Source organism: Camelus ferus, chromosome 3, assembly GCF_009834535.1.
Source record: "Camelus ferus isolate YT-003-E chromosome 3, BCGSAC_Cfer_1.0, whole genome shotgun sequence".
NCBI lineage: Eukaryota > Metazoa > Chordata > Mammalia > Artiodactyla > Camelidae > Camelus > Camelus ferus.
Genome location: NC_045698.1, coordinates 65,352,624 through 65,424,712, shown reverse-complemented (window position 1 = coordinate 65,424,712; position 72,089 = coordinate 65,352,624). Strand labels below are relative to the sequence as shown.

Here is a 72,089-nt window from a genome sequence, read left to right as displayed (position 1 = left end):
TGAATATGGGTTTAAGTAGGACTGTGATATAACTGCATGGCTGGAATGCAATGGTGGTTAAAGAGAACTAGATGCTTTTAGGCTAGATAATGCTTAATGAAAAAAATCAAGAAAAAGGAAAATAATATAATCTGGAGATACAAAAATAAACTGAACGTAAGATACCGAAAGTTAAGAAAGCAGAAAGGGTTGTCTTGGAGGAGTCGGAAATGGGACAGACTGAGGAGGGCAGAGGACTCCTCATTTCACAATGAGCCCAGCAGCAATAGTTGATCTAACTATGTGTCTAACTTGGTACAAACAAAATGCCAGATTTTTTTTTTATAATTATTTTGGGGTTTTCTGGTGGGGGGAGGTAATTAGGTTTGTTTGTTTGTTTGTTTGTAGTACTGGGGATTGAATCCAGGAGCTCATGTGTGCTAGGCATGCACTCACCACTAAGCTTTACCCTCTCCCGATCAAAATGCCAGATACTTTTAAAGGTACTGTTTTTCATCACAGTTTATCCAGAAGTCAAGGTCTAGGGAATGGTTGCATTTTAAAATGGCATATGATCCAATCAAGCAGCAAATAGAAATGCTTTTGGAGGTTTTTGCTGGCCTACTTTTTTTGATCAATGATATGATCTGTGTCCCTGTGTCTTTGACCAGAGTCCTTTCTCAGGAGAACATGACAACCTGGGCAAGCTCTGGATATTTAGAGTGTCTGTGTTGATCTCCCCAAAAGGGACTCAACACACTAAGAACTTTGAGAATCTAAGCACTGTCAGAAATGCATTCAAACATTCACAGCTTGTTCTGATCTGAAAAGGCAGCGAGCAGCAGAAACATCTATAGTTTCAAGGATTCATGTAAAGACATCACAGTTAATAAAGGGCAGGGAAACTGTTTACAAGCACTGTGCTTGGCACTTGGTGAAAGCACCATAAACATATGTTGAAGTAATGAATGAAAGAAAGAAATAGAGCAAGTTCATTTTGGATAGCTGATAGGATGGTCTGCATATGCCAGAGTCAAACATTTGGTTACTTATTTCACTTCTCCTGTAAATCCAACAAGGCAAGAACTTAAAAGCCCAAAGGACATAATTAGAAACATTTTATGCACACACTTCCTATTTCCTATTCCATTTGGAATTAAACCTAAGCCTCTAAGATTTATAACCTACATACCTATTAGTACATTCTCTGGCTCTATGGATTAAGGAGTATCAATTATCTACTGTGTCCTAAATGTCCACCGACAGATGACTGGATAAAGAAGTTGTGGTTTATGTACACAACGGAAAACTACTCAGCCATAAAAAAGAATAAAATAATGCCATTTGCAGCAACATGGGTGGACCTGGAGATGGTCATTCTATGTAAAGTAAGCCAGAAAGAAAAAGAAAAATACCATATGATATCATTCATATGTGGAATCTAAAAAAGAAAAAAAGGGGACACTAATGAAGTCAACTACAAAACAGAAACACTCACACAGTAAACTACCTTATGGTTACTGAGGGGTAGGAAGGGATAAATTTTGGAGTTTGAGATTTGCAAACGTTAATCACTATATATAAAAACAGATTAAAAACAAATTTCTTCTATATAGCACAGGGAACTATATTCAATATCTTGTAATAACCCCTAATGAAAAAGAGTATGAAAATGAATGTATGCATATATATATGCATGACTGGGACATTATGCTGTGCACCAGAAATTGACACACTGTAACTGACTATACTTCAATAAAGAAAAAAACATTCTCTGTAACACACCCAGTGTGGCAGTAAGTAGCACAACAGTTTTCAAAATGGCTTTCTTTATGGGGCACTCCAATTCCCTGAAAATACTCAAGACAGATGCCCTGAGTTCATCCTCATTCCTCTTCTCTGCTCAGCCAAGATGGCCCTGCTTTTATCTTTTTTTATATATGAGAATTACATCCAAAAGGACATCTCTACTACTTAAGAGTGTTTGAAACCACCGATGTAGAAATGTGCTCTTTTAGTAGACAGTATTCTACTTCTTGTTGCATATTTTCTGTAGAGATTGGAACAGATATGAAGTCTCACGACACAATGGACAGCATTTGAGCCAATTTAATTAGAATCACAAAGGACAAGGCCCCTCAGTTGACATATGGATTTTATTTACGTGTGTGTGCACGCACACACGCACACATGCACCTGATTAAGCATCCAGTGAGTAAAATACATCTTTATCTGTAAACAAATGTAACGTCTATCATAAATCCACATTTCCTTCTAAAAGCAGAAAATGTGATCAAATTTTCCCAGGTAGACAGTAAAATTATTGCTCAGTTATTTTAATTTCAAACTCAGGCAATTTTAAGGTTCTGTCCTTCTCTTTCTTCTCCCCTGAATGACATTTAAATTCCAAAGAGTGCTTGGCAGGTGTCTCTGTGTGTGTGTGTGTGTGTGTGTGTGTGTGTGGTCACCAGGTATTCTTTATTCTCTGCTGGCATCAGCTGCTATTTCAATTGTCTTGCATACCCTTTGGAAATTGGCCCTTATGCCCACTATTTTTGCTACTGCCTGAGGTTCTAACACGGGTTCAAGCTTCTCAGAGTACACTGGTGTTCTCAGCCATTTCCAAGCCCCCTGGGGCTGCACACTTTCAGCCATCACCATGTTACCGGAGGCCTGAGAGAAACTCAAAGAGGTATCTCATGCTTTCTCATGCCTTGGCTCATTTTATTTTATTCCTCTCTTGTCACTGTCCTGTGAAACACATACGCAAGGCTGCTGCCATCCTGAATTCTCCAATGAGAATCAGGCATTACTCCCCTCTCTCCAGATCTGTTATTTAGCCAGCATGCATCAGAATGATCATTTGGTTTGATTGGGCATCTCTTCTACTTGGCCAATCCTTGCACTATTTTGGTATTAAATGCTTAGAATGATGACTCTACATTCAAATCCCCCCATGTGATAGACAACTCAGTCACCCCTTCTCTCTCCTAGACATTGGTCTGATGGGGACAGAAGCTGAAATCCCACGCCCATATTCCACTGTTACTTTTTCTTCAAGGTAAATTTCCCCCTAGCCTACATAACCTGTATCTCATCTCCAGGTAGGGCACCTGTGACTCCTCCTCCATTCACTTTCCATTCTATTATTTATAGCACAAACTTTATGCCTGACTTCCTTTGGGGCTTGGCCTCTTGCAGTTCAAAAGAAACTTGAATATCAATACCCTTAACTTTATAGATTACCTTCTTTGCAGTGACGTTTAAAATTTACTTTTAGAAATTCAAAAGCTGAGCACTGACTGCATAATTTCTTCTTGTGTTCTTGCCAGAAAATTCCACATCTTCTTTGAAGCAATACTTGCTACCAACTGAATAGGCAAGGAGGTTGGGGAACCCTAGTTAACATCTCAAAATTTTATCCTGACACACCTGTAAGAGTGATGGGCCTGTCCAGTTCTTTCTTTTTTCAAACACAGTTGGCCAAGAAATTAAAGAGAAGCAACTGGCCATGGTTCCCTTCAAAGTCATGTTAATGGTAGAGCAGTCTGTAATGTAACCCAGGGTCATGAGCAAAGAGTTCTTGTATTATAATAGAGTCAAGTTAACAATAGAAGAATGGGTTTCTTATGTAGACTCAATGAATGGTTCTAGCAGAGAGTAATCCTAGGAGTTCTCTGTTGTTCTTTTGAACACTTAAAATGATTCCAAATAGAATCCCAGCACCCCTCACCCCGTATCCTGGTTTCACACACAACAATGGAACCTGGGCTCATCTTTCCTCAGAACCCAGCATCAAAAAAGACAGGAAAGAGAACACCTAAGATCTGCAAAAATGCAAGAGGCTGAGGAAATATATAAGACAAAGACAAAATTGGAGACTTGAGGATTCCAGAGTAAGAAGACAGAATGTTCCCAAAATAGACAGAAAGCTGGAACTTTGGGTAAAGAGTTGGAGTTTCAAAGAGGGTGGACTATACAAAGTAGAGAAGAAAAGTAAGGCTGGAGAAACAGAACTGAATCAAAGTGACAGCCTTTGAAGGTCTAGCAAGAATTCAAAAGGGACCCAAGCGAGCGTCTGTGTAATGAAGCCCATTCACTTCTGCAAGGCAAGCAGATAAGGTGGCTACACACACCTTTGTTTTGCAATCTTCCACCACCCTCTGTATGTTTTGAATTTACCACCAGAAATTTGTATGTATTCTTGGTCTAGAGGCCAGTGGCCAAGGTGATTCCTTAAAGAGGAAAGAAAGAGTTTTCTTCTTCCAAGGACACTGGTAAGCGTCTTCATTGTGAAACTCAGGCCTATAGAGGACAATCCAAAGGAACGGGGAATCTGGAAACACTGTGCCCAGTACCCCGGTGCAACCTCCAAAGAGACCTAGAGACACACTCCTTGGGATTTCAATAAAGAGAATTTCCTATGGGCTATTGGTACATGCTTCTTTTTGTTTTACAGAAATTAAATCATATACTATAAGCTTTGCTTATTAATTCTATAGAAGACACTGTGGCTAGACCTGCTTATGAAGAGCCACTAAATACACGTCAGGGGAAGGTTCCCACAACTCAGGTATAGAGCAAAGTAAATCCCAAAAGTGTGTCATAATAAGCATCTCTGGACTCAGAACCCAGACAAAGCTAGATGACAGGATTGCTAAGTTGCAGAATTATTACCTTACACCATCGAGTAAGTTATTTCTGGGCAATGAAATGGCCCAGAAAGAAGAAAAGCAAACACGCCTGACCACTCTTTGACCTGGGCCTCAGCTTGTCAGTGTTCTCACCTACTCAAGCTGCTGACTACCGCCTTGTCCCTGGAGGACAAAGAAGAGGAACACCAGAGGCTGTGCTTAGTCAGAAGCTTCCTTGTCAATATTGTTCTCATACCCTTTTGGTGCTAGACACAGCTTGTGAGCAAAACTCACTGGTGCCTGTGAATTCTATTTGTCATTTTTGAAACCAGTTACAGTCGCCTCAAATCTGAGGCAAAGACACAGTAACCCTGGGCAAATTGCTTAATCTCTCTATGCCTCAGTTTCCTCATCTATAAAATGGACACTAAAAACAGCTTCATTATAAATTTTTTTGTGTGACAACATATGAAAAAATTTATTAGGGTACTTAGCCAAAGGGTGAAGACAGAGAAACTGCTTTGGTAGCTACTATTATTAATGTTGTTAACCTGTCATTTTCCACATGGAAATTGATATAATTCTATGTCAATAACTATTTATTGGCATACTTTTTAGTGATTGAATAGTTTTCCATTTTATGAGAATTCTATGGTTTGTTTAATCAAATATTGGGGATCATTAAGATTATGCTTATTTGTTTGGCTATTATCCTTTCAGGTAAAGTTAGCTTATTAAACTTACATATTCACATTCACTCCCTCCCAAAACCCCTTAAAAACTACAGGGAAGGGATTTTTTGAAGGCATAAACTCGTGGAGTGAAGACAACAGGAATAAAAGCAATAGCAATAAGATTATGGAAGCAGAAAAGCAAATAATTTAGCAGACCCAAGAAAACTGAATCTTACACCAGCAGCAGGGAAAGCTAAGAACAAACCCTTTCTACATCTCAGAATTCCCCTAAGGCTTGGGAACTGGTGGTAACAAACGGCTCTGGAAGTTGAGATGAAAAGAGAGGCTAAAATACAATGGATTACTTGAAAGTCTGTTTCAGAAGCAACTATACCCCCAGATCCTCTCATCACTGCCAGGAAACCATGCATTTGCCACCCTAGCCAAAGACTGAAGGTGTCTTTCCTAGAGAGAGTAAAACAGGGATTCACCAGGACACAGGCATGGCTAAAGGTGAAGTTTTCATATGGAACTACGTGAGGCATCATGGGTGCTGAGCTCCCCAAGGTTTTCTTTCCTCTGCAGCCAACCCCTCTCCCCCATATTGGAGGTTAGGGCATCCTCTCCGTGGGACCAGACCAGCCTCAGAGGAAAGAGTTAAAGACTCTAATATCAGAGTTTTCTCACCTCAACTATCTGGCTAGACCATTCTATTACAAAGTTCACAGCTGTCAGCCCCCACTGAAATGATCACAACTTCCAACCATCCCTTCTTTGCCTTACTCTTAAATGAAGCCTGGCAATCAAAGATTGTAAGAGATCTGAGGAATGCCTTTGCTTTGACAGAGGGACCTGAAACAACAGGAAAAAACAACTTGTTGGGCTGCACAGCGGGAAGAAAACTTCAAAAAAGCAGAACAAAAAAACTGGCATGAATATTCTCAAAGACATGAGAACATCTTGTAATCCTGAGAGAACAATAAGGACAAACAAAAAGGAAATTTTGTACAACAAAAAGGATCTCCTGGAAATTAACAATATGATGGCAAAAATGAAAATGAAGAACTCAGGGGAAGGGCTGGAATATAAATTAAGAAAGCTTTCCCAGAAACAATAGTAAAAAAAAATTGTAAATGACAGAGAAAAAATAATTTTTATCTATTATAGACAATGATTTGATAGAAATATTTGAAAGAAAGATTTTAAATTCTATAAGCCAGCAGATTTTGCAGCATGAGATAAAACCAGAAAAGAATTCAATTTCTGAAAGGTCTTTAAACTTTAAAATACAGAAAACAGGAAAAGTTTATTCCCAAGTACCAGAACACCTAGGCAGACAGCAAGTACTAGAACTCTTATTAGCAATCTTTCTAAATTAAACAAACTGTATCCCTAACACCTACAAAGTGAAAAATTTGTTACATGAGGCTTATTGGCAGTCATGATCTCAATGCACCTATTTTTGATGAGGGCTGAAAAGGCCTAAGCTAGAAATGAAGACCAGTGCAAAGAACAGCCTCTTTATGTAAATCTCTCCAGCTAATCTTTACAAACTCCAAAAAGGGTGAGGTCGGGTGAATGAACTCTCACCTCCTGTGGCTGCTTCTGTAACTACTCAGTTTCAGCAATGAGAAATTACTGACCAGCAGACTTAACTTGCTTTTCACTTTCATTCCTTATATTGCTAAGACTCACTTGGAATATTCTTGAGGTTCCCTATGCTATTCAGTGCTGAGAGTATTTTGACAAGATCAGCTATATACTAGCAAAATGAAGTGGAGAACTGAGACAATTAAGAAGAAACCCTAGACCTAATATTTCACTTTCCCTAAAATATACAGGGATTGAGAATAAAATGTTCTTAAAATTCTATGCTTTATTTTACTTCTAGTCTTATTAATCTGTGCCTTTGCCTTGCAGAGGGAGGCAGAAAGCTGCAATTGTCAGTTAAATCTAATCCCTGTATTTTAATAATCCTCCCTTGGTGCTCAGTACAATTACCTAGCATGCTCTGTGACACACCAATTCAACTGTAATCTTCGGGTGTAGGGCCATGGCATCAGTAGTGTTTAAAAGCTAATTAAATGACCCTAATATGCAACAAGAACTGACAACCGCTGATAATCAAATCTATAATGTGGGCTAAAAACATAAAAAACTCTTTGAAGCCCATGCTTTGGATTAGCTAGTTATATGTCTTTAAAAACTAGTAATTGCAAAGTATCTGCTTTCTTTGAGGCTATACGGATATAGTGTCCAAACAGGTGACCCTACTTCGCTAGTTTAAGTGGTTTCATATTTGGCACTTGTCTCTCTTCTCTGGTTTCCCAACACTTAGCTGTAATAAGGTAGGGGTTGAGGTAGGGAGTGAGGAGTGATAACATCCTTCTTGGAGTGCATGGCTGACTTGAAGCAAAATACCAATATAAGTAAGATATCTATTGGATTGCATGGTAATAATCCTTTATCAATATGTATGTTCAGGTATTACTGAAGCATTATGCCATGCACCAGAAGTTGACACGACATTGTAAACTGACTATACTTAAATAAAAAATATATATACAAAAAGAAGAAAAAAATCCTATATCTAGTCCTGCATCTTTACAGGAAAGACTTTAAAACTTACTGTCAGGGCATTAAATTCGGGTCTTACGTTAATAAGCTCCGGAAACAAACATGGGCTCTTTTACAATTTGTGAGAGCAAATGATCACGTCAACCTAATGATTATCTTCCTAATTGGCTCCAGGGAAGTTATATATATATATTTTTCTCTGAGTAATTACTCTGTATTTTTCCCCCAGGTTCAGTGGCATTTTCTCTAAAAAGATAATAATAGAGCTAGCCTAATCATGGAGAATAACCTCAGGCAGTCTACTTAAAATAAGAAAAAGAAGAAGAAAGAAATGAATAGACAGAGAAGATAAGAGGAGGAGGAGGATGATGATGACAAAAACAAAAAAAGGAGGAGAAGGAAAAGGAGCAGTAGCAGCAGAAGCGGGTAGGAACCACTAGTTAAGGGCCATTCAGTGTTTCTTATGACCTCCAGGGCTATTTGTTAAAGTTTGCAGATTCCTAGACCCCACGCTCTCCCAGAATCAGAATGGAAGGAAGGAAGCTTAGCAATTTGCATTTTAAACAAGCACCCCAGGTGAGCTTTATGCAAAATACACCATTTGAACATTATTGGCCTAAAATATGCTGAGTACTAATGCCATGGATGCTGTTCTATTGAACTCATTTATTTTTCGAGCTCCCAGTCTGGCTGAAGCAACAAAGGGTAATAATATTTTAAGATAATATAAACCCAGGAACATAGTGCTTCTAGGATTGATCTCAAACCATGGGCAGTTCCCTTTGAGGCAAAGCCAAGAAAATGACAACAGAAGACAGACTGACAATCATGACAACTAGCCTTTACTGAGCACTTATCATGTGCCAAGCCCTGTTTTAAATGATTTACACTACTGAGTCACCTTCAGTTCTTATAAATAATAGTCAGTATTATTTTCCCTATTCCACAGATGAGGAAGATGAAACTTCGGGTTAAGTAAATTGTGCTAAGTAACTGCCAGGAAAGGGCAGAAAGGACTCACACCCTCAACTGCTCTAACTATTAAACATCAAAATAATCCATGCAAATGGAGATAGAAGCACTGCAGGCCTGAGTTCTAGTTTTAGCTCTATCAGATTAATTATGCAAACTCTGGTGGCCAGAACTGCCTATGACTTAGGTCATTTGTCTGTGAAATGGGATTGGTGATACTGGTGTCATGAGAAGCTAACAGATATAAGATATCCTTACTAAAAGTACAAAGTACCACATAAATGCCAGTTTTCATTATGCTCCTGTAATCATGGTGTCATGGGCCAGATCTAAACCTTCCCACATGAAGTTAGGAAATGGAAATGAAGTAGTTGTGTTACTGTCCAATCACATAGGTAGAATCATAGGCTGGTTCTAATATCAGGAAGACAAGGTGGAGAAGTTAAGTAAATTTTTTTTAAAAGGTATCTCCTTTGTTTCTCTGTGTGCTGTAAGATCTGACTGCCACTCCTGATACTGGCTGTAAGGCACACTGGCTCAAGCTTTCACACGATATATTTCTGTCATATTTAACATATCAAGTCAACACAGTACCTTACCTTTTCAAAGCACCATTTTTAGAGGGTATGTTTAGAGGAGCAAATTTCTAGGTCTTTCTCAGGCTTTTCCACAGGGTAAAATACATGACTACTGGTACTTCTGGGATCACAGCTTTCCAGTACATAATACAAGAAGAAAAAGAGGACCTCCTTTCCATCCTCCATATGAAAGTCCCAGAGCACAATTCTAGGTGGTAGACTTGGCCAATGTGTTCACCCTGGGCCAATCACTATAGCCAGGAAGTTTTGGTGTTGTGATTGGCCAGATGGAAGCCATGTGGCCAACTTGTACTTGAAAGTGGGAGGAGGGTGTTAGCTTTATGACTTGCAGCCACATTATTATTTCAGTGTCTTCAGTAAGAAAAGAGCAACTCCCCAAAGGAAGGGTGGAGTTGAGGTCCCCATAATAAAGGAAGAAAAGGTGTTTAGCATAATCACCATGCCTTTCAGCAGGCAGAAAGCAAGAAAAGAATAGGTACTGACAATCCATATTTTCCCATTCTGCATATTATCTCTTTGTGGTTCATGCATTTAAGCATCACTCAATATTTAAAAGCAAGTATCATTGTTGAATTAGTTAATTTAGACAAAATAATATGAATACAGCTTGTAATAGATAGGGGTAAGGTTATAAAAACAAAGTAACTTCTATCTAACTTTTTACTTTGAAGTAATTTCAGATTTACAAAAAGATGCAAATAGAGTACATAGAACTCTTATATGCCCTTCACTTAACTTTCCCAAAGGTTTACATTTTATATATCTGTAGTATAATTAGCTAAACCAGGATACAAATATTGATACAATACTATTATCTATGCTGCAGACCTTCTTCAAATTTTCTCATGATTAGATTGGAGTTATGCAATTTTTAGTAAGAAATGATGTCATTGTCGTTGTCACTCCTTGTAGCAGGAGGTATAGCTATCCCTATGTCTAATCACTAGTGATGCTCTCTCTGATCACTTGGGTAGGTGGCATTGGCCAGGCTATTATCCACTATAAAGTTATTACTTGAGAAAGACTATTTCAATGTAAAAATAATTGTTGAAGTCATAATAAGAAGAACCACAGTGTATTAATAATATCCAAATTTATATTTTTTGAAGACAATGAAAATAATTTTACTTCCCTGGACACTTATATTTCTGACCATTATTTATTACTCCACATGTCAAAAAGATTGCTTCTCAGTCTCACTGACTGTATTTCTTGCTTTTCACATCTGGGATCAGGGTTGACCCACTCTTGTAACCACAATTAGAGACAATTATTTATTACCCGCATTTCCTTGCCTGTTTACAGCAGCTTCAATGCAATCCTTCAAGGATTACATCTGTTTAAACAATAAGCAGATCAATTCCAGCATTCACTGGAGGGAGATGAGAAGCAAAGAAAAAGTTAGGTTCAGTCCATTGTTGTTTATCCCTCAGTGGCCCTGCCAGAAAGCAAGCCAGAGGATGACCCATTCTACACCTGATGGTGGGGATGAAGAAGGGTCTTAAATTGCTTCCCACCCTAGCACAGATGACTCAGCTCTCAGCTGCACTAATATCTGGACTTCTGCACACCATGTGACAAGGTCTTTCTGCTATCCTTTTGAACAGTCACTGGCAAGGTAAATTTGTAACTAGTTCTAAATCATACTGACTATTAAATAAATTAACTTGTAGGGAAGTTTCTGGTGACTTTATCTTCTCTCCTGTAGGTAGGTAGGTAGGTAGGTATGTATATATGTATGTATGTATGTATTTAAATCTTTTTAAATAACTTGAATGAAGATATCAATGGTAAAGTGACTACATCTGTATACAGCACAAAGCTAGGAGCAAATCAATGGATAATAAAATCAAGATTCCAAACATCCTGGAAAGCTGAAAAAAATTCCTTTTTCAATAGGGAAAAACATAATCATACACTTAGTCCCCTACCCTATACACACAGAGAATAAAAACACAAAAATCTGTGCAATGTGGAAGGATGGAAATGTGACTAAATAATTGCACATGTGACTACAAATAGAGATGCTAATAAACTATTAATTTAATAAGAAAAAAAGTAAAGCTAACTCAGTTTTAGGCCACAGTGGCAGAAGGATAGATTCCAAGAAGAGGTGAAATTCTTGCTCTAAACAACAGAGGTTTGGCTAACTATCCTACATTTAATTCTGGGTGCCATATTTTTAAAAGCATGTTAAAAAGATCCTGTTCAGGCGAGAGTAACCAGGATGGAAAAATCATTAAAAAGATTGGGGATGATGAACCTAGAGTAGAAAAAAGTTAGACAAGACATAATAATCTGTCTTCAAAGTCAGAAGAGCTGTCATACACAGAAGAGATTGAGACTTACTAGTGTGGTGTTATAGGGCAAAATCAGCATGACTGGAGGCAGGTAATGAAGGGAAATTTATGTCATTAAGAGGGAGAACTGTGTTACCATTTGAGCCAACCCAAACCAAAGAATGGGATGTTTGGGGAGACCCTGAATTATCTAACCATTTAATAGGCATATTCCTGAGGAGTGTCATGAATTTAGGGAGGTGTTAACTAGATCAATGCTTCTCAAACTTTAATCGCATGTGAATCAACATGGACTCATCAGAAAAGCTACCAATTCAGAATCAGGAGTCTGGGGTAAAGGCTGAGAGACCTGAATTTCTAACAAGCTCCAAAGTGATGCCTATCATGTGGTATGTGGACCACACTTTGAGAAGCAAAGAACCAGATAATTAGTAAGGTCACTTTTCAATACTAAGAGTCTGTAATTTTTAAAGAAAAAAATACACCTCAAGAACAGAGAAAGCAGTTATATACTGTGTTTTCCAAATAAAAATGGCAGCGTTTGAGAGCACAGAGGAAGCAGGCGCACTGCCTGGAAACAGAAGCAGCCATATTCCAGAACTTACTCAGTAAATGAATATTTTAAAAGAACCTGTTCTGAAGAAAGAAAAATTGTTAATAAATACTTGTATATGATTACATTTAATTATCCACTTTCAGTAGAAGTGACCAATCATGTTCAATAATTGGAATGAATAGCACTTATTTCTTCAATTTCAATAATTCAATTCTATTTTAAATTCAAGACTTTAAGTGTTTGTCTAGTTCATTCAGCAAAAGTCCTTCATAACTATTCACCCACTCCAGAGCCTTTCAGTGCACAGGCTTTGCTTTGTCACTCCCTTAACTCCCTTTCTATAGATTAGAGCTTCCCAACTGGTAGAATCATAGATGGCCCTCAAGATACTTGGTCCTCTCATTCTTTTGGAAGGCCAAGCAAATAGCTTGATGCTGGGCTCCTGGGAAGAGCCCCAGCCAGACTGGCAACTAGCCAATCATGATTAGTGAGTAACACCTAGCACTCATTGGTCTGGCCTTGAGGTAGTGAGCTCAACCAAGTGTCTATCATCTTGATATCTACATCAGCAACTTGCTGCGAGCATTTTCCTTTTCATCATAGGAGAAGGATCTATGGATCTGATGGAGAAGTTCATGTCCTAAGTGCTTAATTAGCATAGCATGCCCACTAAAATTTGGCCATGGGAGGATAGAAAATGGGAAAGAAAGAGGCTTTTGGCAGGTGTATCTTTACGTGATGACCCCAGTATCATTCTTCTCATACAGTGAATACTTTTATCTATTTGCGGCAAAGTAGGTGCATAGTAACATCTCTAAAAGGCATGTGTATTTTTCAATTTAGAATTTCAACATGATTTTTATTATACTTGATATATAAAAATTTAGGTAAATTCTAAACCTATAGCCTCCTTTTATGAAATTCCAATGGTAAATTTGGCGAGGAACTAAAAGGAAGAGTTGCTATATTTAAAGTCAAAAGTCACAAATTTTTTAATGGTTGTAAAAGTTGTTTCAAAATTTTTATCCTCTGTTCAAATAAAATTTTTCATTGATAGAGCTATCAAGAATTTGAAAATACTAAAATTAAAATGTTTTGCTTAGAAATGGTATATAGACTTCCATGCATAAAACCTGCGATAAAAAGTTATATTAATGGAAGTATATTCATAATTCTCGATTTAATGTTACCTATATTTAATTTTAACATATTGCCCCAAATAATAGTATTATATTTTCTTGTCAAAATTGTATCGTATAAAGAAAATGTAATGAATCTCTCTACCATATCCCATATGGATATTCCCAAATTTCTTCCAGTTTACCCCAGTGTGTCATACAAAAATAACAATAGGTAGATTTTCATCTATAATATGTTCTGTTACCAAATATCTTCTAGTATAATTACATACTAATTACATATTTATCTTATTATATAGTTACTGTTACCCAAAGGAAACAGGTAAGTCTACATAGTAACTAGAAAATGTTAAACCTAAAATATTTTCTCACTCCTTCTCCCATGCTTCTGGAAAATACTGCAATATTATTCTGGAGGGCTAGCAACACTCCTTTTCTTGACCTGAATGGTTATACAGTGTTCACTTTGTGATAAATCATTGAGGACGTGGTTTTGTGCACTTTAATGTACATCTTTTATTTCATAGTAACAAAGGTTTAAATTTTTTATTTTCTAAGACTACAGAGATATTGTGATCTATAGATCTCTGAACATAGTCTTCCTGTTCATAGTACCCTTGCTTTGCTTACTCTCCAAGAAAACTTAATGATTAACTGTATAACTCGGCAGTTGGGAGCAGTTATGAAAGGAGTGACACTCACTTGATAATTTAGAATAGAAACACAGTTCTCTATTTCTGAATTATCCTGTTTTCTATATAAGTTAATCAGATGAATCAAATGCTATCAAAGCTGACTTAAGGGTGATAACTGGCTCTTCAAATTCATGTTATAAAATACAACACTGTTGGGCCTGGAGGTTATTACTATGACCTAATATAGCAGGATAGGGGTAGTCCTTGATATAACAAATTAAGATGGATTTTACATCTATTTTCACCCTTAGCTTTGGCAAATATTCATTTCTTCTGCATCCCCAAAATCGTGGCAAGTAAAATTCTTCGGATAAAATTAAGGCAATTTCAGAATAAATTACCAATATACATATTGTTTGGATGGGAATATTATCTTTTTACTGTGATAATTTAGTTTGCCTTATTAAATATATTTTATTTATATTTATATATAAATATATATCAACCAAATGTTAATCCAGGTGTATGGTTAATGAGACACTGGCCTCATTGCTAACATTCTGTCAAACTGATTTACTTGAACAATATAAGAAAGGGCAAACACATTCCTGCCCTTATCTACCATTATTAAACATTTGCCACCAGTTTCTTTTGCTTTGTGAACACACAGTTAACATCTATCTGCTGTGAAAATGAAACACCCTATGAGCCTGAGGCCATAACTCAGGCTGAAGTACAAAAGGAAAAGAAGACAGCTCAACCAGCCGTCAACACTCACACATGTGAATTTTCAGAGCCAACAGAAGAACAATCAATCTGAGCCCATTCTACAGCATCTCATGTGAGAGTTACTCATAGACTTAACTGCATCACATGGCTTATTAATGTCAGCTTTTGTTTTTGTTAGGAAGCTTTATGTTTAAAGAAATTATCAGTATACTTCACATTTCTGCAAACACGGAGACAAATGAAGAATTAACACAATTTAGCCTCATCCTGCACCAAACCTCCATCTCATTTGCTTCCTGTAAAGAGTTACCTCTTGCTTCCTTTTTCCACAAGCTCATGCTTTGTTCCCACTCATATCCCTGTTCTTTCTTTTCTAGAATAGGCTGCGCCCCCCGGCGGTTGGGAGCTTTAGGAAAACAAAAACAAATCTTTCACAGGCAAGACATTTAATTCCCTACAATTTTGCTTTTGGGCTGAGTCCATCGCGTTCCCGCGAGCTCGGTCTCAAGTAGTTACGATTATAACCTAACCATACTTCTCCCCTGCGGTCAATTTCCTATTTCACTATTTAAAAGAGGGTAAAAGGGTAAAGACACCAGTCAAAATAGAAATAGTTTGGTTGGGGCCAGCTGCAGAAGGGCAGCAGTCCTTGTAGCTCGGAAGGGCAGCTCCAGCGTATGACGCTGTCCATACCTCGGTGCTGAATACTACACACGCTGTCATTTCCCGCCAGGTTGAACCAACCCCTCAGGATCAGAATAGGATCAGCCACAGCACGCTAAACCCCTTTCTCTTTTCTGGGGCTGGGGCGGGGGGAGTGGGGAGAAGATAATATAGACGTCTGCTGATTCTCTTACCATGGGAAAATATTCTTCTACAAAAATAAATTGTGCATTTTATGGGAAAATAATGGCATAACTTCAGCTCCTCATCAAAGTGAAGCGCTCTACTGAAGAAAGAATTGAAAGTTCAGAATAAATGAAACCTGCTCTTTCTTTCCCTGAGTCAACACAACAGCATTTGGGGTACCTACACTCCCTGATGATAAAGCAAATAATTTTGTTTTTAAAAAATCATGTAAATAAAAAAATGAAAAATAAGTCACGTGATTAATCTTTTTTTCTGATAAGTACAATAAAGGGATGACAGTGGGATAGAATCTGGGATAGAATTCTACATATTGTTTTACTGAGACTGAGAAACAGAAGAGAGAAGGAAGTAAACTTGTTAACAAAGGTGATTTAAATGGTCTAAAATGCGTTTTTAAAAGTATTGCTTTAACATCGTCTTCCAGATGTGTTCATTTCCCCAAGCAATTTAGATCAAAATCTGGGCAACAGAACTTCCCTTCTTCCCTCTGCCCTCCTAGCCTCTGTCCAATTTGAAAGACTTAAAAACCCTGTTCTTCATTGCAGGTGTTGATATCCACAGGGGTCGTTATAAGATTGGTCTCCCTCCCTCTACACATGAGATAATGAAGTAAAGATAAAGAAAACGGACAGAAGGGAAGGAAAGTGTGTTGCACTTCCAATCTTTGATTCTTGGTAGTTACATTCAAATGGGGCACTTCTCTTTGAAAAGTGAATATGTTTCCCACGGCTACAGAATTTACAGTCAGACAGGGAGCCGACTTAACCGATCCCAGCAAACGTTTCCTTCCTTTTCTTAATCCCTCGCTGCTTATTTTAGCCGCTTCTCTACCCCGCCGGGAATACCATCCAGATCTTAGTCCAGGTAGATCTGACGTCAAGAGATGGCTTTCGTCGATTTGACGTGTAAACACTCATTTCCATTCCGACTCGGAAGGGCTGGGGCTCCACTCAGCCGGGAGACCGAAGCGCTGCACTAAGCGCTCGTTGCTTCCCAGCCTCTCCTGCGCGTCTCTATCTCGTCGCAGAGCAAGCGAGAGCGAGAAGTGGTCCAGAGCCCAAAGGAGGAAGGGGCTTTTCTATATTGCTCCTTGTCCCCCTCTCCTTCCCACTTGTGTGCGAGGCAGTGTAAGAGCCATGGAGCGAAGAGCCTGGACTCTGCAGTGCACTGCTTTTGCTCTCTTTTGCTCTTGGTGTGCATTGAACAGTGTAAAAGCGAAGAGGCAGTTTGTGAATGAATGGGCGGCAGAGATACCCGGCGGACCGGAGGCAGCCTCGGCAATAGCCGAGGAGCTGGGCTATGACCTCTTGGGTCAGGTAAGAGTTTGCATTTTCAAAAAACTTTCTGGGGCTCAAGGGGACGGCGGGACTGGAGCATGATCTCCCAAGTGGGAGTCCCAGGCTGCACTCTCCTGAGCGCAGGGGCAAAGAGCAGGAGCTTCTCCAGCTCTCGCCCCTGGCACGCTTGGAGAGAGAAAGCTTACATTATTTATTGTTTGGGCAGGGCGCAGCCAGGCAGAACCAAGCCTCTGCAGCTGGGTAAGCTTCTTTTGCTGTTTTCCGCTCTGGAAATGAAATCTGTTCCCGCGCGATTTGGAAGAAAAATCCCTCCACGCTTGTTCTCGGGACTTGAGATGCACGCAGGCTCTTACCAACCAAGCGCCTACGGGCGCTCTGTCCCCTGGGACTCAGCAGGTCTGCGTCAGTAGCCGACTGTTTCCTTCTTTTCAATATGGCAGCATCAGATCCAAGTCCTGATGCAAGGGGCCAAGCAGGCTTGGAGATGCCCGCCGGCAGCTTTTACAGATACGCCCAGAGTGCTGGGAGAGCGCCAGTGGTTGAGACTCGTGACCGGGGAACTGGGGGGCCGCGGAATGGCCTGGGGAGCTAGTGGGAGAAGAGGTCGGTGAAAAACATGGGACCACCTTTCTGCGCCTCTACTGGGAACTCTGGATTCTCACAGGGAACTTGCAAAGTCCGAGCTCAACAACTTTGCTAGGTCAGTCCCCCTGATGGGTCAAGCTGCCAAAGTGACTGTGGGGAAAGGATTTTTTTCTTTATTGTTTCTCAGCCAAATGCATAATAGCTTCCCAGGGGTTTCAGCTTGCGAAGGAAACTGTTGCCCATCCAAGTGCGGACTGGGTTAATAGCTAGCGGGGGTGGGGTGGGGTGGGGGATGGGCGACGTTAAGGAAATGAAGGGGGCTTAGTTGTGCGACTCCAGCTGTACCTCAGGGGGTGTGAGTTCTAATCTAAGCTTTCCTTTCCCTTGGGTCTGAATCAAGCTCTCGTCCTTTGCCTTGTAAATCGTTGTGCATCGAAACAGGGGAGGAGGGAGTTGTAAAACATTTTGGCGCGTTTTTTCTAGAGGTGATGACAGAGATGCAGCTGAAGTCATGGATGAGTAATCCGCGTGGGAGTTGGCCATTCCATAGATCGACTCTGCTGGGGAATGTGCCTTTCCTTGCCAGAAGCTTCATTCTCCAACTTTATAAGCCAAACTGTCTGAAATGCCCAGCAGGAAAGTCAGTACACATATTGACTTCTCTTCTCTGTGTCCCAGTAGCAGACCAAGACTTTTGCTTTTGCCCTAATCCTTGTTTTGTGCCAGACTTGGTGTTAGGGGATGAGGAATAATAGGGGGAAAAGAAACTTTCAAGAAATTAAGAATCTAGAGTCTGGTTTAGAAATAAATGATTGCGAATTGCGTGTAATTGGTGTAGTAACAGAAGCTGTTCCAGGGTTCTCAATACTTGTTGATTGAAAGATTGAAGATGGAAGGGAAATGGGGAGGGATGAAAGACGACAGCCCAAGGAGGAAACATCTGCACAGGGTTTAGGAAGAAGAGTCAAAGGTTGCAATGGGGAACATGTTGAGTTTGAAGAAGTCACTCCAGGCATAGAAAACAGCTTGTGGGAAACCAGGGAGACACAAAAAAAGTGGCTTAGTGATAAGACTGGAAACTGCAAGGAATTGTTGGGACCTAAAGAGAGAGTGAGCAGTGGGTGGAATTGTACTGATGGGTACTGTGGGCATTATGGAAATCTTGAGTGCCCTATAAGGAGGAAAAAAACTGAGAACTTCATCATTTGGACAGCTAAATAGTATTGGTAACTGTGTCGTAGAAGGAGACTGGAGGAGAGAGCAAAAAATAAATCCCTCTTCCTTTCTCACCTATTAGCCCCAGACATACATCCAAACCTGGACCATTTATTATAGGCACTGCTTTTCAAAACCACAAATCCCAGTAAATAAATAAATAACAACAAATCAGTATTCTTAGTAGGATCTTCACAGAAGGGATGGATGGCATAATCACAAGAGGCTTTAGAAAATACTGGGAACAGACTCACAGACAGAATACAGATGTGTGGTTGCCAGTGGGGAGGGGGGTGGGAAGGGATAAACTGGGAGTTCGAGATTTGCAGATAACTGACTGGTATACATAAAATAGATAAACAAGTTTATACTGTGTAGCACAGGGAAATATATTTAATATCTTGTAGTAGCTCACGGTAAAAAAGAATGCGAGAGTGAATATATGTATGTTCATGTATGGTTGAGGAATTGTGCTGTACACCAGGAGTTGACACAACATTGTAAACTGACTGTAACTCAATAAAAAAAACACTGGGAAAACCCATCTGTATTTACATATGATTTGCATATGTATATTTTCAGGTAAAATGGCATTACTAACAAATGTTTTTAAAATAATAATCGTTTGGAAAAGACTGCATGTGCTTTCCTGGTTCTGCCTATTTCTCCCTTTGTTTACATTTAGCATCACTATCCTGAGCTCCTTAAGGCCTCAAGATAAAGCTGGGATTAGGGGGATGACCAGAAGCAAAACCAGTTGGCAGCACAAACAGAGCAAAGCATTGGTGATCTTTTCTTATGGCTACTGTTCTCTTTCTCCAACTCCATCTATGACTCATAGCAGATTCAATCCCCGAAGTTCAGGCTTGGAGTAGGGCCTAAGTATCTCTAAAAATTCTCTAGGTGATGAGAACCACCAATTTAAAGAATGTAATTCTTCTGAAATAATCCACTGTCAATTGTTTGTCTCTTAATTAAAAAAGAATAGAGCATCTAGAGAATTTAGTAGGTTCAAATTCAGTATTATTTTGAATAAAGGGAAACTAGCTTAAAAGAACAACGAACATCGTTCCAAATGGACCAAATGTATTGATAGTCACCCAGAGAACTTTACCCACTCTAAGGTGAAACACCTGTCCTAAATGTGGCATCCTGGTTCTTTCCTCAAAGCCTTGAACTATTGGAAAGTCAAATGGTCACAACTAGTAGCTTATAACAATTATCACTATGGATTCAATGGCTATATTTTATAACAACAATGAATTGTTTTAGCTGACACTGCCCATATATAATACCAAAGAGTTTGCTTGCTTTTTAAAAAAATTATTCTTTGCCAAGATAAATTTGACAAAATGAGTATTTTTTATAAATGTCTATCTGCAAAATAATGTCACCTAGAAAAACAAATGTAGTTCCTCTGAACGATGTGAAAGAGAAGCATCACCAGGCCCCGATAATGCTGTCAGCCCAAGTGATAATATCTTGAGACTCATCTCACTCAACTCTCTAAGAATAGAGATGGAAGGCTTCTATTAGCGTCTTCCTCGTCAAGAAAAAAGTTAACTTCAAGTACAAGAAATGGGCTTAACAAAAGTTGCTTGTCTCTAAGTTAGCTGGGTATCAATCTAACCCAAATATACTTATTTTAGGAAAAGGATTTTTATTTTACTTTTCTTTTATAGATTGGATCACTTGAAAATCACTACTTATTCAAACATAAAAACCATCCTCGGAGGTCTCGAAGGAGTGCCTTTCATATCACTAAGAGATTATCTGATGATGATCGTGTAAGTGTTGTGCATTTGTCTTCAAACTAGTAACCTGCCTTACCTGCTTTCTTTATGATTGCCAACAAGGGTAAAAGCACTTTGCAAATATGCTTCTTTTTTGGTTGTGTTCACATTTATCTGTAGTGTTTTTTAATTATTTCCACAGGGTTATAATTGTACATAATAATAACTAGATTGGATTGAATTGGTTGACTAAATTTTACATGTATAAATATATAATACATGTAAAATATATATTATATATCTAAAACACTAACTTACAAATCCAGTCTAAGAGCATGAAAGTGAATACTGAGAATCAAGTGGCAGCACCAATAAAATGTTTGACAATACAGTCAATCAACAATCTTTTACTATAATGCCTATTATGCACTAAGCACTTTGATATCTCATATGGTGATGCCAAAGAAATATAATATATAAGCCCTGCTTTTAATAATATTTCAGTGTAACTGAAAAAAATCACTCTGTCACTCCTACTTGATTTGGTTATACAGATATAACTAGTGTTTTTGAGGGAGCTTTAAATCCATGTCTTCATGAGGCAAATGTTTTCTTCCAGAAGTATTGTATTGTTTGATCCAAAGCATTTGATCTTTTTTATCCCGGTGTGTATACATATTCAATGATTAGGCAACAGCAGGAAATGTCTAGAATAAATCTAGGTAAAGTGTGGGGCCATTCATGTATATTTAATGTACCTATTGATTTTTGTAGTCTGTTTTCAAGGTCAGCTAACATATCAGTAGAAATTTTGACATGAAATAGAAATTTGAAGTACTGGAATTTGCATATACAACGTTGCCTTTTCTCAAAAATGTGCCATACTAGTGGAAATTTGTCCTGGCTGGCCTGATATCTGTATACATGATTTCTGTTGTCTAGAACACTCTAGAGAATTATGATAACTTTATGGAAAATAAAACACACGCTGTCACCTTTCCAAAAAGAAAAGTATAAGTGACAGAAAGGTGTTTAGAACAGTTGAAAGTACATGGAATTCATGAACCCTGTAAAATAATTTGCTATCTTATTTGTTATGCAACTGATAAAATTTAGAGAAAAAGAAGAAAAAGACAAATTATGAGGTTAAGGAATGACTGGGCCTGGGTTACCAGTGTTGAAACATGAAAGAAGCAACCACCTCCACACCAAGAATACTGTATCAGAACTATGGACAGTGACCCACAGCTCACATACAGCCATTACTGGCTTTTATTCAAGTTACTGGCTAGATGTGGAAAACCAAAGACCCTGAACATTAAACGTTTCTTGCCCAGTGAAATCTTCCCTTCGCTGTCCCAAGGCAGGTGGCTAATTTTATGTGGGCTCTGGAAGTGGGGTAACTTGCAGCACTCTGGCTAGGCTTACTCCTTGGGCAAAAAACAAGAGAGATATTTCCTTGTCTGCCTAAAAGCATGTCTGACATTAATGCACAAGAAAGTCAAACTGACCTCCCTTCTCATTTTCATAGTAGAAAATTGGACAGAGTGGAGCAGACCTAGCTGTTATTATTACTCAAAGTCTTTCACTAAAATGAACAGATGGCTCAGTTCTACTCTTTAGGTATTTCCTTAATAATTGACTGGGGGTGGGAAATCTCAAAGCATAATGAGAAAGAGCTAAGAATTTACTCTAGAGCATAACTTCATAAGAAAGGAGTCTGTATATTCCTATGAAAAGTTATCCCCAGAATAATTTTATTTCAGGAAAATCCTAGAACCCACTGAAACTTGCAGTAGAAAGTTGGACTAGATGATTTTTAATGCCCTTTTCAAATCAAAAGGGTTATATACAATTAAGTACATGATACCTATTATATACATACTAGAAGGACATCACCAGTTTGCTCTGTTCCATCTGGTCTGCTCTTATAGAGATTAATATGGGATTTGGAGTTAATGATATTAATCACAACACTATTTCCAACAATTGGATGTTTATCTGATCAGATGGCAGAGTGCCTCTTCTTATATTCCATTTTTTAAAAATCACTTTTGATTCTCATTTTATTGCTCTTTTTTGATAAGGGTATTATTCTTTCAAATCAGCCCTCTGAAATGCAGCAGTAAGCTACCTTTACAAGTCAGTTAATAAAAGCTCCAACTGTTAGTGACTCTCTCCCTCAAAGATTAGTACTTGTTCCCTAGCAGCCAGCTCCCAAAGACCAACTCGGATGACAGGCAGTATATTCCAAGCATTGAGGTATTTTAAGCCAAAACAATTAAGCTTGAAAATACAAGCACTTTAAAAATAAATTATAGTGACTAATTTCTGGCTCTCAAGTCCCTCCCAGTGTTTATAATAGGCTTGCAGTATATTTTCTCATTGAAAATTCAGGGCAGCCATAGTGGATGGTTTTATCCTTTAGTTGCAAATTATTTTTCAGTTTTTATTTTTGGATCTGACTCATTAGTATTCTCACATTAACGGTATCCTATCACACACTGGACTATCACCATGTGTACCAAAGAGAGGATATGTTTTGGGTAGGAAACAATCATGTTGCACAGCAAAATAGGAGCATGGTATTATTTCATAATGAATATAACCACAAGGCAGTCCCTCATCCTCTCAGGGCCTCAAGTATAATTGGATTATACTATAAATGTGGGGAAGGTAATTTCTGTATTGTCAGATCTCTTTGCATAATACACGAAACTAAATTAATGGTAAGTGTGCACCGTCAGTAGTGCTCATTCATCACCCTGGATCTGTTCCTCTTATTAAATACTCTTAAGCAGGTGGTTGAAGCAGTGGAGCCAGAATTTTGAATTTGCAAAGACACTGCACCTTTCCTGTCTTTTGTTACATTTGCAAATTCTATTTTGTGTGTAAAGAAAGAGAAATTAAGCTTTAAGAGCACCATAACAGCAATCACTGGAATCTCTTAGCTTCTTAACTTATTCCATGAAAAGACAAGTTTTCAGCTACAGAACCCTGGAACCTCAATATAAAAATGATTATTATGGTCCATTTGCTGATGAAAGCAGGCTGAACTTTTACTTCCACCATAATCACAATGTAAATAATTTGAGGGAATCATCACTTCACTGACTGCTTCTCCTCCCCCTATTAGAGTAAAGGTACACTTACTCCATTACAGGAAATGTTTATCTCCCCAGCAGGCAATCCCTTCATCTCACTGAGCTACCAGTTTGATCTGTAGTCAAACGAAAACACTGTGGAGCTGCCTGAACTCTGATGCAGAGGGTACTACAACTAGTTAGAGGAAAGATGGTTACACCAGAGGTAGCTATTTGACTGTTGGTTTTCTTGCTATGAAACTCCTTGTAGGTGATATGGGCTGAACAACAGTATGAAAAAGAGAGAAGTAAACGTTCAGTTCCAAGAGACTCAGCACTAAATCTCTTCAATGATCCAATGTGGAATCAGCAGTGGTACTTGGTAAGTACCTACAGAAGGACCACGTGGGACTTGTGCACAATAGATTTTTTTTTTTTAATGATGGATAATTCAGCAGAGGGTTATGTCACCTGGAGATTAGGTTTGATAAGACCTTCCATTGTCTGGATTTTCTGTTTTATTAGGTAAGAATGTCTGAAATACAGCTCTTTAGCTACTGTGAAAGGAAAGATTATTGCCTTTTTGTCTTCTTAAGTTTATCTGGAATAAGTACAAAAGAATCATGTCTTCCAAGTTAGGAATTCCAAAATAGTACTCATGGGAAAAATCACATTTGCTCAAAGTTACTCTTGAGAACACTTTAAATCACCCAAAGAGTACAGTGAACATGATTCAGTACAGCCCTGAGAGGCAATTTTAACATGCTTACAGGTAAGAATTTCTGAACTAGGCTAAAGGAAGGAACACAAGGAAAGACACAAGGCATCTCTTCACAGATTTCTATACTTGAGAGCCACTCTACCTTTAAGATAGTTCCAGATTCCTACTGGAATGTGGGCATTGAGTGGAAAAATTGTAAGCGCTCCTGCTTGCCTGTAGAGTGCTCTTCCTCCTGTTTTAATATGAAGGCTCTGTCATAGTAATACATGTTAAAAGATATGTTTATTTGTTGAGGATATTATAAAAGATAAATTTTCATGATAACCGTAAGCCAAGGCTTAGACATCCTTGTTGCAAAATGGATGGGAAAGGAGATCAATTCCTCTTAGAACTCTCTTAACCTAAGCAGGACTTGCTCATTGCAGTGCAAGAGACCCATTAGCTAAGATTGGTGCATTTACCATGTGCCAAATCCTATTCTAAATGTTTGACATGAATTGACTCATTGAGATCTCACACAACATTTTGTTGTAGATACAGTAAATATGCCCATTTATCAGATGAAGAAACAGAGACGTTGTTAAGTTGAATCGCTTGCCAAGATCACATGGTTACTAGTGGTGGGGCCATAATTCATGGCCATACTCTTAACAACCACACTCTATGAATTTTCTTGTGACTGACAGAGAGAACTTCTTCTCTGGCTTTGGCCAACATGTTGTGTGTAGTTCAAGCCTCCTGCAATTCAGCTACATGTTGGCCCAGTAAATTCTGGGTTTGTCCTACATCTTCCTGAGGGGTATCAGCCACTGGGCAATGCATTCACTGATACTTTTGATTGTTGTCATTTGCAAATTTCTTATTGACCTCCTTCACTAAAAGCCTGGCACTCTTCCAGTGCATCTCTCTTACATGCTTGGGGATTTTACTCATATCTGTGTTCCAGCTCTTCTTCCCTAGAAAACTGTAACTATCAGAAAAGTTATCTGAAAAAAAATCCCAAATCTCCTCTCACAGATGCTTACTCCCTAAATTACTCATACTTGGAAACAGGCAGTTAAATTGCAAGTCTTGGTGAGGCCACAGCCTACTGGGCATTCCATGTTTTGCCTTTACTTTTAGAAAAGTTACAGAAACATCCATGTATAACTGTGAACCAGACAACATAGTAGGTTCAGTATGGCATGGAGGCTCGGGATTTGAGGGGAGATGGAAACATGGGACATCAAATAAAGCTTTGGTAAATGAAAAGCGAGAGCGTGTAATTATAAATGAAAGCAACTTAGGGACAAACTTCTTCTCCAAAGCCACATAGGTCAAAGAGAAGGGGCACAGGGTGATTCATCCTTTAGAGTGATTTTCCATTGGAACAGTTGGAAAAACAACAGCACTCTGATGATTCACTTGGTCCTACCCTCAAGTTTTTTTTTTTTTACTTCACCTAATTGCCTTCTTCTAAAGAGTAGAGTGACCCCGGGAAAAAGAAAGACGGGTATCCAGACTGGAGCTTCAGTTCTCATTTTGTAGCAAGCAGATCATGATTTTATCAATGCTTCCTTGTTTTTCTTTACCAGCAAGATACTAGGATGACTGCAGCCCTGCCCAAGCTGGATCTCCATGTGATACCTGTTTGGCAAAAAGGCATCACAGGCAAAGGAGTTGTTATCACTGTACTGGATGATGGCTTGGAATGGAATCACACAGATATCTATGCCAATTATGTGAGTCTGAGTCCTCCTGTGAGTGTAACTTATGGAACTGTCTACACAGACACAGTTAGGGCTTTCCTTCCCTCAAACAGGAGGCTACTCTGATGTCAGCCCTGGGAATGGTGGACCGACCTTTGTCACTGTCCTCACCCTCCTGCCAGCGCACACAAACTTTCTTTTGTTTCACTGGGCATTGAAAAGAATTCAGTGGAGCCAAGGACTATACAAAAACCTGTGTGTTGGGATTGGGGGAGAACTTACTAAGTTATTAAAAGCCATTCAAATTCTATGTCACTCAGTATTGGGGGATATTAAAGCAATCAAATCAAACCTGATGCCTTAGATCATTTTCATAGTCTTTCTCCTCATAGTCCTTATGGGTCAATATCTCTCACATTATGAAGTTATGTGAATATGATTTCTTCCATGGAAATCAAAGCATACACCACAAAGCACAAAAAAAAGTCAAACCAAGAAAAGCCATTAGAAATGGGAACTAAGTAAACAAAAGTTAGCTACTTAATTGTTTATGAAGTTCTTCATAATATTTTAGGTCTTTAGATGAGTGTTTAGTCTTGAAAATTGCCCTTTGGCTTTCTATCAACCTTTCCACTAACCAACATTCCCAGCTAAAGAGTAAAGGAAAAGGGAAGGAAAAGAAGAGATGAAAAATATTAGTAGAAAGTAGCAATTATTGAAAGATATGGAAAATACAGAGAAGGAGTAGTAATGGTGATACAATTCCTACGTGGAAGATGTTTAAGAGTGGCAATCTGGTTGGAAAAGGGGATAGGACCTGGAAGCTGGTCTTGAATTTCAAGCACACCCTCTTTAATTAAATTATATGTTTATTTTAGAGTAACAGGGGAGGCTGAAGGAGATCACTGTTGACCTGAGCCCCACCCCAGAGCCAGTCTTTCCATCTATTTTCTTAAGAGAGATGAGTGTCCAAGTGTCACTAACTAGCTCTCTGGCTTAGTTATTAAGTCATTCATCTTCTCTGGGACTGTTTTCTCATTTGAAAAATGAGGTGGCTGAACTAAGTAAACTCTGGTTCTTTCTGGTTCTAGCATCCTATGAGCTTCTGTGAGCTGTACCTTTGGTAACATTCACTGAGAATTGGACCCTGGATCATTTTTTTATGTACATTGTCTCTGCCTGGTTTATGGGTATAATAAATAATTAGCAACTGGGCCAGAAACTCTGAAATGCTTACTTTTGAGCCATCAGCCAGGATGGCAACGGGATAGGGGTAGAAAGCTTGGAAACTGCTGCTTTTTAATGATGCTACAGTGTTATTTTTGTTCTCTCTTTAGGATCCAGAGGCTAGCTATGATTTTAATGATAATGACCATGATCCATTTCCCCGATATGATCCCACAAATGAGAACAAGTGAGTAAATGTGAATGTGGGAGGGCGGGGGAGCGATAAGTGCTTTAAAATGCTTTTATCTTATTTGAGAAAATTACACTATAAACATGATCCACATTTTAGTACTCAGAAAATGTTCATGTACACCATCCATACCACAATATTTTGTTGCTTTTAAAACAGAAACAAAAGCTTCTATTTGTACATTCCCTTTGGCTTACAGAACTGTATTTGAATTCATCTTTCTTAAATTATGAAATGCTCCCCTCAAATGTTACTGAATAGTTACATAGCTTTAGGAAAAATGTTTGAGACATAAAGAATAAAAACCTTGAGCCCATGTACCCTGTTCCCAATTCCTCTCTGAATCTTTCACTATTAGTGACGTGCTTGAGGTTACTCATGAAAAGAAACATAGATGACCAAGATAACAAATCCACATGACTTGCTCTGGTGGCCACAATCATGTTCACCAGCTCTCTCTGGAAGAGCATGATCAGACCCCAGAGAAAAGAAATGTACCCTGAGGCCTGGCCCTCAGATCCAACACAAGTCTCCAGGGCATTAGGCTAGGCAGTAGCCTGGTCCAGAGCTCGTACTGGGTATGCTAAAGCTGAAGGGAAGAGAACAAGGGTATCTTCTGACCCCTAAACTAACTCTCCATGGCAGCCACAGGGTCATGAGGAAGGCCAAGGGCCAGACTTGCTAAAGTAAGAGGCCAAATAAAGATACGGAGGCAAGAGGTATTTTAACCTTTATTTCCTAGCCCCTAAGAAACTTCACCCTCTAGGCACATGGCCTCAAGTGTCCATGCCCGTGTGAGAACTCATCTTTGTGCACAATGATGTCTCTTGCAGACTTTAAGGAGACATTCCTACTTTCCTCTTCATTTGCTCCACCCAAAAGAGACTTGCACCAAAGTAGATGAAAGCCAAGGAAAAATTAGTGCTTGCTGCTCTGAGTGGGGATGGAAAGAGCAAGCAATGAAAAGCTCTTTGTGGATGCCACATCAAGTGCTTCCCTTTTCTTTTCTCCTCTTTTGGACTATTACCCAAACTGGGTCCATCAAGCTCTCTCCTCACTCTTTCTTTCCCCCTCTCCAATTCTCTCCCTTTCTTCCTTATTGTCTCAGAATTCCCATGTGGCTGGTGCAATAACACTGACCTAAAATTGTTACTTTGGATTGTCCCCCTCCAGAAGGCCAATAAAACCCTGGAAGAGAGACTGTCATTCATGGACTTAGCCTCAACTTCTGGGTGTATATTTCTTCCTTGGCGAGGAGGGGAGGCTTGGGGAGGGTCCCAGGATACTGCTTCTTTCAGTACCATTTACTTCTTCTGGAGTTTATTTGTTAAAGGGGTTAACAGCAAACACCCTTAGACGTTAGAACATTCCATTAACAATACAAAAGAAACTGTGAAGGGTCACCCTTGAAGCAAAGTGGGATGGCTCTGGAACTTAGAGCAGGGCCAACAGACAAGTGTTCAGCCATATTTCTGAGTTAGAGCAGTGCAGGACCAGGAGGAACATCTGTACTTTAAGAGCACAACCTTGTAATGTCAGCTTGGCAGCAGCAATGACTTTGCTGATTACCAGTGGGGAGGGTGACCTTGAAGAGATCACTTATCTCACTGTGCCTCTATTTTTCATTTTGTCCCCTAAAATGGTGACAAGGCCCCTGTTCCCTACCCTCCTAAAAGGAAATTCCTTAGGAAATGGGCAATAGGATCTTGGAAAAAAGCGGCACCCTTCTTAGAATGAAGTAAAAATGACAACCCATTCCACTCCGTTGGTCAAGACTAAGAGGGAAATCCCCCAGCCACATGGGTGCAGCTGGGGAGACTTAGCTGGAGGTGTCAGCCTCCTTCCAAAGCAGCCCCGCGTCTGGCCTAAGATGCAGTGTGGGGTGATAACTTGCATCGTAGACGCAGGATAGGTGAACACCTGGTGAAATGATATTCTGTAAAGTTTCTGTACTCAGGATAAAAGTACTCCCTCTTCCCTCCTCCCAAAAAAGAGACTCTCAACTCACAGTACTTATAATAGCCCCATTTGCCTCAACTCATGGAATTCCAAGGCCTCCAGGAAGCGGCCCATATAATTGTACGTATTTTGCGCCTGCAAACTCTGAGCTTCTAGAGCGTAGCAGACCACGGACCTGCCACATTGCACAGAGGTAGTGTGACCACAGCCAAACACTTAAGAGCACAGACTTTGCAGCTAGATTTAGATCAAATCTTAGATCTGCCACTTAATAGCTGAGTGATCTTCAGCAAATTATTTAATCTCTTTGTGACTTAGTTTTTACTGTCTACTAAAAAGGAATAATAATAGTAATTATTTCAGTGGGTCATTATGGGGGTTAAATATGTTTATATACGTAATTGGCTTGGATAGTGCCTGGTACATGGACAGAGCTAAGTGTTTGCTATGACGATGATGATGATGATGATGATGATAATGATGACAATGACCCTAATGATGATGATGATCAGGGATTCTCATTTAGCAACCATGGTAGACCTCCTTTCACTGAGAAATAAGCATGACAAGAATAATACCACCCAATGAGAGCAGAAGCAGAGACAAATCAATTTTCTGAACCAATTCAGAATCTGCTATTTGAAAATTACACAATAAGCAACTCTCTCTCTCTGGGTCCTCTTCACTATCAACCAGAAAGGTAGCAGCTCTATCATTTATCAAAAGGTATAATAAAAAACAGTTACCCTTCCAGCATGTTGTCAGAAACAAATCCCTTACGTTTAGAAAATGAATGGCCCCATTTTGTCTTGGCCTTCATAGCAGATAGAGACCTATTATCTCCCAATTCCCAGGGTATTATCTCTCCAAACTATCTGTGTTGCTGCTGTTCTTTATTACCATGTAAATAAGGTTAATAAAAGCTGCATTTGATTTCTCCTCTGCAAATCAAAAGAGGAATCGCTAAGCAAAAACATCTTAACAGTGCAGGTAGCTCTTACTATTAAGCTGGCATGAATTTGTATTCAGCATTTCAACACCAATTACAGATTATTTTTCCAGTTATATAACATGTATGGCAAGGATATTTTAACTAATACAATAGTAGTCTTGAAACTATCTTGTGGAATAATTTTTTAAAAATTGATTTGTTTAAATGCCAGTTACGACCATTGTTCTAAAACAACCAAGAGCTCTTTTATCTCAGAGCCTGATTGAAGGAAAGAAAGCTGCAGGTCTATAAAGGATGACACAGAACCACTTTGATAAAATCTTCTCTTTTTCTCAAGGTGTGGAGGTGGGAAGAGGAGGAAAAGATATCAACCCCTATTTGTCCCATGATCCTTCACCTTTCAAGAAAATAGCTCTCAGTATGTAAGGAAAGGTTAATAATATGTAGTGTCACATTGCATCATTTTTAGGACAGAGGTACAATGCTGGGGATATTAGCCAACAGGCTGATTCTTTTGGCTCTGCCTGGAGACTTTGCTATCTGGGGCCTTGTCTCCCATCCTGTGTTAATGGAAATACAGGGGGTGGTGTGACATCTGGAAGCACAATTCCAGGATGGCAATTGAATTTCTCCTTTAACAAAGGCAAAGAGGACTAACTTATCAAAGAAGCATAAAATTTCTTCTATGTGTTCAACATGCACACATTTCTTAGGGAATGTGTGTGTTGGTCAGGACAGCTTCAGTTGCAAATGAAAGACTTCTAACTAAAAGATTAAGTAAAATGGGGATTTAGAAAAAATTCACCCAAGGGATGTTCTACCTTCAGGCATTGCAAGATCCAGGAACTCAAATAATATACCGTCAGGACTAGTTACTCTGTCTCCATCTCCTCATACTGCTCACCTCCACTTAGCTTCATTCTCAATAGAATCTTGCTTGGGAGCCAGATCCACATGGCTCACATAGAACTTAAAGATTCTGGAGAAGGAATGTAATTTTCTTCCCGAGAATCTGCCTCAATTCTTGAAAGCTGTCTGGGAGGACAAGCCTCATGATAGAGAATCACAAGGAGTGAGCAAGGGCCACGTCCCAAAAGGGAAAAAAACGCTAGAAAGACCAAAAAGAAATGGATGTCTACTACATCAAGGAAGACCTTGGATTAAAGATAATCACACTGTTCTGACTTGGGACTCCTATCCAGTATTAACATAAAGGAGGAACACTATTTAGTGGAAGGAAACCAGGAAATCAACCAGTCAATTTAGGATTTTTATATTTCGTGTTGGGCTAAATTAATAGATGTCTAGTACAGTGGTGTCTAAAAGCATCTGGCTGAAAGAGTTGCTCAGAGCTAATCCTTCCTCTTTCATCCTCTATGTCAGCATATCTGATCAACGGCTCCTTCAATGCACCAACAGCCTACACACTGTCCCCAGGGGCTTCCACAGTGCAATGAAGTCATGAAATAAACAAATATACATTAATGTTCTCTTGACTTACTGACCCTCCTGCGGTCAGGGAGGAGAGGGAAAAAGACAATCACTATACCTAGAATTGAAGAATTGATGCTTTAATGGTGGACTTTGGTCCACATATCTAAATAGATAGATTGCCACCCCCCCACCCCCCGCCAAATACTCCAAAATCCTAAATTACCCTCTTTATCTGATTGCAAAACCAGTCTTGTTCAGGCTTCTAGTCCCAATCAGAGTTGCAGGAGCACCCTGGTTTTCCAATTAGCCTGTACTGTCTTGTTAATAACTCAAAATCCTCTCACTACCAGAAAACCTTTGGATGTTTTTTAGTTTGGTATATGGCTAGAGGAGGAGAGGAGGGCTTGAGAGGGGACTCTGTTCTCCAAATCCCACTAGGACTGGTCCAGAATAACCTAATTCAACGGAGTCACTAGTGAGGGGTAAATGAGGAGTCACTTTAACACCAAAAAGTACATGCAAAAGGCATTTCTTTGAGATGGTTTCTGAAAGTGTCAGAGCTGCTTGTAAGTATGGATAGCTAACACTTCCTGCCTTCTTACAATATACCAGCCACAGTTCTAAGTGTTCTACATACAACATTTCATGTCATGCCACAATTCTTTGAGGACCAGCAATTTACCCAAGATCACACCACTAGTTAGCAGTAGAAGCTCTAATCTGACCTCACAAACTTGGGATCCAGTACTTGTGACCTACATTTCATTTAATACTGATGGTTTCATCTAAATCCAGCCACAAAGCTGACAAAAAGTTAATATATCTTTGTGTCATGGATGTATATGCAAAACCAATATTTGTCCTCATGTGTTTTTTTAAATCCCGTTTTCTAATCCTCAGACATGGGACCAGATGTGCAGGAGAAATTGCCATGCAAGCAAATAATCACAAGTGCGGGGTCGGAGTCGCATACAGCTCCAAAGTTGGAGGTAAAGTGGACGGCTCTTTCTGTGGTTTGGCAGTTGAATCTGAGTCTTGCATTACCTGGTGCAAATGGGGTAATACAAGACCTGGGTCCCCTGGGGGGGGGGGGGCTTTTCAACAACCAGAGGAAGAAATTGAACCATGCAAAATTTGCCGCCCGACTCAAATACGATTTGCAAGCAAATCAATGGGTCTGGATTCTTAGAAAATGATAGCTGAATACAGCCCATACATCTTGTTGAGGGGAAAAAATGGAAATGTTGAATAGCTTTTGAAGCAAATCTAATTTTCTCTGTGTTCTGATTTAGAAGGCTTTGTTATTGAGTGCTTGCTAAGAGAACAGAAGGAAGAGGTAAATTTAGGCAAAGACTTCCCCTGCCTTTCAATTCTGGAGTCCTTCATTTCATCACTGAGAACAGTTTATTTAACAAAAATAAAAGGAATACATACTTGTTATAGTAAGAAGCCAAAGGTTATCTGGGATAACAAGAATTTAGAATCTCTGGTTGTTGCAGTCAGTGTCTTTATGGGTAAGCAGATGGTAAGTTCCAGCAGGGCGATTTAATAAAGGAACTATTTACAAAAGTTAAAGGAAACCAAAGAGGGGCTAACTAATGTAAGCAGATGTTACCACCCTCAGGACTAATGGAGCAAGAGGAGGAAGTTGGAGAGAGAAGCTGTGGTCATAAGAGACAGCCATTGGACAGGAGCTGTGGCCTTGAGTGCACAGTGGAGCTGCTTCTAGGCAGGGAGGATCCAGGAATGAGTACCTCTCTCTCCCCTCATCCCCCACCTCCCTCCTGCTGCTTTCTTCAGTTGGCTGAAACCAACAGGAAGACAAGAGAGGCCACAGCTGCCATCCACATTCCTGGGAAGAAGGGTGCAGAGTGGATCTGCAGGGGCTCACAGAGAATAAAATTTATTTATTTCTCTCCTCTTACGCCCATCCAACCTTAGGCTTTCATGGTTACACTATAAACACTGCATTTAGTTTTTTTTCTAAAACTACAACAAAAAAAGATCAATTGTAGAACATGGCAGTGACAGTGAAACTCCTTTAAGCCCTATGTAAGAACAACTTGAATTTGGTTCTGTATTCCTTTTCAGAGATCAAATAAACATACACCCCGGCATATGTAATTCATCTCTCACTGACATAGCATGCTTCTAGATTTTAAGTGTCATTCCTGATTCCTTTGATACCAGCATCATAAAAGTGCCATGTTAATTTAAAGAAAATGAAGGCAGCAGCAGAAATTACATAATCACCTAGAAAAAGAATGCATTTTTTTAAGTCATGACAAACTAAGTAGCTACAGTTTGCAAGAGAATCATCTGATCCCTTCATTTTACAAAGGAGGAATCAGAAGCAAGGTTCTCAAGGATATTAAAATACACCTACTATGTGTCCATCATTTACCTTACAACACATTATCCTAGAAGTTAACAGGATGGATTTGACTGCCAGCTTTCTGGGATTCAAGTCCCAGCTCCCCAGTTTCAAGCTATGTGGCCCTAGGCAAGTCACTGTCCCTCTCTGGCCTCAGTCTCTCTCTACCTATAAAATGGGGAGAATTACAGCAGCCACCTCAAATGGCTGTCATAAGGATAGATGAGTCCATACATTTAAGGCCTGTAGAACGGTAGCTGCATACAGTATATCCTCAATGCACATGAGCTGTTATCACCCCCATTTTACAGCGGAAGAAACTGAGGCACACAGAGGTTAAGTGGCTTGCCCATGATCACAAAGCTAGTAAGGGGCAGAGCAGGGATTTTTTTTTTTCCCAAATGCATTTTAAACCATTTTTTAAAATAAATATGACTTCTACTAGTTCAACTACACGTTCTTTTACCTATGTTCCCTAGTAAATAATGGTGTGAAAATCTAAGGCTGTACACTCCACTGTATTATTAGCCTGGAGCCAGGAATAACCAGGTAGCTGCCTGTATTTGTCTAAATTGCTTTTGCCTTCCCGGCCCTTAAATACATGAGTCTGATGATGGGTGACAGCCTGTTGGAAAGCACAAAGAACTACCGCATCTGCCTTCTCCTGATGAAAAATGATTCCCCCTCAGGAGTGAAATCCATGGCAATGATTTCATCCTTGAGATTATTTAGAAGAAAAGGAAGCATGTTCCTTGAAAATGTTTCTTAGCAAACACATAAAAGAATGGCCTCTGGGTTATTTTTAATCAGTGTTCATAAACAAGAGTTCTTTCCCTATTTGTTAGTTGCCTATTGTGGGTAGATCTTTTCAAGCTGCACGGCCCGTACAGAGTGGTTTGTATGGCACTGGCTGGGCTGCAGCCGTTCGTGGTATAGTCGTGGGCAGACATGTTGAGAGACAGCTGTCTGATGCCTCTTTCTGAAAGCTACCCTGTCATTTTCAGGTTATTAGGGAAGCAGAGGGAGGGGAGACAGTTTGTAATCAACAACAAGCATGGCCACTGCACAGCACACATAGTTATCTTTAAAGGGCAGATAAGAAAGCTATTGGAGGCAGTGGCTTGCGTCCTCCTGCTGTGAAGTTAGCAGCTGGGTCACAGGCATTTGGGACATTAACGATTAGCCTGTTTGACTCTTTCGAGAGTCCTCTAAAAAATGAACATTAAGAGCACTGTGCTACTCTATGTGTACACACTGACATCAACTTACATATTTGTCTGTTTGGCTGTTCAGGCATAAGAATGCTGGATGGCATTGTGACTGATGCTATTGAAGCCAGTTCAATTGGATTTAATCCTGGACATGTGGATATTTACAGTGCGAGCTGGGGCCCTAATGATGATGGGAAGACTGTGGAAGGGCCTGGCCGACTAGCCCAGAAGGCTTTTGAATACGGTGTCAAACAGGTGAGATGCTTAATACAGACCCACCTGAAATGAAATCTGACTATTTGAATTGGAGGAGAAGGGAAGAACACTTAGTTTAGATGGAAAGAAACTGTTGTGAATTTCCTGCTGTTGTTTATGACTGGAAGTGCATTTAGAGAGCCAAATCATTCTTCAGTGGGATGGAAGTTAAGGGTCAAGAGAGTTTTCCCCCTTGGGTCTGACATTCAACAGATATTCATTATTCTTAGAATCCTTTCTTAAAAAGTACTCTGGATATACCTTTTCTCATTTTAGTGCTGCTTTTGGATTTCTACACGAAGTAAACTACTACCCAGACCTCTTTCACGTGCTCTGAAAATGCATCCTTAAATAGAGCAATGCCCCTGCCCCCTGCACGTTCCTGCTGAACACTTGTGCCTTGGTTGTGTTGCTGTGTCATTTGGGTTTAGTGTATTCCTGCCAGGATTCTAAGGCCCCTTTCTGCACAGGATGAAACAAAAGTAGAAACTTTGCAGAGCACAAATTGAAAAATCATAGAAAGAGTAGCCTTGACGAGTTCCATTCAATCGAAGAGTCCCTTTTAATGCAGCTGCAAAGCAGATCTGAATAATGCCTGATTTTGTCATTCTATCAGTCAGTCAGAAGATTCAAGCAGAAAGGGAGGAAGTCCAAAGATTCAAGAGTAGTGACAAAAGCCAAGGGAAGAGTGAAAAAAATATGGGTGAGTGCTAAAGGCCAGATTATCAATCCACATAATAAAGAAAAGAAAGAAATGTACTCACTCAGCACCATCCCAGAGAAGGCCCAGATGAAGGAGGACCAGTAGAGCCAAGCTTGTAATGTGCAGTTTCACAAGAGTTCCAGCATGGACACTGGAGGACCTGGAGTTGAAACAGGCTCCAAATTACTGGCTCTGTGAACTTCATGCATGTATTTGTTGGGGATTTTACTGGCACGTGACAGTGTCCCCAATAGATGATAACAGATGTGATACATTCTGGCTTTTCCTTTAGGGAAGACAAGGAAAGGGCTCTATCTTCGTCTGGGCTTCTGGGAATGGGGGGCGTCAGGGAGATAACTGTGACTGTGACGGATACACGGACAGCATCTACACCATCTCCATCAGCAGTGCCTCACAGCAAGGCCTATCCCCGTGGTATGCTGAGAAGTGCTCCTCCACCCTGGCCACCTCCTACAGCAGCGGGGATTACACCGACCAGCGAATCGTATGTTGCTTTTGTCTAACTCTCTCTGCTTAGGTAGGAGAGCACGGCTTGCCTTCAAAAGGATCCTTTGGTCACCCTGATTTGCTTAAGCTTGGTAGCTCAGTTGGGGAGACCCACACTTTACTCACTTGAAAGGTGGGTGTATACTGGGAAGTTTTCTTTCTCAGGGATAACGAGGCTTCTGCCAAGATGCTGTTGGCTCTCTGTCAGTTTTACACTCAGCCCTGAGAAGCCACCCACGTGTCATTATATATGGCCGAGACTCCAAATGTCTACACAGTTTGTGTGATGCCTCCCTGAAAACAGCCTTAAAGGAGATTTTGGGGTTGCAGGGGCTTTAACTCCCTTGTACTTGTTGATCCTTTAATAGCAGGGAAAATGTCTGACTTGCCCTTTAGCAGATGATAAAAATACAGAGCATATACCAGCTATGTCTCCTAAGAATGGACGACCTGAAGGAAAATAACAGTCAAAATTTCCCCTGAGGTGAACTTCTCAGCATCCAAATAAGCAGCTTAGGAAGGTTATATGCTCTGAGAGCATCTCCAGGCCCACGCTTGGCTGTGCCTTCACTTCCATGAGTCAGATTGCCAAGGGCAATTATTGGATTTCCCTTCAAGGGCATGATGATGAAGGGCTATTTGGGGGCTTTGAGAACAAAGAGATGCACTTTTCATTTAAAAATGTAAAGCCTCAAATTTAACTCCTGACACACAAAGAACCAACTAGCTAAAGTATGGTGATCCTGATCTCAATAAAATAACAGGTCATGATCCCATTAGACTGTGGGTAAACCCCCTAATAATTAGTCCTGGAAATGTGTGTCACATTCATATTAATGGTATATAAATGACCAGAACTACGATCTTCATACCGGATCACTATTCTGGAATGCAGCTTAGTCTAATTCAGACAGTAAAACTGGTCTCACTTAAAAGCCCTCACCTCCCTCCCATGCCCACATCTTCAATTACTCAAATAGACAGTGACATCCTATCCAGGGGTTCTTGATGATGGGCATACTGACAGCCTTTGGAAGGGGAGTATAACACATGTGCCCCACTTCTATTCATAGCCCTTGCTTCTTGATGTCCATGTGGGTGTCCAGAGTGGCTTTTCAGAAGATGGCCTATTGTGCATGTCAGAGTCACCAGTTCATGGACTGTCCCTGATATGAGGCACTCTGCTCTGAAGTAGGAGGAAAAGTTTCCATCTTTGTAAAGATCCCTCCTTAGGTAAATCAGCCAGAGAAGAGACAGCTGGTGGATTCTATTTGAGACAGTTGCAATAATATAGCCTTTGTTTTACGCAAACTTCTTCCTGGGCACAGTCATCTCTGGGGGCTTACTTGCGTCAGCAGGTAAAAAGGGCAAGCTTGCTTCCGCAGCCCTCTGAGGAACAGAGCCACCATAACGAGATATTCAGTGACTCCAAGTGGGAAGCCAAAGGAGGTGATAATAAAACAAATTATTTTTTTACACCTCCCTCCCACACATTGAAATCTCTAGCTAAAATCTACAGTGCGAGAGCCTTGGAGGGGTGTCTTGTTAGTAATCCTTTGGCTCAACTACTTGTTCAACCAGCAGCACCATGGTTCTTAAGGGCAGACTAATTGGAAGTTTTCTTGGTTTCTTCCCTTCGTCTCAGCAACCTCTTCATTAAGCTAAAATTAGCCTGGGTGACTCCTTATGTGCAATACCAGTGTGTGAAAAGCTTTCACAGACAGGATCTCATTTCAGCCTCAGATTATGAGTCAAGAAACACCAACCTCATTTGACAGATGGGGAAACCAGTAACTTGCACCTGGGACACATCTATTGAGTGGCAGGTTTAGAATTTGAGCCCACATCTAAGTCTACCATGCTTCCATTTGCAAAACTCAACATTTTCATCAAAGTGCAAAGGTGACATTAACTCATGGCTGTAAGATTACATCAACAGTGAGTGCAAACTACACACTAAACCAATTTTGTGCAAGTAGTTCAAGTGGCCAAAATCAGGATGGCTTTACATCCTTGTGCTGAAGAGGCAGTCAAATGTCAATCTGAAGGCAAAAGGGAATTGCACACAAGGCAGAATTTCTAAATATGCCAGGCCAAACACAATAGACCTGATGATTAATGGGCCAGCATGATTCACAGTGATTTTGAAACAGTCCCTTTTTACAGACAGCATTTCGTTGGGGAAATCTCAGTAGAGAAAATATTCATAGTGGGAGTACTTCATCCCCAGAAAAGGCATCCTGATGCCAGAATTATAGACAAGTTGCATATAGAAGAGAGTGAGCTGAAATATCAGCAGATGGCAAACATCCGCCTGTGGTTTGGAGGAGGAAGTAGGGAATCGAATCAGCTGGGCTTCCTGATCATAGCAGATGCAGCTCTCCGTAGGTCTAACCCCCGGGGACAGGATCACACTCCTCACATGTTCTCCCACGTTTCTTTCCTTCCCGATGCCACACAGACGAGCGCTGACCTGCACAATGACTGCACCGAGACCCACACGGGCACCTCGGCCTCTGCACCCCTGGCTGCTGGCATCTTCGCCCTGGCCCTGGAAGCAAAGTAAGGCCCACAAAGCTTCTAATCACCTGTACTAAGGCTGCCTCTCCCTCTTCTTTCAATGCATTTATTATTTTCTGAATACATGGTTACAGTAGAAAACTACAAAAAATAATAAAAATAAGCTCCCTGTTAACATTTCAATCTAAATTTCACACACACACTTATATTACAAAATTAGGATCTTAATTTCACACACTATTTTGTAATTTTTTAAAGCCACCTGTATTAAGAGCACATTCTCACATCTAAATCAATGTTCCTTGACCTTTAAAAACTCATGCTCTCCTCCCAATCCTCCTCTTCCCCCTCAGCTGCAAGGCCTCCTCACTTCTGTTTATTTCCACCAAGAAAGACTTTGTCCAGATAATTTCCTGTGGGTAGTGTTAGGAATAAAAAGCTTATAAAACATCCTTTTTTTAAAAAAAATAAAGATTATATAAGCTCAGTCCTAGAGCTGATATAACAAGAAAATTAAAAACAGAACTTTTACCTTTTTGTAGTATATCATAATATAAATGCAAATTTCATTAAAGTCATCTAATCATGCTTGGATCAACACCCTTGTCCATAGATATTAGTTATCATCTTTGATAATTTTCTTAAGATCAACACCTACAACTGGAATTCTGGGGTCAAAGGGCATGATGTTTTAATGATTTTGATACACACTGTCAAATTACTGTCTAAAAAGACTGCACCATTTTATATTCCCAGCAGCAGTATATGTGTGAAAGTGCCAGTTTCCTAAACCCTTATCAAAGCAATTTTTATTATCTTTTAAAATGTTTGCTACTTTAATAGATGAAAATGCTATCTCATCTTTATATGCTTTTATTTCATTACTAATGAAGCTCAGTGTTTTATATTCTTTCACCATTTATCATCTGTGATCGCTTGTTTATAACCTTGATTTTGTTTTATGGCCTTACTTAGAAAAGCTATTAATGCTAGGTTTGGTTAGTTTGACATTTACCTTTTAATTTTATTTTATGTTATGTTTAACATAATGAAGTTAATAGGTATACAGGTGTATTTGTCAGCCTCTTTCTTAAGGCTTTTCTCCTTTTCTATGCTCAGAAAAATCTTTACAACACCAAATCATATAAGCACTATTTATTATGGCTCCTTTACCATATTTATGTTTTAAATCCCCCTTGGAATATATTTTAATTTATGTTATTAAAAAGGGATTTAGCAATATTTTTTCCTCATAATAGTTATCCAATAGTCCAATACTCAATACAATGTAAAACAAACAAAAAAAAAGCCTAAATGTCTCATACTGTATATCCACAGCTTTTTTCTTTCTTTCTTTCTTTCTTTCTTTCTTTCTTTCTTTCTTTCTTTCTTTCTTTCTTTCTTTCTTTCTTTCTTTCTTTCTCTCTTTCTCTCTTTCTCTCTTTCTCTCTTTCTCTCTTTCTTTCTTTTAGTGGAGGTACTGGGGATTGAACCCAGGACCTTGTTCATGCTAAGCACGCACTCTACTACTGAGCTATACCCTCCCCTCACAGCTTTTGATTCATCCTTATTTCTGCTTTCTGATGCTGTGTGGTGAGAAATCTTTAAATGTCAAGTCAGATGCTATGGCTGCATGATATAGGAAGTGTTTAAACTTGTAAATTACTATAATCCTTCCCTATAAGGAGGTTATCCTAGAAGAACATCCATATTCTCTAGAGAGAGGACAAAGCAGTCCCCTCATGACACGTCCAGTAGATGAGGTTCAAAGGAGCAGAACAGGAGCACATCTTGACCTGTGCCATAGCTGGAAAAGCCCTGCAGCTCTTGAGGAGAACCCAGCATCGCTCCAGGAGCCCAGGGGCACCTGTGGAGTAGTGGTTTGTTTCCTAGTATCTTAGCTCTGAGATGGCCACTGTGGCTTAGCAAGGCAGGCCTAGCAAGGCTCATACCAAGAGTCTACCTACTTGGAGGGGCTGGAAAGCTATCTGATAAGGGAACAGCAAATCCAAGTGTCCAATCGGAAACAGAGGGAAATCTGAAGCTCTTGGGCCCAATAGAAAAGCTTTCAGAACCTGAGTTCAGTTGTAACAGGAAGGGGATGGACAGAGTCTATGAACACAAGCTAAGACTGGCATCAGCAGACCCAAACCAAACTTGATGAAAAATTTGCAGTGAAAAGTGCAAGGCACATTTGGCTTCAAGTTCTAGGCATATCACTAGCTACGTGACCTTAGGCAAATTAATCTCCACCTGAGGACTCAATTTATCATCTAAAAAGGAGGGGTCAGATCAGATCATCTTTTTCAAACCTCTTTCCTTTATAAGATTCTCCAATTTGAAATGGAAGGTGTCAGCATATATAGATCATCTAACATGAATTGCTGACCGTGGTGGTAAGAGGTCCAGGGTAGAAGAAATAAAGTCCTGTAAAGGCAAATGGTTACACAGGTGGTGAAATAAGATCATGATATTTATTTTAGGATGTAAGTTTTAGCTCCAGGGAGCTTTTAAAAGAAAACCATCCTTAAAATTTTGCCTCTCTACCCAACATCTATCAGATGCATGTAAATATAACTGGCCAGGCCTAGCCCATCCTTGTCTAGTGACCAGCATGGTAAGAACACCCAACCCATCCGGCTGAACAGATGTAATGTTAGTTTGACTAAGAACTGAAATTCTAAAATTATGATCTCTGATTTCTAAAATTCCAAACCTTCTTTTCCTATCTAAGGAGAAAAACGATCTAAGAATGATCTAGCCTAAATAATCTCTGTTAATTCTAATGGACTACTTATAAAGAGGGGCTCCATGGACTGTTACAAAGTACATGGATGAGTTTCCAGGGGCCCATGAGCTTCTCTGAAACACGATTCAGAAATTTTTGAGAGCATGTATATGGCATTTTTGGGGGGAATGGTTTGTAGATTCCATCAGATTGTCACATGGCTCACAATTTAAGAGACATTAGGAGTCTATGATCTCTCTGGTACATATAATAAGAATTTAATTCCTTTCATTTGATCCAATCATCAGCACAATGAACATAACCTATCTCAATATTTTAACTTCCTGCCGAAGTACATAGAGATTATTGAGACATCTGTTCTCAGATGGACAATTTTCTTAACTCTCTTCAATTATCTATACGAGGATGATTATTTCAGAAAGTCTGATTGTTGACAGAATTTCTAGAAGAGTCCCTAGACAACCAAGATTGGGAGAATCATTTAACCATGGAGAACAACTATGGAGACTGAAGAACTGGGCTAAACTTATCAAGAATGATAACATTCAGTATTTATCAGGCTCTTACTATGGGCCAGACACTGTGCTAACCTCTTCATATATAACCTAACTCTAATCTTTACAATACTCTGGTGACAAAGAAATTATTAGCTGTATTTCACTAAGGAAGAAACTGAGGCTTAGAGAGGTTGAGAAATGTAACCAAGATCCCACAGAGATTCAAATCTTGGTCTCCCTGACCCCAAAGCCTGTGCTATCAGCAGTTATGCAACCCCATCTCCTGTAGTACTGTGACGGCGGGGAAATTTCATCCCCTCAAAGAAACAGGGGTTAAGAAGACTGAGGCTGATAGAGAAACGTCTTAACTCTGGTGTTTATGGGTTCTGACTAAATGGATCCTGTGATGCAGACTACTTATTATGCTGCATTAAATATGATGTATCTGGGACTCTGGGGAATGAGAACAGGAAAGGGAAGGAGAAAGAATGGTTTCTGGCTCAATCGTATAGTGGAATACTTTTCTTCCCTAGAAGAGTGTTTCTCAAGCACCCACATACATAATAATTTAGGTTATTCAGTATGCAGATTCCCAGATTCAATTGCCAACAACTCAGATTCAGAATTTTCTGGTATTTGGTCCAGGAATCTTCATTTTTTAATAAGTATTCCAGTTCATTTTAATGGTGGTAGTTACCTTACCCCAAATTTGATAAACAGCTGCTATGAAGGGTTACTTTACAACTGTGTTTTCCCGCAACCTCACTGGGCTGTGATTGTGAAGACGCCCAGTAGGGTACTTAATAGGCATATCCTGGAAATACACAAACTCAACACACACACTAAGAAACACAAGACTTCCTTGGATAAATGCCTGTGGTACCATTATACTTAAGAAAGATGGCAGACTGTAACCTGTCTTTTGAGGGGAGAGCAAAGAATCAGAGTAATTTTTAATAAAGAACAAAAAGTCAAACATTGAATCCCTTCATACTTTTGGAGGTATTAAACAAATCAATGAGCCAATCTTGTTTTCATTAAAGGCTGGAGGACGGGAAACAGACTCTCAGTTTTGCATGAAACATTTGGATAGATCATATCAAAAACATTCTTGACTCAGTGGATTGTGAAATGTTGGAAAGTCTCCAGGTTAGAAAATCTTCAGCATCTAGGTCTACCTAGTTGTGATTAGAGGCTAAACCAGGTAGCCTCTAAGATTTTTTCACTTTAGAATCTTGTCTCCAGATTTCTTTACCTACACTCTACTAATTAGAAGCAATGCTTAATTTCAATGTTTAATTCCAAGTCCCTTATTTTCTATAAACATATCTTTGATTAGCAACCCAATGCGGTTTTTAAAAATGTAATTATTGTGGATGCCGTTGAGAATTGAGATGCTAATTAACAGAGGAAGGCTGTCAGGCATGAGATGCAGTATTGTTAGAGGCTCCTTTTCATTTATGAAACGCAATCACCCAAATGAAAAATAACTGTTAGGAAAATAGGCTTAATCTTCCTAATTGCATAACAATGAAGCCTCTCTGAATATTTTGCAAAGAACAGGTAAAAGAAAATAAGAAAACAATAAAACCCACAGCTAAATATAAAATAAATGTTCTGCTAAGAAATACAGAAAACCAGTGCTTTGTGTTTGATAACCATCATTATCAAGACTGTGGCTATGCCTCCTTGGTACACGTCCTCATCCCAACCTCCATACACATGCCTGTTCACACTATAGTCCACAGGGGAGACTGGTGTGTTGCCCTTTGATCACCTTGATAAGAGGCTTTTACCTAAACCTCCCTTTAAAAGACTGGAAGGAAGCAAGAATTTCCTGAAGTAATTTATAGGGCAGAATTAGTTTCTACATTAAGAAAATAGCCATTTCTGCTCAGCTAGTTAATTATCCCTCATTGTGGGATGGCTAATGTGGAAATAAGATCCATAATGAAGTATTGATGATAATGGGTAGACTGGAGGTCTGAATAATAAGGAATTCTGAAGATGGTCAAACCCAACCCTCTCTCTCATCTTACAGATGAGTCCGCTCAGGCCCAGGGAGATGACGTGGCTTGCTTAAGGTCACACAGGTCTTTGGTAGTAGAATATAATTTAATGTGCCTTTTATTAGCCCTTATTCTGACCCCATGATTTAAAATGATTTCTAATTGTCTTCATAAGTTTTACGTTTATATTCTTTCTTCCAACTCCTATTATTTTTAGCTGTAATGTGAAACTGGCTAGACAGTTTTTCAAATATAAATATAAAACTATGGCCTACCCTCAGAGATTCTGATTCCGTAGGTTTAGGGTGAGACTCAAGAATTTTTATTATTGACAAGTGTACCAGGTAATGATGATGCCAGCAGTTCTGAATTCATGAGAATCCCTGAACTGGAGTCCTTCTAAGGCCTCTTTATGAGTCACTCTCTGGGGTTAAGTGTTAGGTTTGTCAGGAGCTCAGCTGAGAGCGTACTGAGCTGCCAGGTGTCAGAGGAGGTTTAAAGCAACACACCACAAATGAAGGAATTAAGCACTTCATCACTTACTGTGATGGAATAAGCCAGAGTCTAAAACCAGAGACAACACTGACTCTCCCTGTTCCAGTTGAGGTGTACCAGTTGAGGGTCAGGGGAAAGCATAGATATGGGGGTCGTCTCATGGTTGAGGGAGCCCCAACAAAAGGCTCTGGTAGTTTTATGGGCTCCGGGGTAGGGTAGGAGGAAGGGGAAGGCTCGGAGTGGAGAAGTACTGGGAACTGAGTCAGAGTGGGGAGAAGTAGCTTCAAGGCTTCCCCCTCCTCCCCACATAAAGAGGCCTTGGCAGAGGCGCCTGAACAAGACCTTTGCCCAAGGCCTCAGATAAGACCTAGGAATGAAGGCACAGGGCCTAGGAATGTAAATATGGGAAAAGCTTGCCTGGCAAGAAGGGCCTGAGACCTTGACGGCAACTCCCTTCAGAGATGGTGATGCACAAGCTGTGCACCCAGGCTGGGGTGCCGAGGGCCGCTACCCTGGGAGGCCCAGCAGAGAGAGCCTTTGTAATGCCTGTGATGAGGACTGGGGTTTTTTTGGTTTGTTTGTTTGTTAGTTTTTATTGAAGTATAGTCAGTTCCAATGTGTCCATTTCTGGCGTACAGCATAATGTTCTAGTCATATATATATATACACATATACTCATTTTCATATTCTCTTTCATTAAAAATTATAAGATAATACAGTTCCCTGTGCTATACAGAAGAAATTTGTTTTTTTCTATTTTTATATATAGTAGTTAATATTTGCATATCTCAAACTCCCAAATTTATTCCTTCCCACCTTCTTCCCCCCTGGTAACCATAAGATTGTTTACTATGTCTGTGAATCTGTTTCTGTTTTGTAGATGAGTTTTGTAGTGTCTTGGGACTGGGTTTTTAACCAGGACCCAGACTCCTCAGTGTTTAGGAATGTACACTGCCTCTTTCTTATCACCAGGGGATTGTTAAACCAGCACATTATGGGCTCTGCGGAGAAAATAACAAATTGAGCTAGATTCCCCTGATGATTGTTTCACAACCCAGTGTTAAGACAGAAACCCTGAAGACTGAATGCTTAGGCATTTATTTACTAAATAATGCCTGATGGGCTCGATAGAAACAAAGCTAAGGAAAAGCTTGAGATCCTAAAAGACTCTAATGACTAATAGCAATACGTTTTAAGATTGTATTTAAGGCTAGTTAACACACACATTTGATCATCCAACCAACTAATATTTACTCAGCATATCCCCATGCCTGGCATTATTCTGAGTGCTTGGGATACATCAGAGAACAAGAGTGATTAAAAAGCTCAGCCCTTCTCACAGCTGATTCTAGCAGGAGAGACAGACATTAGTAATACATACAAGAAATGAGTTGCTCATAGAAGGTGATAAACACTGTAAAAGGGGAAAAGTATAATAGGATAAAAGAGCTTGGGAGTATTTGGGGAGAGTTGAAATTTTCAAATAGATCAGGGAACGACTGAACTTCATTCTAACAGACCCAACAATCCCATGCATCTCTGATTTATCTTGATATTACTGCTAAATTATTTTACCAAAACTTCTGATCATACCATTTCCTTGCTCAGAAATCCTCAATGGTTCCCCTTTGCCCAAAGGATAAAGTGTCCTGGCAATCAAGATCCTCACCACCTGGCTCAGTACCTCTCTCCTCTCTTCCGTGCTCCAGGAAACCAGACTATTCCGTGTCATCCTGACTTTCCCCCTCAGAGGTTTTGCTCCATTGCCTCATACCCTGTCTTCTCTCTCTACTTCTTGACATTTTACCCACCCTTTAAAGTTCAGCTCAAATATTTCCTCCTAGATCTTTCCATCCCCAAATAATTCTTTCTCCTCTAAAGTTCTACAATACATTATGCTACTAATACAGTATTCAACAGATACATTATAGTTACTAAAAGACTTAGTTCTTTTACTGGATTGTAAGCTTCTTAAAGACACAAGTGACCTTAAATATGCCCAAACTATTCAGCATAGTGCCTTGTAAGAATGATCTCAAGTAGCTAAGAGCTTCTTGACACTTTGGCTTTATAAAGAAAAGAGACAAAAAGTATTTATGAGTAAGTAGCCAGCCTGTGTCTAAATCTGAGTCTTACTAAGAAAGAAGTCAAGACCTCACCAAGGCTGTTAATGGACAGCAGAAGACTGGAGGACCCAACAGAAGCACTGTCATTTTTAATTTGTGCTCCTGGTAAATGTAGGTAATTAGAAATCAGGGACCAAGTCCTACATTTCTACAATGCTGAAGACCAAATTTTACTCATAGTAAGATCTTAACCTATGTGATATGAGGAGAAGTTTTAAGGACTGTACTTTAAATTCTGAATGAAAGACATACCAACAGTAATACAAACTAGAATTAAACAAGCATGCTTACAAAAGGCACTTCATCATCTCTGAAAGATGCTTGTTTTTAGTACTTGTTTTTGCAAGGAATCTTCATTTTGCCCTTGAAAGATTCTCTGGGTCCCTTCCTCTCCAGTCCAAACCTCACCTGGCGAGATATGCAGCACTTGGTTGTCTGGACCTCTGAGTATGACCCACTGGCCAATAACCCTGGCTGGAAAAAGAATGGAGCAGGCTTGATGGTGAATAGTCGATTTGGATTCGGGTTGCTAAATGCCAAAGCTCTGGTGGATTTAGCTGATCCCAGAACCTGGAACAGTGTGCCTGGGAAGAAAGAGTGTGTTGTAAAGGACAATGACTTTGAGCCCAGGTAAGTGTCTCCAGGAATTTTAAACAAATGTGTGCTCGTAGCATATTTGACGATGGTTTTTGTCACTCCGCCTAATTTTTCTCACCTACCTGTCTGAAGTAGATGGAGATGGCATTTGCCATTGCTCCTTGTACATCTATGGGGGAATCACAGAGATCAAAGATCTGTAAATCATGTTAGCATAGTTGTACTTTCCTTTTGTAGCCTGCCTACCACATAGCAGTAAGTTAAGGTGCACCACTGTTTTACATACTACTAAGTAAAATCATTGCCAATTAAACTATTATCAATCATTGGTTTTAAGATTCATCCCAAATTCAAAGATGTTAAAATCTTTAAAAAAAAATGCATCTTAGAATTGATGAAAGGCAGTACTTGCCAACCAGTATTACCCAGAACCTACTTACAAAAGAACCTTACTTCATGACACTGTGCTATGTGATTTGTGACTTTAACTCCATGAAGGATCTTTTATCATATAGCTTTTACATCGACTATAGCTGGCCCACTATATCTGACTACAGAAGCTGAATCTGGTATGAGATATACACATATATACATACACACACACACACACACACACACACACATATATATATATATATACACATACACACACACATACACACACACACATATATGTATATACACACCTCATTATCTTCTTTATCCATTTATCTGTTGATGGACACAAGTTTCTTCCATATCTTAGCAACTACAAATAATGCTGCTATGAATACTGGGGTGCATGTATTTTTTCAAATTAGTGTTTTTGTTTTTATCAATACCATATTATTTTGATTGCCGTAGCATTGTACAGCATTTTGAAATTAGGAGATGTGATGCCTCCAGCTGTGATCTTCTTTCTCAGGACTGATGCAGCTATTTGTAGTCCTTTGTGGTTCCATATAAACTGTAAAGTTTTTTTTCTATTTCTTCTATTTCTGTAAAATTATCATTTTCTTATGCATTGAAATTAACTTATAATTAATGCTGAATTGGGATCTACTTGTAACAGGAAGACACAACAAACCTTGCTAAGTATCTACTCAAGAGTGTTGTGTACATATTCCCATAAAATTCAAGGAAGAAAATATACACTTTGTTCAGTGATGATTATTCAATGTATTTAGAGCCCTGAAAGCTAACGGAGAAGTTATCATTGAAATTCCAACAAGAGCTTGTGAAGGACAAGAAAATGCTATCAAGTCACTGGAACATGTGCAATTTGAAGCAACAATTGAATATTCCCGCAGAGGAGACCTTCATGTCACCCTCACTTCTGCTGCTGGTAAATTATTAAAAAAAAAAAAAATTTCAAGAATTTCTTCTAAACTATGTTTAAAATTTTAAGTGTAAATTAAATGATTTCAAATCAATGATTGATTTTTGCTTATATATAGCCCTAAGTCTTCCAATGGATATTTTCACGTCTTAAGATGTATGCTTATTTGTCTTTTTTTTTTGACATCAGATTTCTGCCCTGCTCACTCCAACTGATCATTAGATCAGCACAGAATGATGTCTATCCAAATAATAACAATTAATAAACCCTTCTAGAGTTATGCATTTTTAAGCTGTGTTCATTTTCTGGGTCACTGATCTACCATTCATTTCTTTCAGGTAACAAGTTAGTGAAAGTTACTCTAATAATTAAGTTGACAGATATATCAGACACATCCAAGGAATCAATTGAAAAACTGAGAATTCTGATCCATGAGAGTTGAGAAGACTGAAACATTTCCACAATGATATGATTAAAGCCATGTATGATACGATATATTGACATCTGCCCTTTCTTGAGAGGATACTAAGTCAGATAAGACCATGGATGGGAAAGAGCTTATGAAACATAAACCACAGTCCCACCAAGAGAAGCTATCCTAATCCTTTTTCATGTTTTAGTAGGATTCAGGTGACTAAATTCAATTCCTATAGGTGATACATGAGAAGAGATGAGCTATCTCTATAATGTCCTTCCAGGATATGAACTTCCTAGAGGTTTGGAGTAGGCTCCGTTAGTTTTGGAATTATGCTTTCTTGATATCTTGGAATTGGCCTGAAGTATTGGTGGAACGGCCCTTTAGTTCATTTGATACTTTCTCTTAGAAAGAAGTATAATTTATTGACCTATAGAGAGCTTGGATTTGAAAATTTAGAGTTACTCTAACTAGCAGTTTTTATATGACAAATGAATACTAAATTAATATGGTTTTATTTTATCATGCCTATGCTGGATTATAGACTCAGGAACCTATTAAATTTTCAAAATTTCTTCTTAAAATTTCAAAATGATAGTTCCATTAAAATGTTTGTTAGGCCTTTGTCTTTTCTAATATAGTTCATGAACATATATTCTTTAATGTAGTTCATAAACAATTCTCTGAGTTCTTATTCAAACAAACATTAATCAATATATTCATCGATTATGTATTTTTCTACAATATTTACTGAGAACTTATTATATGCCAGGCAGTGTGCTAAGTACTGTGAATAAAAATGTTTTTTTTTCTTGGGAATATCTTCATGTTGCTATTATACTCAAAGGGAAAATTAAGAGGGCTAATCTCTCCCAGCATTCATTTTCAGTTATTAGATGCTAGAGTGCGTCCTACTATCAGAGCTGTGAGGACATTAACTAACTTGTGTTTGTTGCATGAAAATAGGAACCAGCACTGTACTGTTGGCTGAGAGAGAGCGGGATACATCTTCTAATGGCTTTAAGAATTGGGACTTCATGTCTGTTCACACGTGGGGAGAGAATCCCACAGGCACTTGGACTTTGCGAATTACAGACATGGTAAGTATGAATGAAAGGCTACCGGAACACAAGCTCACTTTTAAACACTTTGAAGCACTTTCACACTTGGTGTCTTCATTAAGGGTCCAAAAGGAACTTTGATCACTCCTTATAGAGGTAAGGAGAAGAGTTAATGTTTCAACCTTTGCCCATTTGGCTATAGAGATAATAATTTTTTTTTAAATTAGGCACCACCCATATAAGAAGGAAGAAAAGATATTCTAATACCCAATGTGATGGACCATGGGACAAATCCCAGTGTCCCCAGGTCAGAGCACAGCGAGCCACACCTATTCAGCCACCACAATCAGCTTTATTCACAAACATGGTTAAACGCTACACCATCTTTGCTATCACACTCTGCTGGGGTCATATGAAGGAACTCTTACAAATATTTACCACAGTGGCTATTTAGAAGTAGCTTACTTGTTAGACAAGAGAGCTTATTTAATACAACTTTTTTGTTTTGTTTCAGTTATGAAACAAAAGCATTTCTCAACTCTCTTTCTGTTTGCTAACACTCTCATATTTTTGTACAGTTGTAACACACAGTCTCAACAATAAAGCAAGAAGTGTCTGATTAAAAAGCCAAATACAGTTGAATTCTTTATTTTTATATCAATTCTCCAGCATTTTCTACAGGTTAAGCATATAAATGAATGGTGTTTTGGATCCAAGCTCTCTCAAGATAACAGTGTTTTAAGTATCTAAGTGGCATCAGATTTAACATCTAGATAACTTTTAAAAAAATAAATGATTTTAAATTCCTGAAGCTGTCAATTAAAACAATATGAATTTTATAGTCATTGTCACTTTTTTTTCTCTGAGAATAGCTTTCGTCTAAAGATTGCTAAAATTGTGACTTAGCAATGGAAGTTGTAAAAATTCTTGCTCTCATAGGGAGAACAAGAAAATGTTCTCAATTTGTGGTTCTACTCCTGAACTTGGCTTCTATTCTTTAACTCAATTTCACCATAAGGAAACTAAGAAAATCTATTTACCGAGATGGGACTGTTTTATATCACGTTTGCAAACTCTGACTCTATAGTTGTAGATTTTTTTTTTTAGAATTTTAGACTTCAGCGTATTATTTTTAACATAATTGTTGAATCTGTGAAAATTATTACTCTTATCATAAATAGACAGTTTTTAAGGATTGCTTAATGCTGAAGGCTATTTATAATACTCCAGACTTTTCTTTTCCCAATGGAATGTTTCTACAAGTTGATAATTGGTCAATATAATTCTCTTTATAGGAGGTACAGTCAACTTTTTAAGAACACATCCAGTACAGAAAAAAGTTCATGTAGAGAGTTCTCCTTTTTTTTTTAAACTAAATGAAGCAATGAATCAATTTTTAAATCCTTGAACTGTCAACTGTCAATTTTCATAACAAGAATGAGGCCAGTGATTTATGTCTTTGTACACAGAGTTCTACATATGAAGTGCACAGAATCTTAAAATTAGATTTTAACTACAAAATCTCTTTTACATGTTTTGAAGGTGTTTGTTTTATATTACGCAGAACACATACTGAAATTACATATGCTTATTCATTAGTCTGGAAGAATGCAAAATGAAGGAAGAATCGTGAACTGGAAGTTGATTCTGCATGGGACCTCTTCTCAGCCAGAACACATGAAACAGCCCCGGGTGTACACATCCTACAACACTGTTCAGAATGACCGAAGAGGGGTGGAGAAGGTGGTGGATTCAGGGGAGGTCTGTGTGGCTCTGTTCTTCCTGGCACGTTCTTTTTTAAACTGCAGGGGACACTATAGTGGGTAAAGCTGCCTCTAACTTTTAGGCAGGAAGTGAGTCAACTATGGGTTGGGAGGAAAGGGAGTCAGAGGATTCAACTGTTCATTTTCTGTAGGAAAGTGTTTTATTCATTTTGCCCTTCTACCCAAAATTTAGAAACTAAAATGAATGAATTCAAAATTATTAAACTAACATAAATTTTCCCCACTTACAACACTATCAAATTTTAAAGAGAACTGTCTTTTTCTTTGATCACACACACCTAAAATTTGTGTTGCACTTAGTTTTTAAGCCGGTTTTACATTGTCTCATTTAACTAATAATCCTTGTAACCTAGAAAGGAGAGACCTTAGTATGTCCGTTTTGCAGAAAGAGGGTCAAGGCTCAAATGACCAAATCACGCAGGTTCCTCTTTACTAATTCCTTAACTGACACTTCTTGGTAACTCCAAGGGGAGCTATAAAATCATAGCTTCTCTCAGAAAATTGCAGAGGATAGCTAAAGTTAGTCAGTTACGTTCCAGGGCCTCAGCCTACTGATGCTGCTGGCTTCTCTCTTATCAGATGGTGGGCGGAAAACACATTTTCTTTATCTTTGTATCCCCCCTGCTTCTAGCACAGCACCTCAGATGTAGTATGTAGGTTATCAGAATTTCCAGAATGACCTTCCTCAAATAGGGCTGGCTTTTTAAAGGGGTTTTGGAAAGTAACAGAGACATTATTCAAGAAACTTATAAACTAGCTCATATTCGGGCCCCATTTATATTCTATGAAACAGCTCTCCCCTGGGACCCCAGCCTGGAGGGCCTTCTGTCACAGTCCTGGAGGCAGGTCTATCTTGTGAGCACTTCCAGGCATCATCTCATTCCACCTTCAAAAACCACCAGAAATGGAGGGATTCTTATTGCTATTTCACAGGTGAAGCTTGGGGAGATTAAAAAGATGCCAAGGGTACATCAGTCAATGAGGAAATGAGGACTGAAACCTGAGACAGTGTGACTCCCAGCCTTGTGCTCTCTCTGCCCCACAAACTGCCTTTCGAGGGCCAGGCAGTGGGTGGGCACTGCAGCTGGCTCACCTGGTCTGAAATAACGAGCCTTCTCCCCTTTGTCGGTGGCTTTCTGTTTCAGGAGCAGCCCACACAAGAGAACCTGGATGAGAACCCTCTGACATCCAAAAGCCCCAGCGGTGGCAATGTGGGGGGCAGAAGGGCTGAACTGGCAGAGGGACCCCCTTCCGAGGCCATGCTGCGACTCCTACAAAGCGCTTTCAGCAAAAACTTCCCCCCAAAGCAACCACCAAAGAAGTCTCCAAGTGCGCAGCTCAACATCCCTTATGAAAATTTCTACAAAGCCCTGGAAAAGCTGAACAAGCCTTCCCAGCTTAAAGACTCTGAGGACAGTCTGTATAACGACTATGTCGATGTTTTCTATAACACGAAACCTTACAAGCACAGGGACGACCGGCTGCTGCAAGCTCTGGTGGACATTCTGCGGGAGGACAGTTAAAACGAGTGTGTGGTCCTAAGTTGGAAATATTCACGCTTCTTCCTTCCCCTTAGATTCTGCCTGTGTCTGAAGTGGTTGTTTTGTCACCGATTCTTATGTCTATAATATCTTACATGGTACTTTTTCTTTTTCTCCCCAAAATGGATATTTGAAAGCTATGAGCTCAAGGAGTAACTCCAACTTCCTGAATTGATTATAGCTCCCAAAACATGTCTTCCCTGCCTGCACAAGTCAAATGTTTTGTTCTTTCTGGAACCAGAGTTCACACCTGGTCCTCGAGAATGACTCCTTGGACCCTCTCATTTCATTTCTCAAAAGAAAAGGAATAACCTGGGCAGTGGATTAATTTGAAAAAGTAATCTGCAAAAAAATGAGAGGAAGGAAGACTGTTCTCATAGCTTATCCCCCATCTTTGCCATGTGGTTCTTCAAATTTTGATGCCAAAGAAGGGTTTGGAAAGTCTCTATGAAAGAGTTCACAAGCAGACTCATGCCCTGGGCTTTTCTACGCCCAAGTACTGCTCATTTAGGAAGTGGCCACTAGGTTATTTTGCAGAGAGGCTGGGTTATTTAGATCCTGAAACAGGCCTCAATGCCTGCATTATCTGGTTTGAGCAGTTTTAGAACATTCTTCTGCACTTAGTGTGCCATGGACCTCAAGGTGACTGTGACTTGTGCTGTGACCTATGCTGTGACCTCTGGCCTTCCTTTCCCCCCAGTACCTTCTCCTTTCTCAGCCACAAATCAAATACTGAGGGAGCTATTTATACCACTTTCCTAGAACAAACATACACTTGGGACTTGGCAAATTCCTAGTCATAATTTTTTTAATGGTTATAATATGAAGCCACTTATAACATGGAGAACCAGTGTAATCAAAGGAAAATATTCATAGTAGGGAGAGCCAATGTAGGGTTTTCTTGTGTTTTTAACTATATTCATCAGAACAGGTTTTTCTGGATTTTTGAAACGGAGTGTTCATTCCTTGGCACTGAAGGCCCTTCTCCAATCTTACAGATGATAGTGTCCAAATTCTCACCAAATTGCTTGTAAGCTTAACTCAGAGGACAGAAGCTGGCTACCCATAAGCAGCATATGTCCCTCAGGTAGATTTTGTTCAGCATCTTAAATGTTTTAAAAGTGTGAGTAATTATTGAAAATATCATAGTTCACTTAAAACCTGATTCTTAGAACCATCTTCACTCATGGCAACAGCTGGCTGGAGGTGAGTAGTAGCTGCCCAAATACACCTGAACACCATGTCCCTGTGGTAGCCTGTTCCATGCTGCTTACAGTGGCCACCTTAGGGGTCAGCATTCTAGGCATTTGATTTTCCCCACTCCTGCACTAAACGAACACGTACAAAGTGTTAAGCGCATTAGGAAAAACATATCCCCGGCTTCTTTCAGGCAGGATCTCTAAGATAATCAAAAGTTACAAGAATTTGTCATGATCAAATTAATTCATAGGAAAAAAATGGTATTTCAGATCCCTGAAAATACCTTTGAAATCTTGTTTGACTTACGTGTTTAATCAATGTTCATTTATACTAGTTCATTAATTGCCAACCCCCTAGCTCCCCACTCTATATGCTCACAAAGGTTTCCATCACCTGCAGTCCTGGCATTCTCCCACAGAATTTGCTGTCTGCAATTCTTCCACAAAGTTTGAACTTCAAGAGGCCACACATGCACAAGACCAGGAAAAGGACTACACTGAACTACATCAGGAAGAGAACACGAGGGTCTGTTACTCGCTCTAGTTTAAAGTGTATTTGGTAAGACAAATTTTCACCCCCTAGCCTACCATTTGAATTTGTGCAGAATGAGGGCATTTCCAGAATAATACCCATGATGCTTTGAGGATGTTTCCCCCAAAGAACTGCAGTATCACTGCGTCCTTGGAAATATCACATATTGTTTGATACACAGTGTTGGACAGAATTTTGAAATTTGTAGCACATCATAAAGTAGTAAATAGAGCTGAAAAGGACCAGAGAGTTACAAAAAATTTCAACTTAAAAAAAAAAAAAAAGAGCTAAGGTCCAGCGAGCCCAGTAAAAATTAATAAATGAAAATTTAGCCTTTCCTCATTCTTAATCTAGTACAAATTGTATGATGCTTTCTTTTTCATTTTTCTAACAGTATCTTTTCCTGGTTAAAACCCCAACCAGCTCATTGGATTGTAGCCAAAGGTTCACTCTAGAGAAGCTTTAAATAAAGTCATGTTTGAATGTTTCCAACCTGGAATATATTGTTCAGACATAAAATATTTTTGTCAGTCTTTCTTAGTGCCTGTGTGGATTTTTGTGAAAATGTAAAAGAAGAAACTTATATGGTATTTCCCTTGGAATTTTAAACTATATTTTCTTTACAGGTATTTATAATGTTTTACCAAATGCTTTTATCAAGCAGAATTTTAAAAGGCATAATAAATTATATTAAAAACCAAAATTTTCCTGAGAATAAGAAAGTTTCATCCAATAAAATATTTTTGAAAGGCATGTTCCTCTGCCAGTAAAAAAAAAAAGTATAATATGTATGTGTTGTGATGTGAAAAGTGGTATTTGTCTAATAGCCTAATACAATGTGTATACAGCTAAGTTTAACATGTGTGGTCTTAGCATTTTTAAGGGAACACACACATTATACACTTGATGTATTGATCAGAATATGTAAAATATGCTTATAAATCAAAAGAATAAATGGTTTCTAAGTCAAAAAAAAAAAGCTCATGTGTCCAACAAAAACAAGATCTCCTCTTACTTATTGTATTTACCAAATGAACAGTAAAAAAAGAAAAGTTGAAGGTTTACATTAGGAAATTAAATGGGCTTTCCTAAAAGTAATTTAAGAATCTAATTAAACAGGTATAATTCATTTTCCTTTATAGCCCAATCTTTCACTTTTTTTGACAACATACAAACTGTATGATTGAGCCTCACCTGAAGTGTTAAGGAAAACAAACAGACAAACACAAACTACAGGGACTTACTACAGGTGAGAAGTCATTTGCAATAGTTCACTAATCATGACCTTGTTATATTATAGGCCAGATTTCAGCAGCTAAGCATTAAATCCTTCCCAGAGGGTCCCTCATCAGAAGCCCTCAATTCCTAACCCTGATCCCCTGTTCTCAGGCCTACTTTTCTCTCCTGCTTCAAACCCCCATCCCTGGAATTTCCACCCACCATTTCAGAATCAGATGTCCTTCTATCCAAGAGGGCTGGTTTCCCCCCAGACTCCATTCCCTCCTCCCAAGTCATAAATATTCAGTCAAACTAAAGTGATTTTTCAAGAATTACAGAAGGATTGTTCAACTAGCTTTTGTCCTCCACCTCCAGCCATCTTCAAAGTCTTCCCACTGGGAGGGTTGAAGATATGTCTTTCTTTTCTTTTGAATGACCATTTGATAACTATTGGATTAACCATGTGCAGGCTGTGAGTACAAATACAAATATACACAAGGATAGACATTAATTCTTAAATATAAATTTAAACTCATAGGAGGAAGAGTAGTGTTTTCTTAACTGCCTCTTAATTTTGGAAGGCTATAGCACTAGTACACACGATGATGACAGTGATTCACTCCACTCTCTCTGCCCCAGTGGACAGAGTGTACTTTTCTGACTGTGTGATTTGCTTTGGTCAAGGAAATATTAAGGGACATGATGCAATCAAGGGCCATAAATATGCTTGCACAGTTTGGTTTGGCTCTTGCTTTTCAGTGATCAGTGCTGTGAGGAGTATGCTCCATGGAGCTACTGAGCCTTCAGCCTGTTTCCAGAACAAATGTATATGGAACAGATTCAAATTCTGGAACCAAACCCAGCCAACTCACAGCAGGAAACAGAGCTGTCCAGATGAGTGCAGACTAAATAAGCTGAATTTGTCACCTTGTCACCTTGGCAAGTTGAATTGAGAATAAATGCTGGTATAAGCAACTGAATGTTGGGGTAGTTGGTGACACAGCCTCCATATGTCAACAAAACTGAAAAATAAAGTAAAAATTCCATTTGTTCACTCCCCTACCAATACCATCCCTTTCCAATCATGCCTTCTTGAGCCTAAAGTACAAAAAGAAGAGCCAATATTAAAATACACACTTCTTGGTGCTGATCTCATAGATAAATAAAGATCCTACCCAAACTTTGAAATTTTCATTTTTAAAGGTCTGTCTAAGCTAGCTTAGTTCCTCTTGGAAGCAGAGCCTCAGATAATGAGTGACTGTGTACAGGTAGCTATTTAGGAGGTAATAGCAGAGAGCAAAACTACTAACACATAACCACAAGTAGCATCAGGTAACACTGATCAGCACAAGACTTCCCAAAGACTAGAATGGATGTTTCCGCTGATAATGGCATTGACAGAAGGTAACTCGAAGTAGACACCTATGCTCCCCTCCTTTCCTGATCCATACCCCATCCAATGCTTTCATAGTCTATTAGCTTCTCTCAGAAGCTCGATGCAACCCCAGGGTTAAGGGAAGAAAACTTGACTGGCTGAGATCAAGCTCACATCCTTTATCAGAAAGGCAACTTTTAAGAGAAACAAAGTTCTATTACACAAAATGAAATAACTTTTGCTATGTTGGGTTTTAACTTGCAATTTGTATAATTTGTGTTGCCTGTATATTGCTACATATAGATATTATGTAAGCATTACTCTATCATCAATGCATAGACAGAGAGATGACTACAGTAGTTATGTGCCCAACATTCTCAAGTCATGTGCAAGGCTCACTTTCGTGGTTTATATACTGAGCTTCTAACATATGTCCTAATCCAATTAGCCTGGAACCTCACAATTTCATTCTCATCCACGCGCACATACCCTCCACCTCTAGAGAAGCCCATATTGTAGGTATCTGCATTGAATACTTTCCTGGGGAAGGGGCCACAAGCTCAAAAACGGTTTCTTGTTCACAGAAGAAGGTAGGGGGAAATATTCTCAGGCATGGCACTATATGATTGTCATAAATGTCTCCTTCCACTGTCAGTTCCTTTATTCCTGTCCCTAGCAGCCCCAGTAGTAGCTGATTTATAAATCTAGATGACGTTTTGATGTGAGGAGAGTAGCTTTTACATCTGGTTCTGCCTTAAATGCTTCACAATTATTTTTTACATCATTGTTATCAAAGGGCAGAAAAAAGTCTGAAAATGTAAAAGCAACATAAAGTGGCTCTTGGGTCAGCTGTAAGTGAATTTGAATTCTGGCTCTTCCATATCCTAGCTGTGTGCTTCTGAGTAGATTACTTCACCTCTCTGAGCCTATTTCATCATCCATGACAATGAAGTCTAGCTTATAGATTTGCTGTTAGGATTAAATGAGATAATGAAGATAAACAACTTAGTATGGTTCCTGTACCTAACAACTGTTAAATAAATGTTAGTTTTTATTAGTGATACTGTTGCTTTTATTATTACTGTGGTGCTGTGAAAAGAAAACGGAATTTAAAGCCAAATAGATTTGAATTTGCAGCTCTTATCTACAAATTCAATGAAGGAAAAGGTATTAGAATCATTGAAGAAGATGGAAATATTCTAAGTTGTCACTGGACAAAATGATGTTGCCTTGGGAACTGTCATTCCAACGTGAATCTTCTTCTCCTAAAGCCACACTGGAAACCATTTAATTGTAGCCAATGAAGACTGGACTGCAATGAGAAGGGAGTGTCAAAAGTGACAGCTGAGACTCCAGGAACAGTCACCCAAGGCCAAGGAAAGCCAGAGGTGACAAGTGAAGAAAAATGAGATGATGAAAAAAAGAAATCATTGAATTTTACATCTACTCACTTAATTGTGTGTGCGCGTGCGTGCAATGAGCTGGAGTACCCGTTTCCAAACGCAAACACTTCTTAAAGCATTGAGAAATGTTGATATTAATAATGAAAAACAATGGGTCCTTAACAATATTTGTAGCACAGAGCATTCTTTGAATTCTCATGAGAACTGTGGGGGAAAAAAGGAGATAATAATATGAGTGTCCTTATTTTGTAGATTAGAAAATGGAGGCAGAGAGAGGTAATGTGGTTTGTTCAAGGTCACATAGGTAACAAGTAGTAGGGTTGAGCTTTTAACCTGATAGCAGTTCCAGACCTTAGGCTATGCCTTGAATTAGCAAGGCAAAAAGGTGACATAACATTCTAGAAAATATTCATAGTATGGGACTCAAATAGGTACTGATACTATCAGTCCTTTTCTGCTATTGGAATTAATAGAAAGAGCTTTTATTAAGTGAACATTTGCTACATGTTAAGCACATAGGTTCCGTATTTTCACAATGATGAGACAGTAATTCATGAGAATAAATCTATTATTTCTAGTGATTACATTATGCTGCAAAGGAAATGTTTTTACAGATACGGAGAATGGGGTTCCGAGAGGTTGAGTCACTTGCCCAAGTTCATACAGCCAGTGGGTAGACCAATTTTAAAATTTTTAAATTTTAAATTTTTAAATTTAAAAACTGGCCTACTGACCCCATCTTTCACTGTGTTGCTCTTTTCAGTTGTACTTCCAAATTTTTCAAACTGATGCCTTAAGAGGCAATCTTATGCTTTCAGGAACAACTAGATTTTATACTGCTTCTTTACTTCAATTTAGGAAACGTCAATAAATTTCAAAGTGAGAGAGGCAGTTGTCCTTGTCACTGATCACTCCTTGACCTACCTTGAAATGAACCAAAGCTCTTCTCTGAGAGGAGCAACAGGCCAGCCCAACAGCTCAGGCATTCTTTGTATCAAGAATCAACTGCATAAGAATTTACATGCAGACCAGTCCAAGGGCTGCCAATCCTACTGAGAACGAGGATGCACTAGTCCAGACATGAACTCTGGGAGTTTTCTACTATGTTGGGCCATTTTATTCCCCTCTCCATTCCCTGGCCTTTCTGTCTTGATGCTAATGCACCTCCCCCTACCCCCACTCAAGTGTATTCTTCAGTATATTAATCAGTGGTGTGTGTGTGTGTTCAAGAAGAATTTCCTGGTCATGTACAGTTGTGAAACAGTAAATGAAAAACTGAATTTTCTGTATTTCTTTTTTGTGGGAGGTCTCAGAAGTCCTCTTAATACAGTGGTGTGCATTGTAACTCTTTAAGAGGGAGCTGCATTTCTTTGGACAGAATCCGTATTTCTTGGACAATCTTCCAGGACCAGTGTTCTCTCAGCTCACTTGGGGAGACACGATCTTCCAGCAAACCATCTCCAGTTAATACTCTCCCAGCGTGATTCTGGGTTCTATCAGAAGGAAGGCTTACAAGCACCACATACCTGATTATTTCTGAGAGCTTATGCCTCCTCCTTGCCTCAGTACAAAACGCTGCAGCACCAGTCAGCTGACAGAAAACAGGTGCCAACTGTTGTCAACAAGGAACTGAGTCAGATCCCACCCACAGTGATCCCCGGAGAGGGCTGGAGCTCATCGTCATGAGGGGAGAAAACTGAGACATGGGAAAAAAGAGGAACCCACCCAGTCACTCACGTCCATAAAAGAGAGAGTGGTCACTGGCTGAATTTGTAGAGTACAGCTCAGTTTATCTGTTGTCCAAGCATGAATTACTATTTCAAAAGTATCCTGTAGGACAATAATCTTATTACTAGAGCATAGGTGTGGATTACCTTCTTGGCTCACAGATGATAATGTACTTGCCTAAATTATTTTCTTCCCACCACAATCAGAGAATCTCAGAATTGGAAGGGATCATCTATTTTTTTACCCAGCCTCCTATACTTCAGACAAGCTCTGGGAAGGATTCTGAGAAAAGTGTTGCCCCTCAATAAAAAAAAGATACAGAAAAGGAAGCCCTTTCTCTTCCTCGTCCAGACCTCACTGTGTCTGTAGGCAATGTCTCGGGGCCTTTGCTAGGCATCTTGGGACCTTCTTTCACACAGAAAATAAATTTCTGGAGGAGGTTCCCAATTCCATAAGCTTCAGGTCCCATAAAACCTGGGCTGGCCTCCTGCTCTTCTCCCTGATCTAAGCTACCAAGTATATGAGCTCTATCCCATCAGTATCTTTCAAATCTACTATTTTCTCCATCTCTAATCCACTACCTTGGTCCACACAGCCATCCCCTTTCAACAGAGTTCTCCCTTGTGTCCTTTCACACTGTGATGTTTCTAAATTGTGTATCTTATCACATCACTTTATTCTTTAAAACTCACTGGATTGAGGATAGGACCAAAATGCTTAACCTGGTTTCGAAGTCCTGGAAAATCCAGCCCTAACCTGTCTCTATAGCTTCATGTCATCTTAATGCCTGACTTATGATCTAGTTATACACACTGGCCTTCTTTCTTTTACTGCAATGCCCTAGGTTAGTCTTGGGGACACACTTATTCTGCAAGAAATATTCTTCTTCATTTATTTTCTAGTTAATTCTTCTCTGTTTGCCTTTCAGAGCTCAATTTAAAAATCCTTTGGGGAAGACTTTCTGACCGTTTTGTCAGACTAAGTCAGAACCCCTGATGTCTGCTCCCTTACAGTATTCATCACAAGGGCAATCACACACACAACGAATTTAGTATCTGTCCCCTTGGATGTCAGTTCCACTAACATCTCTCAAGTTAACTGATACATCCTCCAAGATTAGACCAGTGTCCTGTACAAGAAGGTGAATACTCAGTAAATACTTAGGAAATGTTTTGTTGAGAATTTGGTTTATCCGCAGGGTGGTGATATTCTTTGGTAATGAGACAGTAAGGAACCAGTTCATACTTTCCAAGAATCATAGATAGCTAGTGTTGGCACTGCCTTCCTAGAAACATAGCATAGGGACTGACTCTAAGCTGAGGTGGTTTCAATTCTGATTCTGTCACTTACTAGCTGGGTGACACTGAAAAACGAATCTTCCTAAGTTTTCGTTTTTGCATCTGTAAAATGATGAGAGTAATTATACTTACCTCATAGGCTGATTATTTGCTTTCTCATGCCTACTTTTCAAACATCTTCTATCTGTCAAACACTTTGATAGAGGCTAGAAATAGAGTAATGTGCTACCTGGACAAGGCCTTGGGCCCTTCCAACACTGTTTTTATTCATCTAAGCACAATGCCTGGTATATAACAGTTTAATATGTATTCGTTGAAGAATCTAATATAGTTCTTTATTTTCCCATGTATTTCAAGTACAGATGAGATAAAAGTGCTAATGAGTAAAAGCAGGGCAGAAGAGTCCTAGTCAATATACTTGGAGGACTCACTAGGTGGCAGGCAGAATGCTGAGCACGGGACACGGATTGTTTCACTTAATCTTCATTCACTGAGTTAGATCCACTTATTTTTACTCCCCATGTTATAGGAGGGGAAATAGAGCACCAACAGCTGAAGTCACTTGGTCAAGGTCACGTAGCTAGTAAGGGGTAAAGACGCATCTGAGCCCAGGGAACTTCACCATACTGACAGCACGCTTAAGTTTTATCAAACTCTAGCTGAGAATCTAGAGTCCCAGGGAGAGAGGAAATGAGGAGATCAAGTCAAAGCTCAGAAAAAGAAATACTGACATCAGAAAAGCAGCAGGAAAACATCTTTCGTTTCTTTCCCTGGCTGTTTTCATCCAATTGCTTTCCTTCTACTGTTTTTAGGTTCTAGATCAGGTAATAATAGAGTCAACCATGCCAGCCTCTATAGTTTTATTCAACTCTTTATTATGTCATCAGTAGAAGCACTGAATCCTAAGAATGCCATATAATTCTATGTATTTTGGTAAGAAAATGCACGTAAAACAGAACTGTAGTCTGATTATTCCTCATACTGATTTCAAAGTACCCTGATGAAATAACATAATAAAAGGCAGACAAAGAAACAAGCCGTATGTCAGAGGTATTAAGCACAAGGAAGCCAGACAGAAAACTAGTATCTGAGATCAAAAAAGCGTATATGTGACGTGGAAAAGCAAACAGCTTCCCTAGGAGACCAAGAGCTGCATTCACCGTCTCCTGTCAGTAACCAAGATCCACAGTCTTCAGTGCACATGAACAAAGTGTCAAAGAGGCTCTTTAAAGCTTTGTTCTTCTTTTTGATGTCTCAATTATTTATGTGACTGTTATCAATCATTAGTCCACTTTTACATGCAAAACATGTCAACCCAATCTATTGCTGAATACATACATTCACTTGTTTGGAATGGCCCCGTGATATTTAAAAGCAGCATTCTCCAAGAATAATTTATTAAAGTAGCATTTAAAAAATTGTTTTGAATCAAGCCCCTTTTACACTTTTATTATTATTGAGGACTCCAAAGAACTTTTGTTGATGTGAGTTACATCTATTGGAACTGGCTTTAACTAAAAAATGTTTTAAAATCTATTAATCCCCAAATTACAATAAAGCCATTGCACATTAACAAATAACATATTCTTATGAAAATAACTACTTCCAAGACAAAAACTTAGTAAGAATAATGACATTGTTCTACATTTTTGAAAATATGCTTAATGTCTGGCTTAATAGAAGAAGCCTGGATTCTTTTATCTACTTCTGCATTCAGCCTGCTACAAAATTATGTTTTGGTTGAAGTATATAAAGAAAATGTAGCCTCACATAGATATAGATGAAAAAGGAAGAAAGGAAGGAGTATACTTGTGGATATTCTTCTGTGATGCTACACTAAGACTCAACAAGCAATTCCTTAAAGAGTAGATACAAAGTAGACTCTGAAACCCTATGAAGAAAATGTTTGCACTCTTAAACTGAGATCCATTGGTCTGTCTTGAATTTTAAATAGAACTTTAACCCACACATCATTTTGTAACATCACCCATTGTTATTTGGAAAATATTGATTCAATGAGTTATGCAGATATTCCAAATGTTGACACATTTCATCATACAGTATTTTGAAAAAACACATTAGCTAATATGATCACCAATCTTATAAAAGTCTTTTAAGTATTAAGAAGTTGTCAAGCTCATGATGCTACATACAAGTTTTTCAAAATTCTAATTTCCCCTGAAAGTTCAAATTTTATCATTGGCAGTAAATACTCTGTTATTTTCCTTGAAGTGACAGGCCCACTTTCTTCATTTTCAAGGAATTTCTGCCAAATATCCAATTCAGAATAACCATAGTTTGTCTACCAGTCATTTTTCAAGTAAAAATAGTACACCATTAAGAAGAAGAAAAAAAAAAAAACAAAAAAACAGAGAGTTCAACCTGCAACTCAAATAACTGCCCAAATGCTTTTCCTCAAGACAACCATGATAATTAGGTATACAGCAAAGTGTTTTACCAAGGGTATTCTTGTGTGACATCGGCTTTTTTCTTTTTTTTAATCCTGAGTGTGTGATGATGAACCATACGATGACTATGATATAGTTAGTGCCACTGCCTTGATTCTTGGTAAGTTTCCTTCATTGCTTTTGCACCATTAGTGCAAATGTTAACAAAATAAAAAAGGCCAATAACGTCAGAATCTTTACGAAAACAGTTTTGGCTTTGCAGACACCCCTGTCAAAGATTTGGGGACCTCCAGAATTCTGTGGACTAAACTTTGAAAAAGACTCCTAGGGCTTTCAGTGCTATGATAAATAGGAGTGGTAAAAGTGAGAACTCTATCTTATTCATGACCTTAGAGGAAAAGCTTTCAACCTTCCACCATTGAGTACCATTACCATGTTAGCTGTGGGTTTATCATATATGGCCTTTATGATGTTCAGGTACATTCCTTCTATATATAATTTGTTCAAAGTTCTTATCATGAAAGGATGCTGAATTTTGTAAAGTGCTTTTAATATATCTATTAGGTGATTATATAACTGTGATCTTTTGATCTTTCCATCTATTAATGTGACATTTCACATTTACTGGCTTGCATATGTTTAACCATCCTTGCATTCCAGGAATGAATTCCTACTTGATCACAGTGTAAGATCTTTTTAATGCATGGTTGAATTCTGTTTGCTAGTATTTTGTTGAAATACTAGCAGAGACAAAGCTGGCAACATCACACTTCCTGATTTCAAACTATAAGGCTATAGTTGTAAAAACAGTATGGTGCTGGCATCAAAACATTCATGGAGACCAACAGAACAGAACTGAAAGCTCAGAAATAAGCCCACACATATACAGTCAACTAATATTTTACACCAGAATCAAAAACACTCAATGAGAAAAAGACTGTCTCTTCAATAAATGGTGCTGGAAAAGCTGGATATTCACATGTAAAAGAATGAAACTGGACTCCTCTTACACCATTCACAAAAATTAACTCAACATGGATTTAAAAACTTAAATGTAAGACTTAAAACCATAAAACTCCCAGAAGAAAACATAGGGGAAAATCTCCTTGATATTGGTCTTGGCAATTATTTTTTGGATATGACACCAAAAGCACAAGCAACAAAAGTAAAAATCTAGTGGGAATCCATCAAACTAAAAAGCTTCTGGACAGGAAAAGAAATGATCAACAAAATGAAAAGGCAACCTACGGGATGGGAGAAAACATTCACAAATCATGTATCTGATAAGAGGTTCATAATATATAAAAAACTCATACAACTCAATAGAAAACCAAAAACAAAACAACCAAATAATCCACTTAAGAATTGAACAAAGTCACTGAACAGACATTTTTCCAAAGAAGATATACAAATGGCCAACGGGTCCATGATAAGGGGCTCAACTTCATTCATTACTAGGGAAATGCAAATCAATACCACTATGAGTTATCACCTCACATGTGTCAGAATGGCAATGGCTATTATTAGAAAGACAAGTGATAACAAGTGCTGGTGAGGATGTGGAGAAAAGGAAACCCTTGTGCATTGTTGGTAGGAATGTAAATTGAGCAACCACTATGGAAAACAGTATGGAGGTTCCTAAAACCAGCAATTCTAATTCTGGGTATACAGCTGAAGGAAATGAAATCACTACCTCAAAGAGATATCTGTACCCTCCCATTTATTGCAGCATTATTTAGAATAACCAAGACGTAGGAACAACCTAAGGGTCCACTGACAGAAGAATAGAGAAAAGGTGATTTTATATATGGAATGAGAGAGAGAGACTGAGAGAGATTTGTGTATAAATACATATACACACACTGGAATATTATTCACCCATAAAAAGGAAGGAAATTCTACCATTTGTGACAGTATGGATGAACTCTGAGGGGATTATGCGAAGTGAAATAAGTTAGAGGCACGTGACTGGTAGTGGGGAATGAATAAAAATGGTACAGCATGGTGACTAAAGTGACATGGTGACTTTTATACTTGAAAGCTGCTAGCACAGTAGATCTTAAAAGTTCTCACTGCACATACACACACAAAAAAGATAATTAAGTGAAGTGATGGATGTGTTAACTAACCTTATTGTGGGAATCATTTCATAATACACACATCAAATAATCACGTTGTACACCTTAAACTTAAACATTGTATGTCAATTATGTATCAATAAACCTGGAGTGAAAAAAAGCTAATAATAACTTATCCCAAATAATGATTTGGGACAATTTTTATTTCCTTCATACTCAAGATTTTTTCCATAGAGCCTTTCCTTGTATGGCTACAGGGAAAGTTAAAGGGGGAAAAATCTATATTTAATCAAAAAAACAACATCAAAATTTGTACACCTCTCAAATTTGTCATATTTGTTAATTCTATGGACACTTCAAATCTTCCATTTCCAAAGTCCTTCTCATTTATTTTCACTGAAGTTAAACCACTTCTCTGTTACCATGTTTTGTTTCTATTTATCTGATCGGGAGTCTTTAGCTGAAAATCACAGGATTAACTTCTAACTAACTTAAGCAAAATAGGATTTTTTAAAAGTATATCAGGTACTTCGTCAGAATCTCAAGGAGAGCCAGAGAACTAGACTGTAAATTTTAAGTAGTGAGTAAATGCACAGGAACACCCATCCACCTGCAGAGAAACGTCCGAGCGAAAACACCCCTGCTGCCACCCTCCGTGGCTGGGCTGCCCCGAGCGTACCTGGGACTGAGTGCCGACACCACACCACTGCAAACTCAGAAGAATCAGAACCCCTCTGCCACCACACTTGCCAGGAAATGGATCCGTGTGGGACCACATTCTAGCATTGCTCCCTTCCTCATCCGTATCTTACGAGGGTCCATCCAAATGGGGTATCTAGGTCATGTGCTTTTGTACCTTAAGCAGCAAGGGATTCTGGTGCCATCTTTTGCATCCTATCTCAACAAGGCAGGACCCAAAACATGTATATTATTAAGACTTAAGAGAGTGTTTTTGAAAGATGTTAAGCAGCCAGAGTTGCCTACCATACTAATGGATCATTCAGAATGAAGTCGGTAATGCAGTGAGTCACAAAGAGGGCTTGGGACGGAGTTCTCGCTGTATAGCATCCCCACCTCCACCGTCTTGGAGAGTGGAAATCAGAAACTATTTCAGTCCACGATGCGTTCTATTACACCTTCTCTATGTCAAAATTCCAGAATAGATTAAATAGTCATGGGCATACAAAGGTTTTTATTTTTCCCTTCCCCAAATGTCCTTTTCTAAAGGACTGGCTTATTTTCTGGAAATGGATCTATGTTATATGGTTCTAAATATTTCCTGCTGTTTTCTCACTTGTCATAGCAGCCAAAATCAAATAAAGAAAAGGGGCGAACATTCTGAATAATTAAAAAAAAAAACCCTGTATTTGGATTGGAAAACATATGGTTCAGGCAGACATTGCTTTGGTGCCACGGAAACTCATCTCTTCTCCACCAAGTATATTTGAATAGCTGGCAATTATCCAATTGTGAGTGGTGCAGAAGAGGTTCTCTACATAAGGTCCCCAGTCTTAATGTTTTTACACATGTTTTTGTATCAACTTCATATGCTAAATGGAATAGCAAATCCTACTGCCCACACTGAGAATAGGCAAAATATCAACTCCTTGCAGCAAAAACAACCAGTTCAAGAAGACTGCATGCAAGGCCAAAGTTTTCTGGAATCCCAGTCAATTTCTCAATCAGGCATCTTCTTACCACTCAAATAGGAAAATAATCTGCCATAGTGTTTCCTCCAGTGATTCAAAGAACAAGATTTTCCATTAATCCAATGACTCAGATTCCACCAATATAAAATCACATGCTCTGTGTCCAGCACAACCAGCCTCACTGAAGACAAAAATGCTCATGCCATGCCTTTGAGCATTACAATTCCATTCTGAGATGTAAAGTTATTCACAAGTCAGTCTTCAAGGGAGTAGCTGCTTTTATTCCCTATGGAAATATATACAGGGCTGCAAATCTTCCAGGATATTAAGCCATTTTCAGAAAGACCTATACCTAAGTAAGTGGAAAACGTGGTGTTCCTGAAAAACAAAAATGGCTACACTCTCTGTGGAATATTTCAGAAAAAACACAGATCAATTTGATCTACCAGCATTAGAAAGTTATACTGCACTGGTCTACATGTTTTAGCAGAGAAAAACATGTTGTTACAGAACCTAAGATACAGTATTTCATGTCCCATCCTGTGCTTTACCAAAAGAGCCTATTATCCATTATAAACAGTCCCTTGGTGCTCTGCCATCTCATTCTCAGCTCACAGGTAGAAATAATCCTGAAGCCTTAATTGCTTTTCATAGGTCTTCCTCACTGTCACCCAGTGCTCTTTAAGGAGCACAGTTTTAAAAGGCATGTAAGATCATCAGCTGTCAAAGGGTTCAGCTTTTCCTTGTAAGATAATCCTGCCTGTCAGATGGAGAGAAAGTATTACAGTGGAAAGATATGCATGCCTGAGTTCAAGCAGATGCTAAAGACTTTTTTATGAGGAAGAAAGCAAAGAAAATGGGAATCAGCTTAAAAAAGAGAGGGATATACATCCCAATTAGCAAATAATTTCCTTTGCTAGCTGTGCCTGGACACTACACTAAATAAGTTCCAAACAAAATGCCATAGCCACTGAGCGAAGAACTGCTGCACTTCAGCTTGGGTGCCTGATCATCAAGAACAAAGGGAAGGATGGGCTGAAAGTGAGGTTTCAGTGACATGAGGGACTGAGAGAAACCATGAGCTTATAGAAAGCATCAGGGATGCTCCACTCCTGTTCTCCAACAGCTTGGTAGAGATGCAGACTGTCAGAAGTCAGGTGAGCTCTGTTACTGGGTTGAGTATAAATTGGTAAAGACATCCAGGAGCTAATCTTCCAGGAAGATAATGAGGGTGCTCTCTTCAGTGTACACTGATGGGGCCTCAGGCTGAGCGCATCCATAAATCAAGGAAGAAAGAATGTAGAAGATAAAGGAAGTCAGAGAGTGGTTCCCAAGGACAGCCTGATGAAAGGCAGAAATCTGGAAGATCTAAGCCAGGAAGGTGTAAGGGAGGCCCCAACAGGGTTGAGGGGTTTGTTGGGACAGGGACCACATTTAAATTGGGAAATAGGACTTTCGGGTACATCCCCCACCTTGGCATCAGAGTTGTTCGTTTTCTACCCAAATCCATGATATCCACATTTGTGGCCAATGCCACACTTCCTGATGAGTTCTGGTTTCTCTAGGAGTATTCAGCACTGTCTTTAAGAAAGTGGGGTCATCCTCCCCAAGTTCTCCTCTTGCAGGTTCTCATGGTTTCTGAAGGCTACACAGTACTCACTGGCTTTAAGAGCCAACTCTGGCCCAGGTCTAGTCAAATTCTGAAGGTCATGGGTGCAACTTAAGTGTCATCAAACTCTTGTACAAAAAAAAAACATGAAGGATTGAAGAACAAAGCTCTCAGGAAATTCTATCCTAAATAGGATTCAAGGGAATAAGGTATATCCAAGGAGAACTGAAGGAGCCACTTGATGTTTAACAGACAGCATGGTGTAGCAATCAAATAAGCCTGGCTCAAATCTTAGCCATTCCAATTACTACCTGTGGCAAAATTATTTAACCTTCAGAGCCTCAATTTTTCCATCTCCAAAAGAGTGACGATCTCTGCTTCCTGTAATTTACAGGAGGAAGCAAAGGCAAAGCATCTTTGCACAATGTCTATACTTAATAAATGTAAGCTTTAAAAAAGAAACTTAATCAAGGGCAACTTATTGGAAGGAAAAATTGCAAAATGAGCTGGGGAATTTCTGTGTTCTAACAACGAAGGCAGCCAGGTATATTGCCTTAGTATTGGATTAAAAAATGTCATTTATCTCTTTACTGATTATAAATTTTGTGGTGTTTAAGGAGCTTTTTTCTGCCTGTCTTCACTTTTTATTCTATTTTCAGCCCATATATCTCATGTGCTATTTAAAAACAAACACAGATTGGCCATCTAGGCTCATGACCAAAATTCCTCCCAATATATGTACATAACTGATCACACTTTCATCCTGTGAGTATTGACTGAGCATCTACTATGTGCCACATGCTATGATGGGCAATGAGAGGACCCAATACACAGACTGGTGTCTTGTTTCCTGGAAAGTCTAGTTCAACAGGTGAAAGAGACGCAGAGCTTCCTGCTGTAAGATAACTGAAGGGAAGGGCTACTTTGCACGTTGAGAGCCCAGTCACTTTGTAAAACACTTCATCACCACTTCACTGGCAAAAATGTTCCTGAAAGAAGAAAGGGAGAGACAGGAGGAAGTGTGCTGCGGGAAAATAACATAAACGTGGATATGCTAAGCATTGCCCCACACTTCCTTGACATTTGACAGCAATCCAAGTAGACTTTCCCACCCCCACAGGCTGCCATAGAATTAGTCAAGCACCTACAGGCAGCAGGGAGTCACTGAATAGCCTTGTTAATGATGACCTTCCTGGAAACTTCGTCAGAATCTCTGAGGGCTTTTTTCTTTCCCCCTTTGAAGCAATCATGCTTTATCAATTTTTCTACATAACGACCTATGGAAATGAGCCAACCATGGAAAAAGAACTCCATTTACTTAGCTCTGAGCTACAGATGGCCTGGTGAACACTATGAGCTAATGGAAAACTAACACATGCTGGTCCAGGTTAACAGCTGTTTCCATTGTAACTGTGGTCTGCGAGACACAGGTGTACTTCATGGTCCCTTATGCAGACCGCCATCTGCTCAGTGAATGCTTTTCATTTCCTTTAAGTACGAAGATAGATATCCGGAATTGGAAGTATAAGTGAGTGTATGATGGACATGCATCTTCGCTTCTATTACGTTTATGTGGGTGGAGACCCCTCCAATTTGACGTACATCATGAACAGGTGAATCTAACTTAGCACCTCAACCTTTCTCATTGCTCTCCTATGGGAGAAACAGGAATGATACGTGC

At 39.2% G+C, this 72,089-nt stretch overlaps 1 protein-coding gene and 1 long non-coding RNA gene across 3 annotated transcripts; one reads left to right on the top strand and one right to left on the bottom strand.

The window, feature by feature from the left end:
* The first annotated feature begins 16,445 nt into the window (after nucleotides 1-16,445).
* Nucleotides 16,446-56,421, top strand: PCSK1 (proprotein convertase subtilisin/kexin type 1). 2 transcript variants are annotated; one of them, XM_006194500.3, is made up of 14 exons: nucleotides 16,446-16,980; nucleotides 20,445-20,549; nucleotides 23,850-23,960; nucleotides 25,874-26,020; nucleotides 27,325-27,401; nucleotides 32,650-32,738; nucleotides 35,417-35,589; nucleotides 36,585-36,797; nucleotides 39,261-39,361; nucleotides 47,592-47,825; nucleotides 48,959-49,116; nucleotides 50,492-50,625; nucleotides 52,186-52,347; nucleotides 53,516-56,421. In XM_006194500.3, exons 1-14 carry the CDS (start codon nucleotides 16,801-16,803, stop codon nucleotides 53,891-53,893), a joined length of 2,262 nt encoding a protein of 753 aa, XP_006194562.1. In that variant the 5' UTR covers nucleotides 16,446-16,800; the 3' UTR covers nucleotides 53,894-56,421. The 2 variants fall into 2 exon arrangements, with proteins under 2 accessions (XP_006194562.1, XP_032332291.1); XM_032476400.1 differs by having other exon boundaries at nucleotides 25,874-26,038.
* On the bottom strand, nucleotides 43,814-67,839 carry LOC116662622. Its single transcript, XR_004318596.1, has 4 exons — nucleotides 67,469-67,839; nucleotides 63,980-63,984; nucleotides 60,575-60,584; nucleotides 43,814-43,825 (listed from the first exon to the last, which is right to left on the bottom strand). It is a non-coding gene; the product is annotated as an uncharacterized LOC116662622 (long non-coding RNA).
* Between the last annotated feature and the right edge of the window lie 4,250 nt (nucleotides 67,840-72,089).

Excerpts from the sequence above, each read along its gene's own strand:
- PCSK1 (XM_032476400.1), top strand. The coding sequence starts at position 16,801 with ATGGAGCGAAGAGCCTGGACTCTGCAGTGCACTGCTTTTGCTCTCTTT. Across the intron at positions 20,550-23,849 it reads GATTATCTGATGATGATCGT|GTGATATGGGCTGAACAACA; the intron begins GTAAGTGTTGTG and ends AACTCCTTGTAG. Across the intron at positions 36,798-39,260 it reads ATTACACCGACCAGCGAATC|ACGAGCGCTGACCTGCACAA; the intron begins GTATGTTGCTTT and ends GATGCCACACAG.